Raw genomic sequence first — 72,089 nt, 5'->3', positions numbered from 1 at the left:
AGCATCATTAGCAATCAGGGAAACACAAATCAAAATTTCAATAAGATAACATTTCTCACCCACCAGAATGGCTACAATTTAAAAAAAGAAAAAGAAAGGAATGAGTGTTGGAGAGGACATGGCCAAATCAGAACACCTGTTCACTGTTGGTAGCTTTAAAATGATGTAGCCACTGTGGAAGACACCTGTTCCTCAAAAAGTTAAACATAGAATTAATACATGTCCCAACAATCTACTTTGGGTATATACCCAAAAGAATTTAACGGTGGGACTCAAATAGATGTTTGTACACTGATGTTCATAGTAGCATTATTCACAATAGCCAAAAGATGAAATCAACTCAAGTGTCCATCAACAGATGAATGGACAAACCAAATGTGACGTATACACACAATGGAATGTTATTCAGCTATAGAAAGGAATGAAGTTCTGATACATTTGACAACAAAGATGAATGTTGAAGACATCATGATGAGTGAAATAAGCCAAACACAAAAAGACAAATAGTACATGATCTCACTTATGTGAAGTAATTGGAAGGTGCAAATTCATAGAGTAAGAAAATAGAACATAGGATACAGGAGCTAGAGTGGTGTTAGGGAATGGAGAATTATACTTAATTGGTACAGAGTTTCTATTTGTCGTGATGGAAAAGTTTTGGTAATGGATGGTAGTGATGATAACACACCACATTATGAATATAATTAACACCACTCTATTGTATATTTCAAAGTGGCTAAAAATGGGAAATCTAAGGTTTTATATATGTTACCAGAATAAGAATTTTTTAAAATTATAGAACTGGATGACACAAATAGTGAACCCTATTGAAACTATGGACTATAGTTAGTAACTACAATAATATTGTTTCATCAATTGGAACAAAAGTACCAGCTAATACAAACTGTTAATAATAGGGAAAACGGTGTGTGTGATGTGCAAGATGTATATGGGAAATCTGTATTTTCTGTATGACTTTTCTATAAACCTGGAACTTGTCAATAAAAAAAGAGAGGGGGATTAGAGTATATGTGTTTCATTTTCCTCCAGTATTTAAGGAACTCTGGTAAATACGTAATTTGCAGGCACAGCCACAATATAACAGAGGAAATAGAAACCAAAATAATTCAGAGTCAGAGATGTCTTCAGATTCTAAGAAACTCCTGAACAGCTGGAAAAAATTGGAAAGTTTAAATACAACTGCATTAGTTTTCTCTTCTTCTGAATTTTTGCATCAGAATGGCCTCATTTCATTGGCTTCCAGAGTCATTATTTTTAGTCACGCTGCATTATACAGGCTAGTCACTAGGTATAGGAAAAGATACTGGTATTCAAGGCCTAGTGGGTATGTAGCATAAGGCAAATTCAAAACTATTAAGCAAATTTATATCTGATGAGAGAAATATAGCACAAAGTCCTTTCTTACTGAATGATTTTATAACATGAGACATAACATTTCAAGTGGGCTTACTGTAACAATGTACATCCTCAAATATTCTTAGTTGAGCAGGAGTCAAAAGTGAGAATACCAAGGAGAAATGTGTAAAATATATAGTCAAAAAGAGAGCAAGCTTTCTTTCTTTCATAAGGTAGACATAAACTGTTTCCTTTCTGATTAGGGAAAGAGAGGGTTGTAAGAAGAGGCTGGGTAATAGCTTTATTCATGACTTTGGGATGTAACTGAAGAGGACACAAGGGAGAAGTTGGTCTCTGATCCTGTAAACAGTCAATCCATATAAAGAGAAAGAAAAACACTTATGTTTGACAATCTCACAGAAGGACTTCAATACTAGCTCAGAAGAGCCAAGGCTGAGACAGATCACCATAAGACTGAAAAGCAATGTGGCTTTAAACTAAAGAGGGTAAATGCAGGTTCCCCAACTCTACAGCATGGTAAAATCTTAATAGCTGATAAAAGGAATATAGGAGAAGGTACACAGGAACATACATAAATATCAAACTTCTTTAACTTCTTTATAGTTTTGCTTTAAATTGGTATCTCATCTCCACTAATATATTTTTGGTAGAATATAAATTTATTAATTCTTCCAGTATTTTTTACAGAGATAAATTTAATACTAGTTTCTTGTCAAAAGAGTTTTTTAAAAAAGGCCTGTTGCAGAAAACTTCATGGCTTAGCAATAGCTAAAAAACAAAGTAGGTAATAATTACTCCATCTGAAAACTTTCATCTATTACAAATGTTAACAAATGCACATTTTTGGCCAAATTCTTTAAAGTCAAATGCATAAATCAATATTTGAATAAAGGCAAAGCCACAATTAAATATTGTTGACACAGAATGAACTTCTAGTCTCTCAGAATAAACACAACATTTTTTTAAAAAAATCAGTATTATTTTATTTAAAAGCTTAAACATCTGGCATTGCATTCCAAGTACCCTTTCTTGGTTTGGCTTGCCGCTAGATTTCTCACCCCTATAATTACTAAAATGTGTAGTTGCAAAACTAGGTAGTTGATTCTTTGCAACTGAGGTAGTGCAAAAAAAAGCCATTCCTGGCTAGCTCTCCTAGTAAGGGGTATTGATAACGTGGTGATATCTTTTTTCCTTCCTCAATAATATTATCTGACTACTGTAGAGTCATCTTTACATGACGTTCTACACTTCAAGATCATGGGGGAAGTTGCAATTTTATTGACACAAGTCTTAAAATTAAGTTTTGCATTCTTCTTCATGAAGATGCTTTCTGAAGAAAATTTACAAGTTTTGTCCCTCACTTTTAGTATTTTTTTTAAATGTCTAACAGTCTCATAAAATACTTGATGCTTCACACAATCAGTTGAGAAAAACATATCATCCTGAAACCCAACTCCAGTAATATGGCAACTGACAAATGCAACTGTGTTTCAAAACAAGTAAATCATCTCTACATTTTCATCAGCATCTAAAATGTCAGTGCATGTGTACCAATTTCAGCATCTTTCCTGGTGTAGAATGTTGGAAGATTCTTTACAGATATCCCACAAAAAAAAGTACTTGTACATTCAAAGGACATCAGTTTGACTGCAATGAACAATCTAATATTTTTCTAAAAGAAAATTTTAACTGTTAAAATTCTGTATGTTGGCCAAAGCTAAATACTGATTCATGTTTGGCACATTCATAAAATTATAATGATAATCAAGTACTAAACTCTTCAGAACACTTGTTCTTAAAGCGTATCAGGATTTCAGAGTTCTTTTGTTAATATAAAGCAATTTACAGATTCCTCCTTTTTTTTTTTAATCATTCACAGATTGAGACCAACCACTGAATTTGCCCACATGACACCCACTGAGTCTCCCAGTTTCAACCACTTCCATGAAGGACACACCTCCATTTGATTCTAAATTCCTGATATATTCATTAAAAATATTAATGAGCCTCTATCATGTGCCAAGTACTGTTCCAGGAACTGGGGCTACCACAGGAAATAAACAAACAAAATCCCTACCCATTTTAACAAGGAGGGAGAGGCAAAAACAAAACAAAATAAAAACAGTGATAAGTGCTATGGAGAATAATGAAGTGGTAGAGATAGATAGATGTTCTGGACAAGCAAAACTCTTTCCTGTGAATCAATTAAATCATCAATATCTCTATGTTTCTGGGAGATTTCCTTCAGAAAAATTCCTTTGTAAACGCTGATTCTGTTTTCACTACTGTTCAAAGTGCCTATTAGATCTATTTGGGTCATTTTCTCATCATAAAAATTGTGCAGAACAAATGGAAGACTATACTGTCTGTAATGCTTGAGATAATATGTTCTTTCCAAAACATCACAATCTGTGACATAAGAAATATCTATTTTAACATTAGACTGCATGCTAAGGATATTAGGGATGTAGTGGCATGAAACGCTTTGGTAAAATCCATTCAAATCTGTCCTTCCACTTTGAAAAACTATTATAATGCTTCCTAAGAACATCAGGAACTCTTCAAAAAGGTATTCTTCAAAAATACTTTAAATGTAGCTTAAAGTTTACATGATAATCTAATTAAAGACTATCTTAAATCACAAAATTACAGTGTGACAACATATTTCTAATCAAGAATAAGAAACATCTGAATTTTATCAAAGTACAGATGCAAAAATTATACATTTCTAAATAAACTAAAACTTTGTATAATTTTACCATTCAAATATCATTCCAAGGTCAAAATGTCATTCCAAACTAAATTAATTTATGTCTCAACTTCCTTAGAAATTTCCCACAAACAAACAGACAAGGGCGCCCAGTGTTCTCTTTTCTTTAGTTCCTCTTTCACTTTAATTATTATTATTGTTATTTTTGTGTGTGTGGTAATGAGGGTGTTGGGGATTGATTTTGGTGATGAATGTACAACTATGTAATGGTACTGTGAACAACTGATTGTACGATTTGTTTTGTATGACTGCGTGGTATGTGAATATATCTCAATAAAATGAATATTAAAAAAAAAAGAAAGAAATTTCCCTGCTTTCCATATATTAAGAAGCATCACTTAACAAAATTTTAGCCAATAAAGACCTTTTTTTATTTAAAAAATATCCCTTGTTTCTTTCAAATCCCTTTCAAACCACAGATCAAAACATTGTACTTTGCTTTAGATGGGGTTTCTACCTAGACTGAAACCTTTCGTTTTTCAATTGTGAGGTTGAAAATATGGTAGGTAATCATGAATGATCATTTTTAGCTTTTAAATAGTATCTTGGCTTCCCTTATTTCCTAATCAGGACTATTATTTTAAAATATTCTTAGGGTTGTTAGGAATGAATTGTGAAATGGCATATTTAAAGTGGCACCTCATAAGAACATCAAATGAAATCATCATTCTAAGATAGTTTGGAGCATGGCTTTTTTCTTTCTCACATCTATCTTCTGCTAAATTATTTCACTTTACCATTCCAAGGCTCAAAATAGACTCTTAAAACATAATTAGAATACTACACATAGACAGACAGAAATGAGCGTCATTTAAAGGAACTTCAGGTGAAATTCACATCACATACATTGTGAAAGGCAGCATATATACACAGATTTTTCCTACAAAAGCTTGTCTACAAGCATCATTATAGCTGCTGAAAAGCTTGCTAATCTGTTCATACACTCTGTGCCTGGTTTGCAAGTATGTGAATGAAAACTAATATATTACTTCTGGATATTTGGAAGTATAATGACCTGTAGAGCAATTACTAGGCTGGCCATGAATGAGTTATTGTGCAAGCCAGAATCTAACAGATTGGATTAATTATAATGATTACAATGATAATTATCACGGAAAGAGCAGTTACTATTTACTAAGTGCCAACACAGGTTCAAGTGCTGTGCTAGGCACTGTTCATGATTATCTCACTGTCTGAGGTTCAAATTGTAAAAAGGTAGTTGGCAATAGCTCACTTAATTCTCACAAAAAGCTTTATCAAGTAGGGGCTATTGTCCTCATTTAGCAGATGATGAAATTGAGATTTAAAAATATTATGTCACTAGTAGAAGTCATGAATGTAATACGTAGCAAAGCCAAGGACGGAATACAAGTGTATCTGAAACTAAATTGTGCATTCTCACCCACAATGAATACTGTCTCCCATTAATTATTCTCCTCCTTGCTGTTGAGTGACTTCTGTGTGAAACTTCTCTCATTTTAGATCATAATTTCTACCTCACACATGAAACCTGATTAGGTTATCTTCTCTGCTTGCCAGTGTGAATTTGCGGTGCTTAATCTTGCACTATACCCTAGCTTGGATGGGCCTAAACAGTTTTAAGGTCTCATTCTTTTCTTAAATACCTGTTTCCATGATATTTCAGGCAAGACACTAAAGCAATCTACTCTGTACTACCATCTGACTTTTCAAAGGGAGGCACGATATCAGATTCAACTCATATTGAGTTTCAGACATTTTTAATATATTTTAAGTGTATAGAAATTTAATCTCATATTCAGATTTTTAAAATGAAAAATAGTATAAAAGTCATGAAATGACCTTCATTTTTCATTTTTACTTATCCAATGGATTCTGAAATCTGAGATTAATGATTTTAAATACAGTTATATAAATCAATATGTTGAGCTTTATGTTCTCTTTCATGCTTACATGGTCAAAAGCCATCTTCCATTTAGGTACTGTATTAGTTTTCTACTTAGAAGTGCATTTCGACTTGGAGATGAAAATCCACTGATTTTCCAAGATAGGTTTCTTGCCGAGCAAAGAAGCTGGATTCATTCCCTTGATATATGTAATCGCATCTCTTCCCCAGTAGCTGAGTGCACTGGTCAGGACTCTTGGTTGCAAGTGATAGAAATCCAAAGAAAACTGGCTTAAGCACAAAAAGGAATCTTAGCTCCTGCTAATGAAAAGTGAGTGATATCTTGTTCTAGGCATTCCCAGATTTAGCGGCTCAAGTGATGGTATCCTACCTCAGTTTCTCTCTTTCCCCTTGTTGGTTCTGTTCTGTTTTCTTTCTTTGGGCTTGATTGTAGACTCTACGTGGCACTTGCTAGCATGTCTAAACTTACTTTATTCAAAACATTTTTTAAAAGCTTCTTTTTCTTAGTAGTTTCCCCAAAGTCTCCAAATTGGGTCTCATTTACTTGGTTTGGGTCACATGACTCTCACTAAACTAATCACGTGGTAAAGAGAGGGAATATATCTATTGACCAAGCCTGGGCCTTGGCATCACCCATTCAGAGCAAGGGATTGAACCAATACCTCTCATACATAGTTCAAGGACTGAGGATAGAGGACAGACGATTCTGCAGAAGACAATTAAGAAGCTAATAAGATACTGGGAGGCATAATTAACAAAACAGATTCAGCTAACCAGGAGGCAGGGAATCTATGACTAGGCCTCTGGTGCAACAGAATTATATGCAAAGTTTTGCGCTATGTGCATATGTACATATTCTTGGGATGGTGATTCATAGCATTCATCAGATTCTCTACTGGAACATCAATCCTTAAAATATGTTTAGATCCATGCTCAGGAGGGCCTGCAGAAGCTACAGCTGGATGTAGGGCTGAGGAAGAGGGGTTTTATGGATGGATTTCAGAGAAATTTAGGCAGAGCTGTTTCACTTTGCTTCACATGACTCACCCTGGGAGACAAAAAGTTCAATCTTTCAAAGGGCTACAGCTTAAAGTGCCAATTTTACTCTGACCCCCTTTACCTCATGTATCCTAGGAAAGAAATGAGGTATTTGGTTTCTACACTTTTTAATGTGTTACTCTATTATTAAAAAGTATTCAACCATCCTAAGAATTTGGTATAGTGTTAGGAACCATGGAATGTTAGTTCAAACAATACTCTTTATAGGAACTTGCATGATAAATAGACATTTCTTCACCCACAGCTACTGCTACAAAGAGAAAGAAAAAAAAAAAAATCCAGAACTACATGCTCATAAATAAATATGGCTGTCAAAATGCTTGCTTTGTAATTAAGTGCTGATTGGGAGAGCTGATCTGGGTGAGGCGGAAATGTCACCTTTCTTCTAGCTGGTGTGGAAGTCTGAATAATCTTAATCATTATCTGTTCATATTAGCACCAAAGCAAGAACAAAAAAAAAAAGTGAGGGAAGGGCAAAATAATTTTAGAATACATCATCAGGTTACATGGTTATTTTATCAACATGTATCTCACAAAATTAGCAAAGATTTCTGAAGCTACAAAATTGGCAACTAGCCTAATATAATGTACCCCATAATACAATTTCCAGTAATTCAAATATGCTAAACATGCCATTGTGTGCACAAACATATATCTCCAAAATACATGTGACTCCAATGTCACCTGAAGGAAAAGTGATTAAAAACATAACCTATACATGTTTCTAAGCAGACAATAAAATCCTTCTTTTATTCTGAGACCTTGTTTGACATCAGACTCAAATCTCATTTCCATTAGAGAAAAGTAGAATTCATAGCAGCTAATTTCTTAGATGATGCTAATATTTCTAGAATACCACAATCCCACATTCAAGCTAAACTAAAAGTATATGCAAATAAATCAAGCTTCCAGCCTAAATAAATAAATAAATAAATAAATCAGGACTTATAAGGACAACAATGCCATTAATTTATGGACTAAGAGGGAAAATTTGCTAAAGCAATGAACTGCCAAAGGGGGGCCAGTCAAAAGTTCCAAATCCACATCAAATCAAATTTGCTACAATCTCAAATGCCTACAGCATCTATTAAAGGACACCCTTTAAGAAGTTTTGTTTTGTTTTATAAAACATGTGCTACCAATAACAAATATTATGAATATAATTTAATTGTAAAATAGCAGAAAACCCAACCTTCTATAAAACTGAACACCATCCCTTTCTTTGCAATGATTATCCTTGATACAAGGAAAGGCTCGGGTGTTGTGAGAGAACTTGCCCTCCCAGTTGGAAGGGCAGGGAAAGTTTGCTGGACATTTGAGAGAGAGAGCCAGCTGTAAGGATGAAGGGAGCTGGCAGCAGCAACTTGTGATCTGGGCGGGGTCTCAGATGGCAATAAGCACAAGCCCCAAAATAGGTGGTTAAAAAGACCTCTAACTGCAGTAGAAGAAACACTTAAAAATTGTGAGTGGGGAAAAATACTGGATCTATATGCCCAATGGCTGTTTGAAGGACAATGGAGGAGTAAGTGGAAACCAATGAAGGGCTTTTTTGTTTGGTTTGTTGGTTGTTTCATAAAGAAGGATACTTTTAGTTACAGTATACTCAGAAAATATAGCACAGAAGAAAAATATATGACTGATAGCTACCGCATCACAACTATTACTAAGGCTGGTGTCTTTTTCTACATGTTTTTTCCCTTAGCTCTTACACTAATATGGCTACAATTTTGTAAATATTTCTTACTCATTACAAATAAAGAATTTGTAGTTTGTGAAAATACTTCAAAATCAGTCAAAGAGAAGGAAACAGCCAACAGCGTTAAAAGAGGGGCATCACTCTGCCCAAAGGATTACAGTTGTAGGTAAACAGATGGAAAAGGCAGAATGGGCAAAGGTTCCTTAAGAAGAGGAAAAAATATCTAAGGATGGATTTTAAGAATTCCTCTTATATACTAAGAGATTAAAAAACCTTGGAGCTCCATCCTCAAAAATGCTTTTGAAAAGACCTATTTCTTTACTGGATTACAGTGGGCACTAAATCTAGGATCCTTATGAGTGGAGAAGTCACACAGAGAGAGACAGACACACTCAGAGGGAAGGCCAAAGGAAGGCAGAGGCACAAATGGGAACGATGCAGCTACAAGCAAAAGAACACTGATTGCTGGGAGCCACCAGAAGTCAAAAGAGGCAAGTACGGATTCTCCCCTAGAGCCATTAGAGAGAGAATGACCCTGCTGACACCTTCATTTCAGACTTCTAGCCTTCAGACTTGAGAGAGAATTAATTTCTGTTGTTTCAAGACACCACGTTTTTAGCAATTTGTTATGGCAATCCTAGGAAACTAATATACAGCTAATTCATGATTTATCAGTTTCTGACATTCCTTAGCAATAATTTTCATCCCCTATGTGTTACTGCAAATTTACATTATGACTAGTAATAATATTCCCTGCAGAGCCAAATACTGTAATTTAATAAAGTTTCCTCCTTTGTACTGATTTGTGTAGCTCCTGGAGCTCCTAATTTTCTTGATATTCTGCAAAATTCTGTTAATGATACATTTTTTAAATCAGATCTTCTAAATTCCTATCAATAGTATTTTTCTTTCCTTCTGTTAAAAAGAAATGTTGAAACATATTGAAAAATCTATCAATTCACTTTTTCTTTTGGAACCCTCCCTCCACAGACTCTGCATTCTTCTGCTTCAATCTGCACAGGTTATTTCCTACTAAAAGGAACATTTTCAAGGAGAAAATATGAGTATCAGAGAAAACACGAGTATCATAGGAAATACATAGCAACTGGAGGAATTCTGGCAGAACTTAATGACACATAAGAAAAGTTTTCATATTCTTTCCAAACAACCAACCCCCATACTATGTAGATGAAATAGAGTTATGAATTATAGTTTATTCATATTTAGGTGAAGGCTCATCTTTAACTATATTAAAACATAATTTATAACATGTTTTATCTGATAATACCCTATCATGTCTTCAAACCTCTACTCAAATTTTAAGTACATGTTTATTTCTTTAGGGTTTAAGGTCTGTGTTCTCATGCTGTTTTGAATTTAATTGTTTGGACACAGTATTGGGTATACTTTAGATTTCAAATTAATATTTACAGATCTTGTGTTAGACTTCGATGATTTTTACAAATGCATACACACACACACAAACATACACACACCCATGTAGTCACCCTCCCAGTCAAGATGTAGAATATTTCCTTCAACCCAGAAAGTTCTTTCCTGGACTTTTCCAGTCAATCCTCACAAGTAAAAAAGAGACTTACATATTCAGAAATATTTAAACATTATTTTTGATTTACATAGACAGAAAGACACTAAACACAAATGACTGAACCCTTTCCACAATGTTTCAGCAAAATTTAATTTTAAATGATCACTCCTTGAATCTTCATTTTAAAGGAAAACATATATCATTGGCAATCAGTAGGCAATTGGATGAATTTTGGTACAACTTAATATAAAGAGAAATTGGCTTCAAAAAAGTCTCCTTTTTTTGTTGAGAGTGAGAGCAAGGTGAGAGGACAGTGTGAAGGCAGAAAACATTCATTATTGTGCAGTATGCTGAGCAGCAGGGGAAGGAAATTAGAGCAGAGGAGTGAAGAAGAACAACAATTTATTAAGGGCAAAATCATTCAGATCAGCAACACTCCTTTGTCGGAGTTGAAGCACCCAGGGGAAGAGAATCTAGAGTGTCCCATCTTCCTGATATTGCTGCACTCTGTGAGTAAATATAAAATAGCAAAGCAAATATGCTTCTAGAAACTGGAGGGAAAAAATGGTGAATAGCTGATGGAAATAGACCCATCATACTCTTCCTTGATACAGGAGGATGTTCTCAACATTACTATGACTTTAAGCTTATTTTATGTATTAGTTTCCACACATACGTGAGAAATATCTTTAGTCCCAAGACAATGAAAATCCCCAAAGAGTGTCAAATAGTTTAATAAGCAGAAAAGAAGAGAACTTGAATGAAAGTATTAGCGATTGCTTGTCAATAGTAGGTAGGAATTGCACAAAATTCCACTTGCTCAGCTCAGCTATGAATATTTAAAATTGGCAACCACATCACAGGAAAACAATGAAGTAATCTGACAATTTGGCAAGCCCCCCAACACACACGCGCACACACACAGATTTAGGAAAACACAGAAAAAGAAGGATATGACATTTGCTGAGTGCAGCTTCTGAGCCAAACTGTTATAATTTCCAAAGCAAGTAATTTCTCTGTAAGCAAAATCAAATCAAATCAAACAAACAAACGAAAAACCATAGTGATCAACCTGTAAACATAAGCTGGTTTTTGAAATGAAATATGTGGGCCACCGTGTGTGATGGAGGACAAATCTGTACTGAATAACACAAGAACCAACTCAAGCAATTTTTCCAAATCAATCTGAAGCAAAGGAAACTTAGAAATTCATTATTCATTTTGAACAAATATGAAGTTCTTACTTCCAGCTGGGATCAGAAGTTTAATAGTCAAAGCAGAAAACCAGAGGAAAGGCAAATTCTAGGATATGCACATCTCATTTGCAAGTGGGATATAGGACTATTTTAAGGAGGTATATTTAGTAAACATTTCAGCCCAGATTTTTCAGATTTAAGAAATTCAAAACTGCTAATAAGAAAATGAAAAAAATACTATCTTATAGATTTTAATAAACCAAAGCCATACTCAGAATCATTTTAAATATTATTTTATAAAAGATGACACCCAGAAGTAACATAACTTTTCTGTTAATTAGAACTGTTTTCTTTGCATCATTTAATGCCCACTGCCCAGTACTGAACAAGGTACATAGTAGATGAACAATAAACTCTTATTGAATTAATGAATATCATATAAATACATTGACCATATTATTTTCCATTATGTTTCAAATATATTTTAATGATTGAAAAGGGGAAAAGGCAAAGAAGGCATGTTGTCCTTTGGAAAAGTATGCTATAATAACAGAAGTAGAAGGAGGCAGGAAAAAATGAGCTAGAAAATGACAGCAATCATACAACATGCATGCTTTCTATTTACCCAAAGAAGGAGTGGCATGGATTCTTTCATTGTTTTCACAAATACTGATTGAGCTTCTAATTAACAGAGTTATGGTCACTTAGTTAAATTCTACCATACAGAGATGTGCAAGATTTGGCCCCTACTTTTGGGAAACCTACAGATTATCAGGAAAGACAAATGCATAATTACAATTCAATTTGAAAAATGCTACATTAGAACCACACAAAATATCATTGCAGCATAGAAAAGTAAGAACATTAGAAAAGAGAATAAGTCCCTTTAAGCAAGCATATGGTGACTGGGAAAATAATTACATGTGTGTGTGTGTGTGTATATATATATACACACACACACACACACATATATATAATTACTGGTTTGATTTCCTAAAGAAGGCACCAATCTGTGCCTAGGCATTTGGATTTCTTTCCTCTTGCTCAAAAACAAATATTCTTTTAGATGTTCAGTAAAATTTGCAGGTGCATATGCCTAATTTTATTTTAAATATGCTATTAAGACATCTCTCTGCCTAAGGTTTTATAAAGATAAGGACTTTTTTCACTTTAATAATAAATGTAAACATACACTAGCTCTTACCTGTCGATATTCCTCAGATCAGAGCTTTATTCACAACTAGTCCGTTGTTTCTGAATCAGTTCCACTCCATCACCTTCAATTTAAAAATATACATATTATGATAGTGCTAAGAAACAGTAGTAGAAAGAACAGTCTATTGAACACATTTAAAAACTACTGTCAGAATCTGTGTCACAATCTTTATGTTAATGATAATGTCAACAACAGTCTCCTTCTACTTCTAAATAGAAGAACCTGAAATATGCAATAGGTCTTTTCTAAATGATCTTCAGAGAAAGGGTAGCTCTTTCATTTCACTTCTAACAGATATATGAAACACAGTTATAAGCCACTTTTGCCAACATAAATTTTTTTTTAAAAAAAGGAATCCTTAGAAAACAATATTATAATATTGTCAATTTTAAAAGACTTAAATACCTAACAAAATTTTTCAAAGAACGAATATTCTACTAGAAAACATGTAAATGCTTCATTTTTTCTAGTGCTTTTTTCTAAATTGTGAAATATTTCAAACATGAAGACTGAGTAGAATTCACAAGAGACTTTGCCATAATTACTCCAAATCTCTGATTTTTAATAACTGAAGTATTAAATATTGCATAAAAAGTTGAAGCCCAAGATCATCTAATTCATCAAAATTAACCACTATTTTTAATCTAATATGTACACATCTAGACTACATTTACATTATTATTATGCATAATAGAAATCATTAAAACAAGTTGGTATTTTATGATTTTGACTTTTCATGCTGTACATATTTTGCAACTTTTAAAAATTATTCATGTTGTTGCACGTTGATTTAGTTCATTTATTCTAACTGAAGTATGACAATTTTTCATATGAGCATGGATAACAGGTTACTTTATTCCCTTACTGAGGGATACCTAGGTTGTTTCCAGCTTTGTACTATTATAGGCAATTCTGTAATGAAAAGGTACTACAACAGGGTTGTGCTGGTTTGAATGTATTATGTCCCCCAAATGCCATTATCTTTGATGCAATCTTGTGTGAGCAGGCGTTATCAGTGTTGATTAGATTGTAATTCTTTGAGTGTTTCTGTGGAGATGCGCCCCACTCAAATCTGGGTGATGACTCTAATTGGATAATTTCCATGGAGGTGTCGCCCCATCCATTCAGGGTGGGTCTAAGTTGAGTCACTAATGGGAGCCATATAAATGAACTGACAAACAGAACAAACTCAGTGCAGCTGTGAGTGATGTTTTGAAGAAGAGCTACAGCCCAGAGGGACACTTTGAAGAAAGGACAGGAGCTGCAGATGAGAGACAGTTTGAAGACGGCTGCTGAAAGCAGACTCTTGCTCTGGAGAAGCTAAGAGAGGACAAATACCCCAAGTGCAACTAAGAGTGGCATTTTTGAGGAACTGCAGCCTAGAGAGGAACGTCCTGGGAGAAAGCCACTTTGAAACCAGAACTTTGGAGCAGGCACCAGTCACATGCCTTCCCAGCTAACAGAGGTTTTCTGGACACCATTGGCCATCCTCCAGTGAAGGTACACAATTGCTGATGTGTTACCTTGGACACTTTACGGCCTTAAGACTGTAACTGTGTAACCGAATAAACCCCCTTTTATAAAAGTCAATCCATCTCTGGTGTTTTGCATTCTGGCAGCATTAGCAAACTAGAACAATGGTGTACTGGCTCGATATCGGTCCTGCCTTGTGTTCATCCACCAACCTTTCTCTAGGCCTGGGTAACTTCTAGATAACCAAAGTTAAATTATATGACCAGATAGCTTTAAATTTTTGATTTTGTTATACTGCAAAATTGTTAGTTTAATTTTCATGCCTTTGGTAACTATTGAGGTTAAGCATTTTTAAAATACTATTGTCCATTTATATTTCTTCTTTGAACTGCTGATTCACAAGTTTCAATGATTTTTCTCTTTATTGATATTTTCCTATATAAGACCTCTTTATAAATCTCAATATTAATACTTTACAGATATTTTCTTAGAGATCATGGTGTCTTTGGTGTACAGAGATTGTGTTATATCATCTTTTACCTTTTATTAAAGTGAAATATTCCTTTTCCTCATTTAATGTATTGTTTTTGGATACTTTTTCATCATATAGGTTTTCTAGTAGGGTACATGCCTAATTTTTAAATTTGGTAAAATTCATATATATATAACATAAAAATTACCATTTTAATCATTTTTACATGTACAATTCAGTGGCACTAATTGCTTTCACAATGTTGTGCTACCATAACCACCTTCCATTACTAAAACTTCTTCATCACCCCAAACAGAAACTCTTTAGCCTTTAAGCAATAAACCCCTTTCCCCCTCCCTCCCAGCCCCTGGTAACCTGTCATCTACTTTCTGTCTCTGTGAACTTGCTTGTACTAGATATTTCATATAAATGGGGTTGTATAATATATGTCCTTTGGTGTCTGCAATATTTCACTTAGCATAATGTTTTTTCCAGGTTCATCCATGTTTTAGCATGTATGAGAACTTAATTCCTTTTTTATGGCAGAATACTATCCCATCGTATGGATATACTACATTTGGGTTTTTCATTGATCTGTAAATAAATACTTGGGTTGTTTCCATCTTTTGGACATGTGAAAAATGCTACTATGAATGTTGGTGTACAAGCATCTGTTTTCAATTTTGGGGATATATACCTAGGAGTAGACCATACAGTAATTCTATTTTTAACTTTTTGAGGAATGGCCAAACTGTATTCCACAGTGGCTGTGCCAGTTTACATTTCCACCAGCAATGCAATTTCTCCATATACTCCCAAACACTTATTTTCCATTTTTTAAAAACAGTCATCCTAAGTGGGTATGATGTGGTATCTCACTGTGGTTTCGATTTCCCTAATGGCTAATATTTAAGTCCTTATTGGCCACTTGTATCCTTTCCATGGAGAAATGTCTATCCATGTCCATTGCTCATTTTTTATTGGGTTGTTTCTCTTCTGTTGTTATGTTGTAGGAGGCTTTTTTAAAAATATATATTGTCTATATTAAACCCATATCAGATACACGGTTTGTAACTATTTTCTTCCACTCTGCAGGTTGTGTTTTCCACTTTCTTGATATCCTTTGATGCATAAAAGTTAATTTTGATGAAATTCAATTTGTCTATTTTTTTCTTGTATTGCTTGTGCTTTTGGTGTCTTAAGAATCCATTGCCTAATACAAAGTCCTGAAGTTTTTTGCCTAAGTTTTCTTCTAAGAGTCTTACGGTTTTCGCTCTTACATGGCACTTGATCCACTTTGTGTTAATTTTTGTATATGGTAAGAACGAGGGGTCCAGTTTGGATTTTTTCTTTTTTCATACTGATATCCTGTTTCCCAGCACGATTGTTGAAGAGATTAGTCTTTTCTCAGCAAGTGAACTTGGCACTCGTGTTGAAAATCAATTGATTGTATATGTGAGGGTTTATTTCTGAACTCTCAGCTTTATTTCATTGGTCTATATGTCTGTCCGTATGTCAGTACCATGCTCTTTTCCCTACTGTAATTTTGTAGTAAGTTTTGAAATTCTGAAGTGTGAGTCCTCCAGCTTTTTCTATACAAACTTAATTTTAAACACATTTGTGCAAACAATTTTTCTTTGTCCCTTTAAAATGTTTTTTTCATCCAAATTTCTCTTAAATCTCTTCATACTGTCCTTTTTTCTTTTTTCCTCTCATAACCGTAACAAATTCCTCACAATTTCTGGTCTCTTATTTTTTTCCATGATTTTTATGGATTTATCCTATTTCCTTTAAATTAATTATTTTCACTAGGGTTAGGTACCATGTGCTCAGTCTACGATCTTGCCCTAATACCACTTAATTATTGAATACTAAAAAGTTAATTGCAAGATATGTCAAGTATCCATACCTGGAAACTGTATGAATAGATCAACTTCAAGGAGAATTGAGAAACGTGTATTTATTAGTCCAGGTCCTCCATAAGTTGCACACTTAAATGTTATTAAACATACCAGGATTAATGGAAACACATGAGAGAAAACAGGGAGTGAACTGGAAAAGGCTGGAGGAGTTAACAGACAGTGATGCAAGTCAAACCCTGAATAAAGCAAAGACAGGATAAAAGGTTGGCTAGCGGCATCCTTAATTTGTAGGCAGTCTCAAAAAAAATATTTGGCAAGCTCTTAGGGAGTCTTTGAGTCAAAGCCTCCCCACAGGATCCCAAAAGGATCACAGGATCTCAGTATCTCCCAAGAATGAGGTTGGCTATTTTAGTATCCTTACCACACCCAGTCACTGACTTGAGCATCCCATGTGATCCCAGGCCTCAGGGCAAACATGGTGATGGATCTGGGAACACAGCTGCTCAGGCAACTGGTCTGTTAAAATCCCTGTAGACGGAGGTCTGCAAGGCCTGTTCTCACAGATTCCAGAGTGGCTTATAAGCTTTCTCTATTTCACTGAGTCATGTGTTCTGGTTTGCCAATGCTGCTGGAATGCAAAACACCAGAAATGGATTGGCTTTTACAAAAGGGGGTTTATTTGGTTACACAGTTACAGTTTTAAGACCATGAAGTGTCCAAGGTAATGCACCAACAGTCGGGTACTTTCACTGGAGGATGGCCAATGGCATCTAGAAAACCTCTGTTAGCTGGGAAGGCACGTGGCTGGCGTCTGCTCCAAAATGGCTTTCTGAAAGGACGTTCCTCTCTAGGCTGAAGCTCCTCAAAAATATCACTCCTAGTTGCTCTTGGGGTGTTTGTCTTCTCTTGCTTCTCCAGAGCAAAAGTCTGCTTTCAAAGGCTGTCTTCAAAATGGCTCTGTAGGCTGAAGCTCCTCTCTAAGCTCCTGTGCTTTCTTCAAAATGTCCCTCTTGGCTGTAGCAAGCTTGCTCCTTCTGTCTGAGCTTATATAGTGCTCCAGTAAACTAATAAAGGCCCACGCTGAATGGGCGGGACCACAAATCCATGGAAATTATCTAATCAGAGTTATCACTTACAATTGGGTGGGTCACACCTCCATGGAAACAATCAAAGATTCCAACCTAATCAATACTAATATGTCTGTCCCACAAAATTACATCAAAGAATATAGCTTTTGGTGGGACATAATATATCCAAACTAGCACATCATGTTAATTGACTTTCATCAAGTTTCATTAAGTTTGTTTTCACCTATTTTGCACATAAACTTCAGAATGTTAGGCATTGTATCTCCAACGTATTTTGAACAATATCTTGCTCACTTGTTTTACTGTACAAATATTATTATTAATTTAAAATAATAATTCTATTGTGAGCAGTTTATTCATTCAGAATGTTGGTAGTAGAGAAGCACCCATTTTATTTTTTATTTTTAAATGCAGGGAAAACAAAGAGAACATTTTAAATTCTATTAATGTGCTTAATGAGTATTAACCTTTCTCTTGATCTAGTTCAACATAAGTATATTAAAGATCAATAAATAAATTCTAATTGGAAAAGAGTATATAGACCACTCATGGAATAGCTTCTCTAAAATTTCTGAACCCTACTTGTATAATTGAGATAGACTATTCTGTACACATTTTCATCAGAATTTTCTGTAACCATTTCTTTTCTCATTCTTTGTTTCATCATTTGTAGTTCTTTCCTCTTTCTTTACCCAATTAGCATATTACTGATTTATTTGTGTATATTTAACTCACCGCTTTTTAAATTCTCATCTAAGGCTTTACTTCCTCTTAAATTTTCTGTTCTTTTCTAAAAGCTACTATAATGTCAGGGTTTTAGTATTACAATTTTTTAAAATAAATATGGCATTCTAGGTACAGTCTTCTCAATAGTGAATAGTGAATAGTGACAGACAATTACTTCCTCTCTCGGTTCATGACATGATGCCTTTTCAACCCCAAATACCACAGAAATTTTTTTTTTACTGCCAGCACAGGCTGCAAATTCACATCTAATTTGCTATCCACAGTCACTTTTCTCTTCACCCCTGTCTCCTTGGATGTCTAGAAAACACAGAGAAATCTAACATACTTTTATTTTTTCTCATTGAGTGTAGCCCATAAAATGCCACTCTTACATATCTAGCAACATATATATCTAATCTGTATCTATGTTTCCCTTATCTTAACTCTTGTTTGTTATTTATAACAATGTTAATGTAGTCATAAAAATATTGTGGCTATGTACATAATAGGCTCTGCTATTAGTCAATGAATGCATACTGAATTAAGATTATTAATTTGTGGAATTCCTTTCATCTTGTATCTTCAATCAAAATGCTAAATTACATATTACTTGGCATAAACTTGTCTGATACTTTACTCATATATATTTTATCCTATCCACTATAGTATTTAATTTTAATAGCCTGATATTTTACTCATATATATATTTTATCCTATCCTATATAGTATTTAATTTTACTAGCAATATATACTCATTAAATAAATCAGAAAATACAGAAAACACACACATGCAGAAGAGAAAGATGAAAAAAACTTCAGATCATGAACATACTGTTTGTGTGAATACATACCTGCATATTTTATAGTCATATATTTAAACATTATATATACATACTTCTGTGGCAAATATACATTATTGCAATTATACTTCAAGCATTATATATAGACATGCAAAAAATGTTAACATTTTCTTACACTGATCATTTCTTTTAGTTTTTCAGTCTCAAGAACACAAACTTGGAAGAATTAAGGCTGTAAACTTTTAAGGCTTTGCACACTTTTGTTTGGCATCTAAACAGAGTTATCATGTGCAGAATAACTGCAAACAGCACTGTTACAGTTTGCTAAAGCTGTCATTATGCAAAATACCAGAAATGGATTGCCTTTTATAAACAGGATTTATTAGGTTCAAATTTAGAGTCCTAAGGCCATAAAACTGTACAAACTAAGGCATCAACAAGAGGATACCTTAACTGAAGAAAGGCCAATGGCATCTGGAACACCTCTGTCAGCCGGGAAGGCATGTGGCTGGCGTCTGCTAGTCCTTCACTCCCAGGTTCTGGTTTCAAAATGGCTTTCTCCAAAATGTCTCTGGGCTTCTGCCTCTCTTTAGGTTCTCTCTCTCAGCTCCTTTACATCCTTGCTTGTTCTCTCAGAGCATTTCTCTCTAAGCATTTGGGGGTCCTTTTGTAGTTTCTCTGGGGCAAACTCTGGGCTTCATCTCTTAGCTTAGCATCTCCAAACATCTTTCTGTGTTCATCTCCAAGAATCTGGGTCTGTGTTGGCTCTTAGTTTCTCCCAGAGGCAAACTCTGGATAACATATCTTAGCTTCTCTCCAAAATGTCTCTCTCAGCTTCTCTGAGCTTCTTCTCTCCATGAGCTCTCTTAAAGGACCCTAGTAAACTAATAAAGACCCACCCTGAATGGGCAGGTTCACACCTCCAAGGAAATAATATAATCAGAGTTCCCACCCAAGTTGGGTGGGTCACATCTCCATGGAAACAACCTAATCAAAAGGTCCCACCCAACAAGATTGGATTAAAAGATCATGGCTCTTCTAGGGTCTATAACAGCTTCAAACCAGCACAGGCACCATCTTAACCTTACCCAGGAAGGGCTGAGATGATGACCTCCACACCATGCTGAAGAGAAGCTTAACAAAGACTTCTTAGAATATTACTTAAACTGAGGGCCAAAGAATAGAAATTTTCCATCTGGAAAACTGCTGCCATCAGTCAAGTACAAGAGATGGTGCGAGGAAGATGGGGAAGAACCTATTTTTTCAAACACAAGCCAGGTGTGGGCCACATTGTTGTGGGTGAGTGATACAGGCAACTCACAGAGGAACTGTGTAAAAGGATGTGGGAAAAAATCTCCAACCCAGGGGAAATAAAAAGAATCTTGATAAAATGAGATACTACTTTGAACTATCAAGCTAACAACAATAAATCATTTAAACAAACAAGTGCAGTGGGAGCTGTAATGACATTTATGTCCACATACGTTGTTTTTTGTTTGTTTATTTGTTTGTTTGGTTTTACCATTTTTTTTTCATTTTTATTGAGATTGTTCAGATACCATACAATTATCCAAAGATCCAAAGTGTACAATCACTTGCCCCTGGGTACCCTCATACAGCTGTGCATCCATCACACTTAATTTTTGTTCAATTTTTAGAAACTTTGCATTACTCCAGACAAGAAATAAAGTGAAAGATGAAAAAAGAAAAAAAGAAAGGAAACACTAATCCTCCCCTATCCCTAACCAACCCCCCTCAATTGTTGACTCGTAGTATTGATATAGTACATTTGTTACTGTTTATGAAAAAATGTTGAAATACTACTAACTGTAGTATATAGTTTGTAATAGGTATATAGTTCTTCCCTATATGCCCCTCTATTATTAACTTCTAACTGTATTGTCATACATTTGTTCTGGTTCATGGAAGTGATTTCTAGTATTTGTACAGTTGATCATGGACATTGCCCACCATAGGATTCAGTTTTATACAATCCCATCTTTTGACCTCCAACTTTCCTTCTGGTGACATATATGACTCTGAGCTTCCCCTTTCCACCTCATTCACACACCATTCGGCGCTGTTAGTTATTCTCACATCTTGCTACCAACACCCTTGTTCATTTCCAAACATTTGAGTTCATCCTAATTCAACATTCTCCTCATATTAAGCAACCACTCCCCATTCTTAAGCCTCATCCTATATCTTGGTACCTTATATTTCATGTCTATGAGTTTACATATTATAATTAGTTCCTGTCAGTGAGACCCTGCAATAATTGTCTTAATGTGTCTGGCTTATTTCACTCAGTATACTGCCCTCGAGGTTTTGTCATCAACCCATTTTTTTTTTTTAATATGGTTTTGTTCACTCACCATACATTCCATCCCAAGTAAATAATCGATGGTTTTCTGCATGGTCATACATTTATGTGTTCACCACCTTCACCACTATCTATATAAGGGCATCTACATTTCTTCCACAAGGCAGGAGGGAGAGTCAAAGAAGGTAGAGAGGCAAAAGAAAGAGGAAAAAAAATGACAGCTAGGAAGCAGAAAAAGGAAAAATAACCTTAAATCAAAGTAGAATAAAGAATCAGACAATACCACCAATGTCAAGTGTCTAACATGCCTCCCCTATCCCCCCGTTATCTGCATTTACCTTGGTATATCACCTTTGTTACATTAAAGGAAGCATAATACGATTCTATTAGTTAGTCTCTAGTTTATGCTGATTGCATCCCTCCCCCAAGGCCTCCCCATTTTTAACACCTTGCAAGGTTGACATTTGCTTGTTCTCCCTCATAAAAGAACATATTTGTACATTTTATCACAATTGTTGAATACTCTAGATTTCACCAGGTTACACAGTCCCAGTCTTTATCTTTCCTCCTTTCTTCTGGTGTCTCTCATGCTCCCCACCTTCCTCTCTCATCCATATTCATAGTTACCTTTGCTCAGTGTACTTACATTGTTGTGCTACCTTCTCCCAAAATTGTGTTCCAAACCACGCACTCCTGTCTTCTATCACCCTGTAGTGCTCCCTTTAGTACTTCCTGTACGACAGGTGTCTTTTTCACGAAGTCTCTCATTGTCTGTTTGTCAGAAAATATTTTGAGATCTCCCTCATATTTGAAGGACAGCTTTGCTGGATACAGGACTCTTGGTTGGCGGTTTCTCTCTGTCAGTATCTTAAATATATCACACCACTTCCTTCTTGCCTCCAAGGTTTCTGCCAAGAGATCCGCACATAGTCTTATGAAGCTTCCTTTGTATGTAATGGATTGCTTTTCTCTTGCTGCGTTCAGGATTCTCTCTTTGTCTTTGACATTTGATAATCTGATTATTAAGTGTCTTGGCGTAGGCTTGTTCAGATCTATTCTGTTTGGAGTACGCTGCGCTTCTTGGATCTGTAATTTTATGTCTTTCATAAGAGATAGGAAATTTTTATTAATTATTTCCTCTATTATTGCTTCTGCCCCCTTTCCCTTCTCTTCTCCTTCTGGGACACCAATGATACGTACATTATTGTACTTTGTTTCATCCTTGAGTTCCCGGAGACGTTGCTCATATTTTTTCATTCTTTTCTCCATCTGCTCCTTTGCGTGTAGGCTTTCAGGTGTTTTGTTCTCCAGTTCCTGGGTGTTTTCTTCTGCCTCTTGAGATTTGCTGTTGTATGTTTCCATTGTGTCTTTCATCTCTTGTGTTGTGCCTTTCATTTCCATAGATTCATCTAGTTGTTTTTTTGAACTTTTGATTTCTGCCGTATACATGTCCAGTGCTTCCTTTACAGCCTCTATCTCTTTTGCAATATCTTCTCTCAACTTTTTGAACTGATTTAGCATTAGTTGTTTAAATTCCTGTATCTCAGTTGAAGTGTACGTTTGTTTCTTTGACTGGGCCATAACTTTGTTTTTCTTAGTGTAGGTTGTAATTTTCTGTTGTCTAGGCGTGGTTTCCTTGGTTATCCAAATCAGGTTTTCCCAGACCAGAACAGGCTCAGGTCCCAGAGGGAAGAAATATTCAGTATCTGGTTTCCCTGTGGCTGTGTCTTAGAAAATTGCTCCACCCTTTGATGCCTCAGGTCACTGTGCTTTTCTGCCCAGCAGGTGGCACCTGTCAGCCTATAATTCTTGACTGGTGTGAGGAGGTGTGGCCGTGTTCCCCCAGGCTCTGGAGTCTGGTTCTGAATGGAAAGGGCCCCACCCCTTTTCTCCTAGAGAAGACAGACCCCCCAGGTGGAGGTCATTAGCATTTCAATGGTCTCACTCTCTGCTTGTGCTGTCTCCGCCCTTCCCCAAGTCACAGCCCTGGAAACTGAAAATGATTGGGGCTTTCTCCACTGAGCCAAAAAAGAAACAGATAGTCCCCTTCAGACCCAGTCCAAGGCGACCCTCCAGCTCTCCCGGGTCAGTCATCACCCAAAGCCTCTGTCTGTTTTTGGGGGGATTTGTACCTGTAGTGAGCAGTTCACACTCGCTACTTAAAACCCCAGTTGGAGCTCAGCTGAGCTGTATTCACTTGCTGGGAGAGAGCTTCTCTCTGGCACCACGAGGCTTTGCAGCTCGGGCTATGGGGGAGGGGGTCTCATGACTTGGATCCGCAGGTTTTACTTACAGATTTTATGCTGTGTTCTCAGGCATTCCTCCCAATTCAGGTTGGTGTATGATGAGTGGATGGTCTCGTTTGTCCCCCCGCAGTTATTCTGGATTATTTACTTGTTGTTTCTGGTTTTTTGTAGTAGTTCCAGGGGGACTACTTAGCTTCCAATCCTCTCTATGCCGCCATCTTGCCCGAGTCCCACATATGTTGTTTGAAAACAGAAGTCTCTACATTAAAAGAGTGAAATGGAGCCTCTCCCTTTTGAGGGGCTATTAGAAATGAAAAAATCCTAAATATAAGTTGGGGTGGAAATAATGGCTATATTCACAAATATGTTTATTGCAACATGATTTGTGATTTTTAAAAATTTCTAGTGGTAAACTACAAATGCTCTACTTGACATAGTATTAGCAGACACCTAAGACATTTATAAAAATGCATATTATTGAAGAAAACTGTGCCATTATGTGTGGTGGTTTGAAGCTATTATATACCCCAGAAAAGGCCATGTTTTTTCAATCCATTCCTGTAGATGCAGACCTATCATGGGTTAGGTTATTTTAATTGAGATGTGGCCCACCCCATTCAAGGTGGTTGTTAATTATTTTACTGGAGTTCTTTATGAGAGGATAAAAGACAGAAAAAGCCCCTGAAGGAGCTGAGAGAGTAACTGAAGCCAGATGCTGAAAGTAACAGAACCCAGGAGCAAAGGACCAGCAGATGCCAGCCATGTGCCTTCCCATGTGACAGAGGTGTCCCAGATGCTAGCACCCTTTCTTCAGAGAAGGTATCTTCCTGTTGAACATTTTTATGGCCTTAGAGTTATAACTTGTAAGCTAATAAATCCCCACTGTTAAAAGCCAGCCCATTTCTTGTATACTGCATTTCAGCAGCTTTAGCAAACCAAAACATTATGTTACATAAAAAACTGGGATAGAAAATTATATGAACAAAATCATATAAAATAACACACTGGAAAAAGTTGGAAAAAGTTTAAAACATTTGGAAGGTAATTGCCTCTAGGTGGCAGGATGAGAGGTGATGCTTTAGAATTTTTCCCTCATTTCTGTATTTTGGATATTCAATTTGCACATGATGATTTGTAATAGAAAAAACAAACTTGAAAAAATGTCACATTCCCAGAAAGCCTCAACCTAAAATTAGGCATCTCAGAATCATCACATTCAAGTAAAGAAGGGACCTCAGATATCAGCCAGTTAAACCCTTCAGCTGACCATGAAAGAAACCAGAGATGGATTGGAGAGCGTTAAGATCTATCCAAAGGCCACGTAACAGGTATAGGATCCACAGTAGAACCATCGACTTCTTTCTCTAGAGGTAGCAAATTAAAGCCCCTATTCTTCATGCAAACAGGTTTCATTTGGTTTTCAACAGTTATTTATTTTTATAACAAAACTACATTATTTGATATGATTTAGATATCTAGAGACAAAAACTGGACTCCTCTTGCCAAAGCATCTTTTATGCTATGCTAAATGATGCTCAAAATCATAGTTATTATGGACCTATATACATAAAGCTCCTTTTTCTAAATCCCAGCTGTCTGTCTCTCTCACCTTTGGTTCTCATTTGATTATAAATAAGTTTCCAGCATCTTTATATATGAGACTTTGATCCATACAAATACTAGATGCTTAAACTATTCATTTCTCAATGTCACTGTCATCTGACAGAGATCTAATTGCCCTCTCACCAAGAGAGAGCAAGAAGTAAAGTAAAATCAGCACTCCATTGTTTGACACTCCAATGATGACCCTTTGGTTCATTTCTTAACCTCCTCCCTCTCAAGAGTTTTTGAGGATTGGCTACCTGAAAGTCATTCATGTTCTGCTTTGCTTTGTTCCATGACAGAAATGGAAATGTCTATTCCTTGCAGCAAGGATTGACTTTTTGACATAATCCTGGCCAATTAGTTATAACCAGAATTTGCCGGGAGAGTCTTCTAAGAGATATTTTTAAATAAAGTGACAGATTCCATACCAACCAAAATGGCTAAAATGAAAAAATGACTGATCATATGAAGTATTGGCAAGGTTGTGGAACAAATGAAACTCTCAGACACTGTTAGTAGGAGTGTCAATTGGTAAAACTAATTTGGAAAACTGGATGGCAGCATCTACTAACATTTAGTACCCGTATTTATGAATCAGGCATTCCACTCCAAACATATCCCCAATAGAAAATGTGTACATACATTTATCAGAAACAAAAACAAAAGAGTGTATTTTTAGCACAATTCATAGTATCCAATACTGGAAACAAGACAAATGTCTATCTACAATAAAGATGATAAATTATGAATAATCATATACTGGGATACTATAATGAAATGAGAATGAGCAAACCTCAACTACACTCAACAAAGTGGATGAATCTTATAACTGCAATACTGAATAACACTCTGGAAAAGAAGTCAGACACAAAGAAGTTCTTACTGTATGTTTCCATTTATATAAATTGCAAAACCAGAAAAAAACTAATCTATGGCATTAGAAGTCAAGAGACTGGTTCCCATTGCCTAGAGTGGCAAAAGTGTCTTCTAGGCTGCTGGTGCTTTAATTCTCAATCTGATACATACTGAATATCTGCGAATTTATAATAAGAATGTGTGTTATACTTCAAAGTTTACTAAGAGAGAGAGAATGACAGACGAAGACAGACAGCCTTCACTGTCCACAGCCCGCTTTGTCCTTTGGACCCTACCACCTTGTTTCTTGCTGAATACATCTGTGATTTATGGGTGTTCAACAGCCATCTTGAGTCCGTGAAGATAAAACCTGAAAAGTAAAGATGTCAACATGGAAACAAAGTATCTGGGGCTCTGATGACATCACTGAACAACTGCCTGAACTCTGGATGCATATCCTCAGACTTCTTATAAATGCTATTTGTCAGATCTTCTGTTGCCTGCTGTCAAAGCAATTCTTAATCAATACACAATTTTATTCTAATGCTTAGCAATTTCCCTTCATTTTAGTAGTTTCATGCTATGTAAATTTAATCTAAATCACTAAAACCCAGCCACTTTTGGTAGTCCAGGGGAGAGTTCAATAGTGAGAAATGTTTACACTTGAATTTAAAAATAAGGTACAGTGTTTTTGTTTTATCTATACTCTATTAATTGGTAAAGATGTCTGATCTATTTGGTAAAAAACACAATATGCTCTTGTTTGCTGAAAGAATATATCATATTTTGCATTCACCTCACATCTTTGATATGCCCTTTTGATTCTTCCCCACTTACCTCAAATAGCTTTAATTATAATGAATTGTTTCAGTCCATTCCTTACACTAGTTTGTGAAGTCTTTGAGTGCAAGAACCCGATTATAACCTCAGCACAATTTTGCACAGAAAAGATGTGTTCAATATATATATGCTAAATGTCACATGAATGCATTAGGAATAGACTGTAAAGCCATGTAGTATATAGGGATGTGTAATGGATATATGCCATTTTGGGCTACCTGTTTATTTCCCTTTTTCTTTTTCAACAGTCTACAAACTTTTCCTTTAAAGGGCCAAATATTTTTGGCTTTGCAGGTCAAAAGGTCTCTGCCACAACTACTCAAATTTGCCCCTAGAGCACAAAAGCAGTCTTAGGCAACAGATTCAATGTCATTTACAAAACAATGACCTGGATTGGGCTGGCCATAGTTTGCCAAGTTTTGTGTGTGAGTCTGTTTTAAGAAAAATCTGAACTAATGAAGTCAACAGGATTTAGACACTTCTCCACAGTTTATGATAAGCTGAAGGTATGGACGTTGGACAATGCTGCCAAATCTCAGCTTATGTCCCTTACTCCCCAGGACTTTGAATATGGTGCAAGTAACACCAGGAAGAAAGGAAAGTGGTAATCATGGTAGTGATGAGATAGGCCAACCAGAGTCTCCTGCCTTAATGCCTTACTGTCATTGTGGTACTCTTCGCTTCTCACACCTCTGGAGCTCTGATTTTAATTTTTTAATGACATAAAATATAAAATCTAAATTTTAAGATTCTCTGGAAAATTTGGGAAAATCAAGCGGACCTTAACAGCAACTAATCCTTTTAGACTGGGAATGAGTTTGCCACAGTGCCCATCAATTCCCAGACTGTACTCTGAGTTTGGGTAGAAATAATTCCATCCCCATGTCTACCTTGTTTCCCCCTTTCCCAATTTCTCAAAAACATTCTCTAATGTTTATTTGGATCTGTGGGTTCTGGACACAAGTTCAGCTATTTTACATTTGTTCCTATCTGAAGTAACAAAAGGCTTTTAGATGAGTCCAGTATTAATCTGAGTGCTTCATCCCCACTCTTGATGTTTTCTTCAATAAAGGAGAATCATTCATATAATCCTGGGCCAAGGCTCAAATGGTCCAGACATCCTTTGAGCTCATTCAGTCCTAGAGAAAGTAGAGTTAGGTTTTTTATTATGGATCATTGTGAAGAAAAACGTGGGCATGTAACGCACATCCCTCACAGAGTATACTGTCTCTTCTGCTCTGTTCTTCTGTAGGTTTATAAGAAGAAGCCTGTGATGGTCATCAGCTTCTGTTTCTGGTTGGGTAAGTCAGTAAGTCAGAGGTTCTGTAGGAGAAAACGCATTTGCCCACAAATTTAATCCACAACTTTAATATCAAATTTATTAGTAATAAAGGATTTATTTTGACCCTGACCTGCTTTACTCCTCTGCCTTATTTTTAAGTAGGGTCAGAAACCATGCAGGGAAAGGGAATGATTTTACTGGGCCCCTAGGGACACCAATACATATGAGTCACAATTTATTATCCAAATTGTTTCTTGGAGGCCACATCCTGTAAATTTTACAATATTAGTCGATTTGATCAATGTAGCATCTCATCTGGACCCAAGTGGTCGACACAAATATCTGTCATGGAAAAGTTATCCCCATGAGATTCCACTGTTCTCTGTTAAGTCAGCTCTCTGATGATAAGTATCTATTTAGCAGCATGAGTTTTCTGGTTACAGGACCATTAGTCCTCTCAGAAATCTTAGAATTGAACCACATTTTGTTTAGTGACTAAGTACCTTTACTTTGAGCATTTAGGGAGCTGTATGTCATTTCTGGTCATTCAGGCAAATATTTAAAGTCCTCAGTTTGAAAACGGCATATAGGTATCATTATGCCTGTTTAATTAAACAAGGACAAGGGACAATACGGCTAAATGTGGCCTCAAAGTCTATGCTTACCTGACATATCTCCAAGTGGTCGGGGAGTGCCAATCAGAAATTCACCTCTGTTAAGCTATTAGATCCCTGATACTACTTTTCTTGATAGTCAAAATGTGCTTTTCTCATTCCTAGAATACTTTTCTTTGTTACTTGATTTTCACACTTTGCCCTCTAGAACTAGATTTTGGTGATTTAATACAGGTACACTAAGAATTAATAGTCAGCACACATTTTAGTTTTGGTGCCCAAAAATTATAAAAATCTGATGCACAATATAGAATACGTTGCAAAAACTGCCAGGCTATGAGAAAGGGGAATGTGTTGCTGCAGTTTACAGTACTTACTTATGTTAATTCTAGAAGCACAGATTCATGTTTTAAATATTATTTAAGAAAAAGGATAATAATAAAATTACTTAAGAGAAAATAAAATATATTTTCTACACCTTAAAAGAGATTATTGAGGAAGTCTTCTCATTGCAGACCTCTGAAAATACATGTCACAAAAGAGAACATTATGGAAAGAAGAAGAAATGCATGGCTCAATGTGGTATTCCAAAATAATATACATTTCATCCTATGTTATATTCACGTTTTATATTCAACACATGAGAAATAATACAAATAAGTGATTTCTGAATTCCGGATGTAATAACAACACAAAATCTAGTCCAAAATAATGTTCTTAAACATTATATTTTCTACCATTCTATCAAACATGTATTTTTTGTTTCTAAACTTGATATTTCAGTAGAAATATACAGCCCAATCAGTAGTATTGAATCTTATCCTTTTTCACATTCTAAAACAGTACATGAATAGGTAATTCTTGAAACCTTATTTTTTCCTATCCATAGAAAAGCTACCATACTTTTCTTATTTCAAAAATACAAATGCAAAACCATAAAGATACAAGAAAATTGTTTGAGAATATAAACTCAAAGCATGGCACACAAGGAGAGACTTAGGTCTCTCAGTCAGTACTATTTCTTGACTCATGATTTTTTCAGAATTACGTCATGTAAATTTTTGCTAGTGGTTTAATAGATAGAGGGCACTGAGCAGAAATTTTTTAAAAAATGGCCACCTTGGAACTGCTACTCAGAGTTAATATTTACAAACCTGCCAACCTGGCATTGATTTTTATAGAGTGAATGCAAGCAAGAAATCCAAAACCTGTCTTCTTCCTCTGCACAAAACTATTTGCAAAATAGACTTTCAGAAGAGAAGTTGGCCAGTATGTCCAATAAAAGGAAATGTGTGCACAGTGTTTTACTGCATTATGTGACAAGCCCTCCATGAAAATAAAAAGATCTGCAATAGAAGAAATCACAGATTTCAAAAGTTTTCTTTAATTATATGCCTTATGTCATTTTTATGTATACCGCATTATAAAGCAGCATATATATTACAGAAAATGTATACTTCAAAGTTATGAGTAAATACAGTCAGATCTACAAATTCCATTTTACAGTAGTAATAAATTGCTACATGATATATAGAGTGTATACGGAGTAAGTAAGCCCCAAAAGAAGTCACTTAAAATCCTATATTGAAACCTATATTTTCAAAATACTGCAGTTACCTATTAATATTCTTATCTTAATTTGATTTTTGCTCTAGGAAATAGAATGAGAGAGTGGATGGTCTTATGAGCTTTTGCATTCTTGGGGAGAACAACCATCATACATAAAACACATACAAAAATCAACTCCCAGTACCATCTGTAAGAAAACAGCTTAGGGAGAGCTAAAAAGTTTTAATTTCCCTATGCCACTATCAAGATGCAGCTGTAGGAGGAAGCCAGAGTTTATGTAAAACTACTCAGCTTGCTTTTGTTTCCATGCATTGGCATAGCACAGTATTCAGGGGAGATGAACCTGGTATCATAAATGTGAAGTGCTGTGTTTTATGGATCTCTCCTGCTTTTAAGCAAGATGAAGAATCAAAATACTTCCATATATGCTGAGAGATATAACTGGAGCTGCCACATGGTGCAACTTTACTGATTTTGCATACTTACCCTAGAATTTATCGACCAAACAATAGTTGGGAGTTTGGTTTATAATTTAATTCTAAAAGGAATTTAACAAAGGGTTGCTGCTGCTTCTCCCTTCTACTTAGCATCCGATCTGTTGCCATGTCTCTAGATTTTACCTCTAAAAAACTTCTCCCCATTTTCAATATTGCAATACCAGAAAATTTAAAAGCATTCTCCAATTTTCTCTCTACTTCAAACCTTCTTTCCAGCCAAATTATGCTACTTTTGTAAAATATGCTCCTAATCATGTCACTGTCTTGCTATGTCATTCTTTTGCTGAACTCTAATGAATTCCACTATCTCCAAAGAGAAGTCCACATTTATAGTCTGGCTTGCATGGTCTTTTCCAGAGTAACTTTTCAACCACATTTTTACATTATGATCAGCCAACCAACTAAACATATGGGTCTTCCCGCTCCCCAGGCAGAAGCAGTTACCACTGCTCTAAGCTCAAATGCTATCTCCTGAACCAAGTATCCCTTAAGCCTTGTTTGAAGGAGACATCTATTTATTCTTGCACATCCATATCCCCACATTTTGGTTAACAGTCTCTTGTATCTAGTTCCACTCAAATTTCCAAGAGGGTTTGTGGAACTTCCCTGCTCTAGCTCTTAGTCTGTACAGTTAAGATGGGATGACCACAACCCTTCTGCACTCAGGTGTGTGCCCATGACCCAAGTCTGGCTAGTAACTTATTCCAACTCCCAGGCTGTAGGTATTATTCAGAGGACATACATTTATCTGCTAAGAAGTAATTCTGGGCTTTCTGCTGGGATTCTAGGGAAAAGAGAAGCTCTCTAAATTGGGGTTATTAAATTGTAAAAATAACCCTGGGGCAACTGGCACTTTGTCACCACAGCAGGATAAATACAAAGAAACCAAAACACTGGAATATCTTAAACCACAGAGCATCCGCGATACAGAGCAATTATAAATTCTACCACAGGGCATACGTTATTTACAAAAGTATGACTAACAGAAAATTTCTCATCAGAGCAATATAGACAATGGAGTTATATCATTAAGGTGTTAAGGAAAAATAAATGTCTATACAGAATTCTATACCCAGCTAAAGCAAGAGGAATAAAAGTAAAAACTTGGCAGACACATAAAAGCCAAGTTAATTCAGTGAAAAAATAGCGAAAAAAGAATTCAGTAAAATATGTTCATAAATTGCATTAATGTAATAAAATTACATATATATAAATAACAGGGATGGTGGTGATGGGAGTTCAGTTGAATTAAAGTATTCTAAGGTGTTATTTTATTCACAAAGAGAATAGAGATAATAAATAAACATGTTTCTGAAAATGTATTAACTATGCATATTAAAAATTTCATACATTGCTGTTATGAGAATAAATTGATACAGCAAAACTGTCTGGCAATATCAACTAAAGCTAAACATATGCATACCCTATGGCCTAGCAATTTCACTCCTAGTTAATTATATACCTAACTGAAATGCATACATGTTTTAAATCAAATAAATGCACAATGACGTTCACAGCAGCACTATTTTACTATCTCAAAACTGGAAATAAGCCTAATATGCATCCACAGTAGAATGGATAATTTAACTGTGACTTATTTATACACTGGGATATTATGCATCAATGAGAATAAAGAAACAAATAATAAATACAACATGAATGAATCTTGCAGACATTATTTTAATGAAAAGGAGTATGACACTAAAGAGCCCATGCTAAAAGATTCTATCTTTATGAATAAAAAGAATAGATAAAACTTATCTATGGGGATTGGAAGTCAGGAGAGTGTCTATCCCTGGAGAGCAGGTAGGAAATGGAAGGGAGCACAAGGCAGCTTTTACGGTTCTAGTAATAATTCTGTTTCCTCCTCTGGGTGCTGGTTACACAGTGAAGTCACTTTGTGAAATTTAACCAGCTGGTTCACTTCTTTTATGAATATGCATGGATGTGTTTTACATTAAAAAAGCAACAAAAAGATAGAAATAATCATTAAAAATATAAATAAAACTGAAACTTCCAAAGCAGGAGAGAAATAAATGGAGTTTAGAAAACTTATCAATTCAATAGAAAACAGAGAAATAAACAAAGCAAATACAATTTTTAAAGATAGTAATAATTTAATCATTTATCCAAAAATATTTATGGAGCACTTAATAGGTGCTTGGCACTGTTCTAAACACTGAGGATACAAAATTGAACAAAACAGAAGTGGAGGAGCTTATATCCAAATGGAGGGAGGATAACAAGAAACAAGATAAATAAACAAGATATACAGTAAATTAGACAGTGAAATTGCTATGGAGAAAAATAAATCAGGGAAAAGAGATAGCAAGAGCTGGCAGACTGGTGCAATCTACGATAGGATGGTGAGGGAAATACTCATGGGAAGGAACATTGTAAAAGGCTTCAAGAGGTGATGTTTTTAATAGAAAAGAAGGTAATGGGCAGAGTAAACAGCAAGTGCAAAATTTCTGAAGTAGTAGAGAGCAAGCTTGGCAAATGCAAGGAACATCAGGGAGGCCAGTGTGGCTGAGCAGAGTGAGGATGGGGAGACAGAGGTGACGTGAGAGAGGTGATGAGAGCCAGATCATGTGGGGCCTTGTAGGGAGCTACTGAGAGAATGTGGGGAGTAGAGAAAGGATGACTTCAAGGGTTATAACCTAAGAAAATGGAAAATGGAGCCACAATTAACTGAGATGAGAAACAGTATGGGAGAATACATGTGACAATAATGGCAATAAATATAACCGAATTAAACTTACTTCTCAAAAGAGAGAGTTAATGGATTTATTCATTTGACACGACAATAGTATATTCTTTCTTATACGAATGTGTATATATTTATTTAATGAGATAACATGTAAATTACCTCTTTCCTTTAAATATCAAGTTTCATGCAATTTTCCTGAAGGGTCTCTCGAGATGAAGAGATATTTTATAACACTGTTAATATTTGCAAAAAAATGTGGTGTATCTAATTAGGCAATGGGGCTAAAGGAAACTTTTGCTCGTTCATTCTGATATGTCTTTTTCTAAGCCTCAGTAAATTTTGATCATGGTATTACTATTACTACTGTTGTTTTTATTATTTGTAGGTATAGCAGCTCACTCACTTTATACATGCAAAAACAGTAAGTAATTGCTTTTATTAATGTACTGAAACTAAGTAATACATTTGAAGTCATCACATCCAGATATTTTGCCTTCCAAGACTAGAACCAATCACTTGGATCTACTTAAGCAAATAAAATAGAAAAAAGACATTTTGAAACAATGGATTCTACACACTTAACCTATTTTATTTTTCCTTTCTGGGGACTCAAGAGCAGACATTTTTGTTAATTATACTCCTCAGATCATGGCACACGCACTCACATTTCTTTTACTGGTGGTTTTCTTCTGGCCTCAAGAGCCCAAATCACTGTCCACAGCATACCCAGAGAGCTAAGGGCTTTATGCCTCCTGCAAACAATCCTCAGTCAATAACTGGCCAGAGTTGTATAAATTCCCTGGCTCCCTTTCTTCTTCTCTGTCCAGTGTCCTATACTAACCTCCAGAGCTTTTCTGGAGGGTTAAGCTGTAGTAACTGGTTGCTGACTTGATAATACATCCCATATTGGCTACCTTTCCTTCCATTCAGCACTTCCCCCACTGTTCTACCTATGTTTTCTGCATCTCACAAATAACATGTCCTTACCCCCATGTTGTGTTTCTGGGTAATCCTAAACTAAGAGAGTATTCCATCCACTTCATTCAACTAACCTATTTACCTCAATGATGGACACCAGATTACCTCCTACACACCACAATATACTGAGCATCCTTATGGACCTACGGAGAATTTTTCTGATTTACCTATACAGCGGTGGCAGGACTATTGAGTCATATGGCCCATAGGCAATTTGACTAAGTATTTCAAGATTCCTCTCCAAAATGATGTGTGTGGAGTTTTAAGCCATCCCCTCTCAGTCAACCATATTCGTCCCATTTGATAATTGTTAAAGGCTTTTTAACATTTTAGTTTGAATGTCTATAATTACTAAAGAGTTTGGGATCTCTTCAGGAGATTGTTAATTCTTTGGGTTTCCTGTTCTCTGAATTGCTTGTTCAGATCCTTTCCCTACTTTTTTTTTTTTTTTAATTATGTGTCATTCAGGATTTTCTTGCATTCTAGATATCAGATTCCTATCAAATTTAGACATTGCAAGTATCATCTCCCAATCTGTCTTCTAATCTTGTGGATGGTATCCTTTCTAAATGGAAATCCTTAATTCTGATGCAATCAATAAATCAATTATTTTCTCAGAAATATGTCTTTTGAAGGTGTTGTTTAAGGAGTCCTTTGCCACTCAGAGGTCATAAAGATACCCTCCTACATTATTGCCTATTGCCTTTATAGTATTACCTTTCACAGTGAGGTCTTTAGTTCTTCTGAAAGTTACCCTTGTTTACGACATTTAAAAGTTTCTAAAAAATTATTAATTTAAATCTATGCTGATTAGTCAAATGCACATTATTAAAAGTAAATGGAATAGCAAAATAAATGAGAATTAATAGCAGCAACGCAGCTTGTTCTCAATACTTCAACGAGTAGATTTGAATTACCCAGGGTACTCACTAAAAGTCCTGGTTTTAAGCATAGGGTATGACAGACCTGCTTAGATGACATTCTGGTTTCCCTGATTTAGACTCCTGCTGCTGGGTAAATTATCCCCATGAGGAGAAGAATTTTTCTAACAAACTGGGGAGTCTGGATTACACATTTCAGTTTTTTTTTTTTTTCTCTAATGCCTCAAATGTAGCAACTAGCTCTCTTCTTGGTTTTCCACTGAACTGAAGTGCAAACCATGTCCAAACACAGATACTGAATCTTGTATGCTGTGCTGTCGTTGGGTTAGTCTATCAGATCAGGTGAACTCCGTAGGTATCCCAGAAAGCACAGGACTCCCATTTCTGCCTACACTGCTGCATTTGATTTGGCACTATTGAGTCCCCTCTATTTCTATACCTACAGTTTCAATAACAAGAGAAACAGAAAAACCCTCCTGAGCAATCTGCTCATCTTGCTTTCATGGGGTTTGCTCCAGTCTGTTTTATTGTTTTTAAGATAAATAAAATACTTTTCAGAAACCAGCTTTTATAAGCTAGAATTTTCTTTTAGATTTTGAGATTGATCGGCCAAGGTGTAGCAATAAATACTATACAATGCAATGACAGAATTTAAAAATTGGAGGACAGTTTAGTGTGTTTACTTTGGATGTTTTTATTCTTTTAATAATACAGATGTGTGTGTGTGTGTGTGTGTGTGTGTGTGAATAGTAGATGGTATTATACAAATAGCAGATAGTTAGAAGGTTAAAACCACAGAACTACTTTTAAGTGCTGGATGGAACCTCAGATGTCACTGCAAATCCATCAACTCTGGGTTATAGTGAGAATCATCATGGTAAGTTACTAAAATAAAGATTCCTGGACACTAACACCAGAGATTCTGATTCAACAAGGGTCTCTGATGGGGACCAGAACTATATTCATGTTTACCTAATCAGTGTAAACCTATCTTATAAATGAGAAAACACAAATAAAATGCACGATATGGCTGGACTGATACAATTGGCTATTCAACATCCATTCTTTCTTTCCCCCTCACTCACAGCTAAAACACTACATTTCCTAGCCTATTATCTTTAAGGATCATCATATGATACATTCCTGATCAATGAGATACAACAGAAGTTTCTGAAAACAGTCCTTGAAACTGAAATGTGTAATCCAGACTCCCCAAACTTTGGTCAATTAAGCTCATTTTCATTTGTTTTTTCTTTTGCAATGCTTCTTTCACTCTTTTCCTGCTTGAGACACAAATATGAAACGGGAGATCAGCAACCATCACGTGAGCAGGAGAATAAGTGATACAGTGTATAAGAAGAGCAAACCAAAAAACTGAAAGTAGTGTTGGTGCCTGATGACATGATGGTGCTACTGTAACAGCCCTGGACACCCTACTCTCATAGATCTTGTTAAATCAGAGTAAAAGGCCCTGAATCTTATTTAAACTATTTATTTTATTTCCTATTAAATGCAAGTGATCACAATTTCTCATTGATGTAGATAAAATTTCCTTTGTGAAATTACACATATGCATATATGGGCCTTTGTGTATAGGTGTGCACATATCCACAGAAGTAAGCACATATACACTGCAAATGAACCAGCAAGGATCAGGAGTGCCAGCAAACTAAAAAAATGAACTCTCATGGCCTTTCATCTAGGAACTCTTAGAGGCAGATGAGGGATACAATGTATTAGTGAACATTATGGTTAGCTGCAATTAATACAAAAGCAACTTAAAAGTGAGAGTTCAAGGGTGAACATGTTGAATTTATGGCTTGATCCAAGGCCTTACATGATGTCAAGTTGTTGCCTTCTTTCTCTTTTTATCAGTTCTGCTTTCCTCCATCCTTTGGCAGACAACCTCTCAAGGTATCAAAGAAGGCCATCAGTAACTTCACACTTACATCTACTAACTTAAAAATCCAGGGAAGAGAAAATGTCTCCTTTATAACCAGCAGGTCCAGGTAAGTGTCTGTCATTAAGTTGCACTGGTTTCAATTAGGTCATGATCATAACTCTGGACAAATCACTATGCCCCACCTAAACCACATAAACTAAGTGTGTGAAGGGTTGTGTCTCCCCCACCCCCACCCCAAATACTATGTTAACAGGAAGGCTGGGGGGCAAGGTGAGGATTGACACAGGAAAAATAAAAACAAGGGATGCCTGCCACACTACACCATGATCATTCAATCATAAGCCCAAGGTAAATAATAAAACATGAAGGCCATATATAATTCATCCCAGCAGGATTCCACCCAGTACCTCTTCCCAAATACTACCAGCTCTTAGAATCCTTGAACCTTAGGTCTACTTTACCACTGATAAATGTAATTTTCTAAACTTTAAGGATAATCATCAGCAGATGCATAGACATGATTGACCATAAGCTACAGAAGGAAACTGCTCCAGCTTACCTTTGTTTAATGTACTTTCAATTTGGTATCATATAGACTTCCAGTGTATGGGGTGAGTATAAGACACTAAAATACAGTGCTAAAAGTACATAGGTGTGTTTGTATGTATGTGTGTATAAAGTCTGTGTCTATATAACAGTATGTGATATATATCCTCTGCTTTATTCCTAGCACCAAGCAAACAACTTGAAAACCAGTAGAAAAAATAAACATTTGGTAAATGAATGATGAACAAATTAATGAAAGAAACTGAGGCAGAATGTTTTGAGTGATCTCTCCAAGTTATGCAGCCATTATCTAAGTACACAGGAAAACAACCTTTAAAGTTTACTTTGGCAGGTTACAGAATGCTGTATTCCTAACTCAAACCCTGACTCAGCTGACAAGATATTGTAAATAAATCAACCTAAAGGTTTTTCTCTTTTTTCCACTTAGGGAACACAGTGGTAAACAAAAACATTTATCAAATACAGAGTCATAAATATCTAGGTAGCTATATTTTGCATTAATGACTCAATCCAACCTTATCATTGTAATGCTTGAATAAGTTCAAGAGAAACACAGAATTCATAACAAGGCAGAAAAGAAATAGTGAAACAAGGGATTGCAAATATAGATGAACCTTGTTTTCATACATTTCTTACCAGGTCTATATGAAAGACAATAATGTATAGGAAAACACAGATCTGCTGAATGTTCCAAAGGACAGTTCATTACCATTCCTCCCAATTCACCCTTCCAACAAAGAATTACAGTAGCATACCTGGCTTTGCTGTGCTTCTTTCTAACATGAAAGTTTCTCAATTTTAATATTTATTTTCCTTAAAGTATTATTTATTTGTTTTCCTTATTTCCTTGTAGATTAGCTTCCATTATCCATAAATCCAAATTTAGTATGATATAGCAACTGTAGATACAAATATGGTTTATAGTTTTCCTTTCAATGCCTATCATGAGATTCTGATCATTAATTCAGAGATTATCTTCATTTATTTCATTTACTAATATTACCAGATCAAGCAAACTGTTTTTCAATATGCAATTTTAAAAGCTGATGAAATAAAAAATCAAAATACTCTATACTAAAGGATTAAAATTCCAAATGAGGCAGAACTTTATTAAAAAGGCAAGAAAAATATGTATGTTGCATGTATGGGTGTGCATTTAAGAAAAAGAAAAACAAACTGAGTCCAAAGTTATATACTGGAAGCAAATATAGAAGATTGCCTCTAGGTGATGAAATTATTACTAAAAAATTTATATAATCTTCTTTTCATTTTCTAGATTATCTTATTGTTTCACAATAAATGTTTACCATGCAATTAAGGAGACAATATTTCTAATCTAATACAATGTATCATTTACTCCTAAATACCTTTTGAATCTATCAACAGCCTCATTGAAAAAAATGTACCCCACTAATTTTATTTTTTTTTATCCTGTGGTTAATATGCTACTTAAAATAAAAATGAATGACAAAACATATTAGGGAAGAACACAGACTAAAAATACTTGCATGAAAATAACAAAAGATCCAATATTTTTGTCATCAAAATCCCAGAACAGTGGAAAGAGATTAGAATTGAAAGAGTATTTGAAGACTAATGACTGAAAACTTCTAAATTTCGTGAAAGACACAGGCCTACCGACCCAAGAAGTTGAATAAATCCCAAACAGGATAAACTCAAAAGAAATCCATGGTAAGACATACTATAATTAAACTTTTGAAAACTAAAGATAAATAAAAACCCTTAAAAACAGTGAGAGAGAAATGATGCATCAAGTATAGGGAAACCCAAATCAAATTACTGTAGATTTCTCGTCTGAAACCATGGAGAACAGAAGAAAGTGCCACAATATTTGCAAGTATTGAAAGAAAAGAACTGTCAATTGCAATTTCTCTATCTGGAGAAATTATTGTTGAAGAATCAAGAGGAAATAATAACCATTCTCAGATGAAGGAAAGCTAACAGAAACTGCCAGTAACAGATCTCTCTTTAAAGACGAGCTAAGTAAAATTCTTAAAACAAATAAAATGATAAAAGAATCTTGGAACATCAGAGAGCCAGAAGGAATAACAGAAAAAGCAGAATTATGGGAACCTACAATAGACTATGCATTTCCTCATGGATTTTATAAATTATATTTGAAATTGAAAGAAGAATTATAATACCACCTGAAACCGAAGGCAAATAATATTTAAAGGTGGAGAGGGTGAAGGGAACATCCACAACATACCAAAATTTGAGGGATACAGGTAAAGTGCTACTGAGAGGGAAATTTATAGCACTCAAAGGCTTACATTGGAAATGAGGAAAGGTTCCAAATCAATAACATAAGTTCCTACCTCAGAAATTAGAAAAAGAAAATTGAAGTTAACCTAGAACAAGTAGAAGAAAGGAAATAAAGGCAAGAGCAGCAATTAATGGAATTTAAAATAGGAAAATAATAGAGAAAATCAATGAAGTAGAAAGTTGGTTCCTCAAAAAATTAGTAAACTTTTAGTAAGAATTACAATGATAAAAACAGACAGGGTACAAAGCACCAATATCAGAGATGAAATAGGGATCTCACTACATAGCCTGTAGCCACTAATAAGATAATAAAGGACTGCTAAGAATAACCTTGAGCTGATAAATTTGACAGTTTATAAAAAATGGATGAACTCCTCAATATCCAAAAACCACCAAAGCTCAACCAAGATAAAAGAGACAATCTGAGGAGGCGGGGCAAGATGGCAGACTGGTGTGCTGTATGTTTTAGTTACTCCTCCAGGAAAGTAGATAGAAAGCCAGGAACTGCGTGGACTGGACACCACAGAGCAATCTGACTTTGGGCATACTTCATACAACACTCATGAAAACGTGGAACTGCTGAGATCAGCGAAATCTGTAAGTTTTTGAGGCCAGGGGAGCCAGGCTCAGTCCCGTGGGAGGAGGGGCTGTCAGCTCCGGGAAGGAGAAGGGAGAACTGCAGTGGCAGCCCTTATCGGAAACTCATTCTACTGATCCAAACTCCAACCAGAGATAGACTGAGACCAGACACCAGAGAATCTGAGAGCAGCCAGCCCAGCAGAGAGGAGACAGGCATAGAAAAAAAACAACACGAAAAACTCCAAAATAAAAGCGGAGGATTTCTGGAGTTCTGGTGAACATAGAAAGGGGAAGGGCAGAGCCCAGGCCCAAGCTCAGGCCCTGAGGTGCATATGCAAATCCCGAAGAAAAGCTGATCTCTCTGCCCTGTGGACCTTTCCTTAATGGCCCTGGTTGCTTTGTCTCTTAGCATTTCAATAACCCATTAGATCTCTGAGGAGGGCCCTTTTTTTTTTTTTTTTTTTAATCCTTTTTTCTTTTTCTAAAACAATTACTCTAAGAAGCCCAATACAGAAAGCTTCAAAGACTTGCAATTTGGGCAGGTCAAGTCAAGAGCAGAACTAGGAGAGCTCTGAGACAAAACACAATAATCCAGTGGCTGAGAAAATTCACTAAACACCACAACTTCCCAAGAAAAGGGGGATGTCCGCTCACAGCCATCATCCTGGTGGACAGGAAACACTCCTGCCCATCGCCAGCCCCATAGCCCAGAACTGCCCCAGACAACCCAGTGTGACGGAAGTGCTTCAAATAACAGGCACACACCACAAAACTGGGTGTGGACATTAGCCTTCCCTGCAACCTCAGTGGATTGTCCCACAGTTGGGAAGGTAAAGCAGTGTGAATTAACAAAGCCCCATTCAGCCATCATTTCAGCAGACTGGGAGCCTCCCTACACAGCCCAGCAGCCCAGAACCGCCCTGGGGGTACGGCACTCACCTGTGACATAGCACAGTCATCCCTCAATAGAGGACCCGGGGTGCACGGCCTGGAAGAGGGGCCCACTGGCAAGTCTCAGGAGCCATAAGCCAATACCAAGGACTTGTGGGTCAGTGGCAGAGACAAACTGTGGCAGGACTGAACTGAAGGATTAGACTATTGCAGCAGCTTTAAAACTCTAGGATCACCAGGGAGATTTCATTGTTAGAGCCACCCACCCCTCCCTGACTGCCCAGAAACACGCCCCATATACAGGGCAGGCAACACCAACTACACACGCAAGCTTGGTACACCAATTGGACCCCACAAGACTCACTCCCCAACTCACCAAAAAGGCTAAGCAGGGGAGAACTGGCTTGTGGAGAACAGGTGGCTCATGGACGCCACCTGCTGGTTAGTTAGAGAAAGTGTACTCCACGAAGCTGTAGATCTGATACATTAGAGATAAGGACTTCAATTGGTCTACAAATCCTAAAAGAACTCTATCAAGTTCAGCAAATGCCACGAGGCCAAAAACAACAGAAAATTATAAAGCATATGAAAAAACCAGACGATATGGATAACCCAAGCCCAAGCACCCAAATCAAAAGTTCAGAAGAGACACAGCACCTAGAGCAGCTACTCAAAGAACTAAAGATGAACAATGAGACCATAGTACGGGAGACAAAGGAAATCAAGAAGACCCTAGAAGAGCATAAAGAAGACATTGCAAGACTAAATAAAAAAATGGATGATCTTATGGAAATTAAAGAAACTGTTGACCAAATTAAAAAGATTCTGGACACTCATAGTACAAGACTAGAGGAAGTTGAACAACGAATCAGTGACCTCGAAGATGACAGAATGGAAAATGAAAGCATAAAAGACAGAATGGGGAAAAAAATTGAAAAAATCGAAATGGACCTCAGGGATATGATAGATAATATGAAACGTCCAAATATAAGACTCATTGGTGTCCCAGAAGGGGAAGAAAAGGGTAGAGGTCTAGGAAGAGTATTCAAAGAAATTGTTGGGGAAAACTTCCCAAATCTTCTAAACAACATAAATACACAAATCATCAATGCTCAGCGAACCCCAAATCGAATAAATCCAAATAAACCCACTCCGAGACATATACTGATCACACTGTCAAACACAGAAGAGAAGGAGCAAGTTCTGAAAGCAGCAAGAGAAAAGCAATTCACCACATACAAAGGAAACAGCATAAGACTAAGTAGTGACTACTCAGCAGCCACCATGGAGGCAAGAAGGCAGTGGCACGATATATTTAAAATTCTGAGTGAGAAAAATTTCCAGCCAAGAATACTTTATCCAGCAAAGCTCTTCTTCAAATTTGAGGGAGAGCTTAAATTTTTCACAGACAAACAAATGCTGAGAGAATTTGCTAACAAGAGACCTGCCCTACTGGAGATACTAAAGGGAGCCCTACAGACAGAGAAACAAAGAAAGGACAGAGAGACTTGGAGAAAGGTTCAGTACTAAAGAGATTCGGTATGGGTACAATAAAGGATATTAATAGACAGAGGGGAAAAATATGACAAACATAAACCAAAGGATAAGATGGCTGATTCAAGAAATGCCTTCACGGTTATAACGTTGAATGTAAATGGATTAAACTCCCCAATTAAAAGATATAGATTTGCAGAATGGATCAAAAAAAATGAACCATCAATATGTTGCATACAAGAGACTCATCTTAGACACAGGGACACAAAGAAACTGAAAGTGAAAGGATGGAAAAAAATATTTCATGCAAGCTACAGCCAAAAGAAAGCAGGTGTAGCAATATTAATCTCAGATAAAATACACTTCAAATGCACGGATGTTTTGAGAGACAAAGAAGGCCACTACATACTAATAAAAGGGGCAATTCAGCAAGAAGAAATAACAATCGTAAATGTCTATGCACCCAATCAAGGTGCCACAAAATACATGAGAGAAACACTGGCAAAACTAAAGGAAGCAATTAATGTTTCCACAATAATTGTGGGAGACTTCAACACATCACTCTCTCCTATAGATAGATCAACCAGACAGAAGACCAATAAGGAAATTGAAAACCTAAACAATCTGATAAATGAATTAGATTTAACAGACATATACAGGACATTACATCCCAAAGCACCAGGATACACATACTTTTCTAGTGCTCATGGAACTTTCTCCAGAATAGATCATATGCTGGGACATAAAACAAGCCTCAATAAATTTAAAAAGATTGAAATTATTCAAAGCATATTCTCTGACCACAATAATACAATTAGAAGTCAATAACCATCAGAGACTTAGAAAATTCACAAATACCTGGAGGTTAAACAACACACTCCTAAATAATCAGTGGGTTAAAGAAGAAATAGCAAGAGAAATTGCTAAATATACAGAGACGATTGAAAATGAGAACACAACATACCAAAACCTATGGGATGCAGCAAAAGCAGTGCTGAGGGGGAAATTTATAGCACTAAACGCATATATTAAAAAGGAATAAAGAGCCTAAATCAAAGAACTATTGGATCAACTGAAGAAGCTAGAAAATGAACAGCAAACCAATCCTAAACCAAGTACAAGAAAAGAAATAACAAGGATTAAAGCAGAAATAAATGACATAGAGAACAAAAAAACAATACAGAGGATAAATATCACCAAAAGTTGGTTCTTTGAGAAGATCAACAAGATTGACAAGCCCCTAGCTAGACTGACAAAATCAAAAAGAGAGAAGACCCATATAAACAAAATAATGAATGAAAAAGGTGACATAACTGCAGATCCTGAAGAAATTAAAAAAATTATAAGAGGATACTATGAACAACTGTATGGCAACAAACTGGATAATGTAGAGGAAATGGACAATTTCCTGGAAACATATGAACAACCTTGACTGACCAGAGAAGAAATAGAAGACCTCAACCAACCCATCACAAGCAAAGAGATCCAATCAGTCATCAAAAATCTTCCCACAGATAAATGCCCAGGGCCAGATGGCTTCACAGGGGAATTCTACCAAACTTTCCAGAAAGAACTGACACCAATCTTACTCAAACTCTTTCAAAACATTGAAGAAAAGGGAACACTACCTAACTCATTTTATGAAGCTAACATCAATCTAATACCAAAACCAGGCAAAGATGCTACAAAAAAGGAAAACTACCGGCCAATCTCCCTAATGAATATAGATGCAAAAATCCTCAACAAAATACTTGCAAATAGAATCCAAAGACACATTAAAAAAATCATACACCATGACCAAGTGGGGTTTATTCCAGGCATGCAAGGATGATTCAACATAAGAAAATCAATCAATGTATTAAAACACATTAACAAGTCAAAAGGGAAAAATCAATTGATCATCTCAATAGATGCTGAAAAAGCATTTGACAAAATCCAACATCTGTTTTTGATAAAAACACTTCAAAAGGTAGGAATTGAAGGAAACTTCCTCAACATGATAAAAAGCATATATGAAAAACCCACAGCCAGCATAGTACTCAATGGTGAGAGACTGAAAGCCTTCCCCCTAAGATCAGGAACAAGACAAGGATGCCCGCTGTCACCACTGTTATTCAACATTGTGCTGGAAGTGCTAGCCAGGGCAATCCGGCAAGACAAAGAAATAAAAGGCATCCAAATTCGAAAAGAAGAAGTAAAACTGTCATTGTTTGCAGATGATATGATCTTATATATAGAAAACCCTGAGAAATCGACGACACAGCTACTAGAGCTAATAAACAAATTCAGCAAAGTAGCGGGATACAAGGTTAATGCACATAAGTCAGTAATGTTTCTATATGCTAGCAATGAACAAACTGAAGAGACATGCAAGAAAAAGATACCATTTTCAATAGCAACTAAAAAAATCAAGTACCTAGGAATAAACTTAACCAAAGATGTAAAAGACCTATACAAAGAAAACTACATAACTCTACTAAAAGAGATAGAAGGGGACCTTAAAAGATGGAAAAATATTCCATGTTCATGGATAGGAAGACTAAATGTCATTAAGATGTCAATTCTACCCAAACTCATCTACAGATTCAATGCAATCCCAATCAAAATTCCAACAACCTACTTTGCAGACTTGGAAAAGCTAGTTATCAAATTTATTTGGAAAGGGAAGATGCCTCGAATTGCTAAAGACACTCTTAAAAAGAAAAACAAAGTGGGAGGACTTACACTCCCTGACTTTGAAGCTTATTATAAAGCCACAGTTGCCAAAACAGCATGGTACTGGCACAAAGATAGACATATAGATCAATGGAATCAAATTGAGAATTCAGAGATAGACCCTCAGATCTATGGCCGACTGATCTTTGATAAGGCCCCCAAAGTCACTGAACTGAGTCATAATGGTCTTTTCAACAAATGGGGCTGGGAGAGTTGGATATCCATATCCAAAAGAATGAAAGAGGACCCCTACCTCAACCCCTACAAAAAAATTAACTCAAAATGGACCAAAGATCTCAATATAAAAGAAAGTACCATAAAACTCCTAGAAGGTAATGTAGGAAAACATCTTCAAGACCTTGTATTCGGCGGCCACTTCCTAGACTTTACACCCAAAGCACAAGCAACAAAAGAGAAAATAGATAAATGGGAACTCCTCAAGCTTAGAAGTTTTTGCACCTCAAAGGAATTTTGCAAAAAGGTAAAGAGGCAGCCAACTCAATGGGAAAAAATTTTTGGAAACCATGTATCTGAGAAAAGACTGATATCTTGCATATATAAAGAAATCCTACAACTCAATGACAATAGTACAGACAGCCCAATCATAAAATGGGCAAAAGATATGAAAAGACAGTTCTCTGAAGAGGAAATACAAATGGCCAAGAAACACATGAAAAAATGTTCAGCTTCACTAGCTATTAGAGAGATGCAAATTAAGACCACACTGAGATACCATCTGACACCGGTTAGAATGGCTGCCATTAAACAAACAGGAAACTACAAATGCTGGAGGGGATGTGGAGAAATTGGAACTCTTATTCATTGTTGGTGGGACTGTATAATGGTTCAGCCACTCTGGAAGTCAGTCTGGCAGTTCCTTAGAAAACTAGATATAGAGTTACCATTCGATCCAGCGATTGCACTTCTCGGTATATACCCGGAAGATCGGAAAGCAGTGACATGAACAGATATCTGCACGCCAATGTTCATAGCAGCATTATTCACAATTGCCAAGAGATGGAAACAACCCAAATGTCCTTCAACAGATGAGTGGATAAATAAAATGTGGTATATACACACGATGGAATACTACGCGGCAGTAAGAAGGAACGATCTCGTGAAACATATAACAACATGGATGAACCTTGAAGACATAATGCTGAGCGAAATAAGCCAGGCACAAAAAGAGAAATATTATATGCTACCACTAATGTGAACTTTGAAAAATGTAAAACAAATGGTTTATAATGTAGAATGTAGTGGAACTAGCGATAGAGAGCAATTAAGGAAGGGGGAACAATAATCCAAGAAGAACAGATAAGCTATTTAACGTTCTGGGGATGCCCAGGAATGACTATGGTCTGTTAATTTCTGATGGATATAGTAGGAACAAGTTCACAGAAATGTTGCTATATTAGGTAACTTTCTTGGGGTAAAGTAGGAACATGTTGGAAGTTAAGCAGTTATCTTAGGTTAGTTGTCTTTTTCTTACTCCCTTGTTATGGTCTCTTTGAAATGTTCTTTTATTGTATGTTTGTTTTCTTTTTAACTTTTTTTTCATACAGTTGATTTAAAAAAGAAGGGAAAGTTAAAAAAAAAAAAAAATGTAAAAGAAAAAGAAAAACAAGGGAAAAAAAAAAAAGGATGTAGTGTCCCCTTGAGGAGCCTGTGGAGAATGCAGGGGTATTCGCCTACCCCACCTCCATGGTTGCTAACATGACCACAGACATAGGGGACTGGTGGTTTGATGGGTTGAGCCCTCTACCATAGGTTTTACCCTTGGGAAGACGGTTGCTGCAAAGGAGAGGCTAGGCCTCCCTATGGTTGTGCCTAAGAGCCTCTTCCCAAATGCCTCTTTGTTGCTCAGATGTGGCCCTGTCTCTCTAGCTAAGCCAACTTGAAATGTGAAATCACTGCACTCCCCCCTACGTGGGATCAGACACCCAGGGGAGTGAATCTCCCTGGCAACGTGGAATATGACTCCCGGGGAGGAATGTAGACCTGGCATCGTGGGACGGAGAACATCTTCTTGACCAAAAGGGGGATGTGAAAGGAAATGAAATAAGCTTCAGTGGCAGAGAGATTCCAAAACGAGCCGAGAGGTCACTCTGGTGGGCACTCTTATGCACACTTTAGACAACCCTTTTTAGGTTCTAAAGAATTGGGGTAGCTGGTGGTGGATACCTGAAACTATCAAACTACAACCCAGAACCCATGAATCTCGAAGACAGTTGTATAAAAATGTAGCTTATGAGGGGTGACAATGGGATTGGGAAAGCCATAAGGACCACACTCCACTTTGTCTAGTTTATGGATGGATGAGTAGAAAAATAGGGGAAGGAAACAAACAGACAAAGGTACCCAGTGTTCTTTTTTACTTCAATTGCTCTTTTTCACTCTAATTATTATTCTTGTTATTTTTGTGTGTGTGCTAATGAAGGTGTCAGGGATTGATTTGGATGATGAATGTACCACTATGTAACGGTACTGTAAACAATCGAAAGTACGATTTGTTTTGTATGACTGCGTGGTATGTGAATATATCTCAATAAAATGAAGATTAAAAAAAAAAAAAAAAGAGACAATCTGAATAACCCTATAACTGTAAGAGAAATGGAATTCATAATTTTAAAGCTCCCAAAAAGGAAATTTCCAAGCCTAGACTGTTTCACTGGAGAATTTACCAAACATTTAAAGAATTAAAACCAATTTTACATAATTTCTTCCAGAAAATAGGACAGGAGGGTACACTTAAACTCATTTTATGAAATAAGCATTACCTTAATACCAAACCAGGAAAGACAGTGGCAAAAAGGTGAACGAAAAGCCAAAATCTCCATTGTACTTAGAGCCCAAAATTCTCAACAATATATCAGCCACCTAAATCCAATAATATGTAAAAAGAATTACGTAGCATGACCGAATGGAATTTATCCCATGAATACAATAATGGATCAGTTAAAAAGTTAATCCATGTAATCTACTTTATCAATATGCTAAAGAAGATGACATCATGTGATTGCATCAACTGACTCCAAAAATGTATCTGATAAAATTCAAAACATATTTAAAAGAAATAGGACTAGAGGGGAAATTAATAAGAATACTACAAAAAAAAAATTATGCATAATCGTGAAGGACTGAATGCTTTACCCCTAAAACTGAGCACAAAGCAAAATGTCTGCTCTCACCACTCTCATTCAATATAATTCTGACATTCTAGCCAGAGCAATAAAGCAAGTAATTAAAATAAAAGCACATACACAGTAAAGGGAAAAATAAGACTCTATTTGCAAAGGATATGATTACAGAAAAAATCACAAGTAATCTAAAAATAAACTCACAGAACCAATTGAGTCCAAAAAGGTCAAAGGATACCATATCAACACCCCAAAATCAATCTTTCTATTTACTAACAATGAACATGCAGAAACAAAAATTAAAGACACTGTAATATATAACCACTCCAAAAAAAATGAAAAACCTTAGATATATGCTTAATAAAACATACAGAGGATCTGTATGCTGAAAATTATAAAATGCTGGTAAAAGAAATAAAAGAAGACCTAAATAAACAGAGAGACATACTATGTTCACGGATTGGGAGATTCAACATAACAAAAATGTGAATTATCCAAAACTGACATGTAACCTCATGCAACTCCTAACAAAATTCCAGCAAAGTTTTTGTAGATTTAGACAAGTTTATTTTAAAGTTAATACAGAAAGGCATGAGCCCTAGAATAGCTAAAGCCATCTTGACAAAAAGAACTGTGTTGAAGGAATTACTCTACAAATTTCAAGGCAGACTATATAGCCACAGTAATCAAGACAGTGAGGTACTGGTGCAGGGACAGACATACAGATTAATGTAACAAAATTGTGAAACCAGAAACAGAAGCCCCAAAAATGCTCAATGATTTCTGATAAAGTACAAAACAATTCAAAGGAGGAAGGATAGCCTTTTCAACAAACTGTGCTGGAGAAATTGAGCGGTCATAGGTAAAAAGATATACTTCACCCTAAAAGTTACAACTTATACAAAAATTAATTCAAAATGGATCATGGGCTTAAATGTAAAATGTAAAAATATAAAACATATGGGAAAAAGACATAGAAGAAAACTTTGTGACCTGAGGCTAGGCAAAGAACTGTTGGTGGGCTTTATACCAAAAGCATGATTAATAAAAAGAAACCCTGACAAATCTGACCTTAATGACATTAAAAACATTTGCTCTATGAAAGTCCATGTGAAGAGAATTAAAAGGCAAGTTACAAGCTAGGAATAAACATTTGCAAATCATACGTAACAAAGGATTAATATGAAGAATATATAAAGAAATCTCAGAACTTGATGGTAAAATAATTAAATTATAAATTATAAAATGTGCAATATACATTACAAACCAAAGAGGATATACAGATAGCAAATAACCACATGAGTATAGACAACATTGTTAACGTTTAGGGAACTTCAAATTAAAACCATAATTAGCCATTGCTACATACCTATCAGAATGAACGAAATGAAAAATAATGACAACAACAAGTGCTGGTGAGTATGTGGAGAAACTGGATCATTCATACATTGCTTTTTGGAACACGAAATGTTTTCCACCCACTCTGGAAAACAGGCTAGCAGTTTCTTAAAAACGTAAACACACACTACCATACAGCTCAGCAACTGAACTCCTTTGCACTTATTCCAGAAAAATAAACACTTACGTTCACATGAAAATATGTGCATGAATGTTCATAGCAGCTATATTTGTAGTAGCCAAAAACTGGTATCAGCACAGATGTTCTTCAATAGGTAAACAGTTAAATGAGCTGGGGTTCATATACACCTTACAAGCAATAAAAAAAAGAAACAAACTACTGATATACATAAAAACTGCTGTGAATTTCCAGGGAATTATGCTGAGTGAAATAAGCAATTCTCAAAAGGTTATACACTATATGATTCCATTTATGTAGCATTTTTTAAAAGACAAAATTTTGGAAATTGAAGACAGATTAGTGGTTGCCACTGTTTAGCAATGCGATGGAGTAGGGGTGGGGTGGGGGGATAGGTGTGGATATAAAAGGGCAACGGGAGGGAAAGTTGTTCTGTTGGACCTTTTTGGTATCCTGACTGTGGTGGTGGATACATAAACTTATACAGATGTTAAAATTGCATAGAATTTCATACACATATATAGACAAATAAATGAACAGAAGTAAAAGTGGGGAAATCTGAAAAAGATCAGTGGATTAATCAATCTCAATATCTTGGCTGTGATTTTAACCTATTTTATACTGATTCTGCATAATGTTACCATTTGGGGAAATTATGCCAAGTATACAAGGGATCTCTCTGTATTATTTCTTGTAAATGCATATGAATCTACAATTAAATAAAAAATTATGGAGAGAAAATTATCGAGAATTATCCTTGATAAAAACATAAACTAAATTTAAATCTATCCTTTACATGGTGAAATAGTCTTACAGTAATATTGGGTGTCCATATTTGTGTGTGTGTCTGAGAGCGAGAGAGAGAGCGAGAGAGCGAGAGAGAGAGAGAGAGAGAGAAAGAGAAAATGTCTTTATGAAACACTATGTAAATCTGTGTATCATAGTGATTAACATCAAGGGATTTGAACAGACACACTTAGTTACCAAACAATCCTTGGACTTCTACCTGCTAGTTGTATGACCTTTGGCCAGTCATTTAATGTCTCTGAGATTCTGGCCCCTCATTAATACATATCAATCTGAGGCTTACATTACCTCTAGACTATAAAGATCAAGTCAAAACAATTTCAGACAGATCATGCCAGGCTAAAAGAAGCCCTATTTTTAATAAGAACCCTGAAGATTCTGCGAGAAGAAAGCTGAGAAGATTCTAAGAGTGCAGAAAAGGAAGAATTCCTCATCCTAATATATCCCATTTATAGCACTTTTTAATGTAAGTATTTATATTCACATATATCATCCTGTGATGGTTTAAAAATATATCCTGAAATTCTTCCCCTAGAAAGCAGAGGCCAATTTCCCTTCTCTTTAGGATGTGGTAAAAATGATGGGTGTGTGCTGGTGTCTGTGGTGGCAGTATTCACAATTTGCAATGGATGGAGGTGGCCTAAGGGTGCATTGATGGGTAAACAGAAGGGCAAACTGTAGCATATATATACAACAGACTACCAAGCAACTGCAAGAAGGAATGAAGTTGTGAGGCATACAGCTAGGTGAATGAACACTGAGGACATTATTTTGAATGAAATAAACCAGAAACAAAAGGACAAATATTGTAAAGCCTCACTAATATACACTAACTATAATGAGCAAATGCTGAGACCTGAATTCGAGAGCATAGGTTATCATGGGATAGAACGTGGGCAGAGAGTGGGCAATTGACAATGCAGAACATGTGATGTTCAATAAGGCTTACTGTGAAGGTTCCTAGATTGTAAGCTTGTATAGCAGTCACATCTATTCCAGAGTTTTAACCGTTACTTAAGAGATGCTTATTTGGTACAAAATTTATATTTTTCTGTAGCATTCAATCTAATTTACCCTGTATGGTCAGTTTATTTAAACAACATAATTACATGGAACCTAGAATAGGGAATGAGATCTTGTTTTTCTGTACAGGTTAATGTGATAACCTGATACATTCCAGAGTATTTTGGGCAGAAAATAAAAAAGTATTCACAAAGTCCCCTTGAGGGACTGGGGGAAAATGTGGAAATATTAAACTTCCCCACCTGGGGAATTGCTTGATATTCTTGCAAGCTTAGGGATTCTGAATTTAATAAGTCAAATCCTCAATCTTGGGATTCCCTGATGAAACTTATCCCTGCAAAGGAGAAGCTAAGCCTACTTATAATTATGCCTAAGAGTCACCCCTAGAGAATCTTTTGTTGCTCAAATGTGGACTCTCTCTCTCTGCCAACTCTGCAAATAGTCACTACCCACCCCGCTAAGTGGGACATGATTCCCAGGGGTGTAAGTCTCCCTGTTGATGTGGGACATGGCTCCCAGGGATGAACATGGCCCTGACATTGTGGGTTTGAGAATGCCTTCTTGACCAAAACAGGGAAGAGAAATGAAACAAAATAAAGTTTCAGTGGGTAAGAGATTTCAAATAGAGTCAAGAGGTAATTCTGGAGGTTTTTCTTATGCATTATATGGATATTTATTTTTAGTTTCTAGTGTATTAGAATAGATACAAGGAAATACCTGAATCTGTTGAACTGTAATCCAGTAGACTTGATTCTTGATGATGACTATGTAAGTATATAGCTTCTATCACGTGACCATGTGATTGTGAATACCTTGTGACTGACATTCGCTTTATCCATTGTATGGGTAGATGAGTAATAAAATACAGATATATATATATATATATGGTTTAGGGGATAAGGGTATGGGATGTTTTGGGTGTTCTTTTTTCTTTTCTTTATTTTGTAGTAATGAAAATATGCTAAAATTGATTCTGGTGATGAATGCACAACTATAAACGCCACGGTGCAAATGTTCATTGGTGTCCCTGTTTTCAGTTCTTCCAAGTACAAACCTAATAACAGGGTTGCAGAACCATATGGCAACCCCATACCTAGCTTCCTGTGGAACCACCACACTGCCCTCCAGATGGGCTGCACCATTCTAGTACCCCACCAACAGTGATTAGGTACATCCTTTTCTCCACATTTTCTCCAGGACTTGAATCTGTCTGTTTATTTTTTAGACAGTTTTATTCATATACCATAAAAATTTCAGACAACAACACCAATGCCAAAAATCCCATACCCTTCCCTTACATCCCCTTCTTATAGATATTTAGCTTTGGTATATTGCATTTGTTACAATTACTGGAAGCCCACTACAAGGTTACTGTTAACTATAGATTCTAGTTTGCATTCACTGTATTTTTCCCCAATACCATCTCATTTTCAACACTTTGCAAAGTTGACATTCATTTGTTCTCCCTCATGTAAAAACATTCTTATATCTGTATATTTAATCATAATCATTGACCACTCTAGGTTTCACTAAGTTATACCATTCCAGTATTTATCTTCTATTTTTCCTTCTGGTGTCATACATGTCCTTAACCTTCCTCTTTCAACCATATTCACAGTCATCTTTGTTCAATGTACTTACAATATTGTGCTACCACCACCCAGTATCGTGGTATTCATTTCTGGATCGATGCAATCAATACTGTTGAACATTTTGTACTCCTTCATCATCAAATGCCCAATCTTTACACTCTATCTCCTGGTATCTTCATTACTACACTCTTCTTCAAAACTCTCTCTCCTGTCTTTTCCTGTCTGTCTGTAGCACTTCCTTAAGTATTTCTTGTAGAGCAGGTCTTCCGTTCATAAACTTTGAGTATCTGCTTGTCTGAAAATATTTTAATATCTCCCTCATTTTTGAGGGACAGTTTTGTCGGATATAGGATTGTTGGTTGGCAGTTTTTCTCTTTCAGAATCTTGAATTTATCATACCACTGCCTTCTCACCTCCAAGGTTTCTGCCGAGAAATTTGCAATTAATCTTACTGAGCTTCCCTTGTATGTGATGGGTTGCTTTTCTCTTGCTGCTTTCAGAATTCTCTCTTTGTCTCTGACATGACAATCTGATTAGTAAGTGTCTTGGAGCAGATCTATTTGGATCAATTCTGTTTGGGGTATGCTGCACTTCTTGGTCCTGTAATTTTATTTCTTTCATAAGACTGGGAAATTTTCATTAATTATTTCCTCTATTATTCTTTCTGCCCCCTTTCCTTCTCCTTCTGGGACACGTTTAACACGTATATTCATGTGCTTCTTGTTGTTATTCAGTTCCCTGAGATGCTATTCATATGTTTCCGTTCTTTTCCCTATCTGCTCTTTTGTGTATAGGATTTCAGATGTCCTGTCCTCTAGTTCAGTAATCCTTTCTTCTGCCTCTCCAAGTCTGCTGTTGTATGTCTCCGTCGTATTTTTCATCTCTTCTATTGTGCCTTTCATTTCCATAGGGTCTGACATTTGTTTTTTCAAGTTTATGAATTCTTCCTTATGATCATCCAGTATCTTTATATCTTTCATCTCTTTTGTCACATTTTTTTTTCAACTCATTGATTTGATTCAGATTTGTTTGAATATCTTTCAATAGTTTTTTTCAATTCTTGAATCTCAGTTGAGGTGTAAGTTTGTTCCTTTGGGCCATATCTTCTTATTTCCTGATGTGGCTCATGACTTTTGCTGTCTAGGCATCTGATTTTCTTGATTAGTTTATTCTGGAGGTTGTTTTCTCTCTTTTGCCTTGGGTTTTCTTGTTGGTCTTCTTTGATCTCTATATTTTTTTGTTTCTCTCGCTGGCCAGTTGTCAGATTGTCTCTGTCTCCCAGTCTTCCCCCTAAAATAGGCACCCACCTGTGGCCTGCCACAGGGATGGGAGGTAGGCACCGGACACCCAAGCAAGTTCGCTGTGTGTGGTAATATAGATCTGCTGGCTTCCAGTGGTGCTGTGTTTTCCACCAGTCAGCAACACCTGGGTTTGTTTTAGAGCCCTGCTTTGACAGTTAGGTTGTCCATATTTCTCAGCCAAAACCAGGCTGCATTTCTGGGCAGGACATGTAGACCACCTTCTGTGGTCCTTATAAAGATTCTGGAGCAACTTTTTAAAAGGGTTTCTACTCCCTTGCACTTTCCAGAACTGTTCAACAGATGGCGCTGTTTGGTAGCTTAATTGTACTCAGAGGCTGCTTTGCCTCCAAGCACAGGCAGTGTCTACACAGGTGAGCTGAAACTGTGGGATTCCTATGCCCTCACTGTGCCAGCCAAAATCTGGCTCGATGTGGGGCTACACTTGTGGTAGAGTACTCCCTCCGCTGACCCAGTATTCCAGCTGTCCCCAAGGCAAGGAAACAGCCGCCGGCTGCTGCTTCCCTCAATGGTGGGGAAGGGTTTTCATACCAAAGGTTGGAAAAACACAGTCCTTGTCCATGTTTTCTTAGTCTCTTTGTCCCTCACTGACCTGGACACAGAAATGTCCTCCCCTGACCCCAGGTCTTCAAACAGTGGGGGTATGTCTCAGTGGTGTCAGAGATTTTCAAATCCTTTAAGATCACTCATATTAAAGGACAAAGTACTCTTGGGAGACACCTGCACCAGGGTTGATCTAAAAAATCTATTCCAACTTGAAAAGCTTATCAATTCAGCTTGTCACCCATTAGGCACTAACAACTTTTTATGTTACTTTAGAAATGTTTTTTCTAAGATATTATCAGTTTCTGACATCAAATCCAAGAGAGAAGGAAAAAAGTCAATGAATCCTGGCTTTAGAATTTCAGAAGAAAGATATGAAACAAAACTGGATTTACAGATAGTAGAGAAGAAAGTCTGAAAACAAAACATAAGGAAACTCCATGGGGACTATGAGTCTACAACCTATTCTGACAGTTTTATGTTGTGCCATAATTTAATATAATGGAGAAATGCAGGTTCTAAAGTATTCATATTAAAGTATTCAAGAATAATATAATCAACTTCATTTTAGCTGGTCACACATTCTATTCAAATTATTTTATGGTCTTCCAAATGGGGAGACTGGCAAGGTTTGGATGATGTTAAGTTAATTTAAAAGCAACTGCTTAAGTTGCTTAAGCTTTGAATAAATCCTATTTTGTAAGAACTAAAAACCACTGACAAGAGAATCAAGGAAGGAAGACATTTATAAAGGCATGAAACATCCCTAAAAAATGATCATATTCTAGTTAACACTTCATGGAACAATTTAGATTTTAAAGGAGTTGGCCAAACTGTATGATTTAGTGCATTATTTAGTCAATTTTAGACATAAATTAATATATTTAGCTGGTATAGTACTAGTGCTGCCTAAATGCCCCAGCATCTCCATCTTGGAAGTACATACCCACCAATCCTCCAAAAAATTAGTTTACACTAATTTACCATTGAAGAAGTATTACAACTCTGGAAAAGAAAGCCAATATTTTATTTCTTAGCTTTGTTTTTCATATAGAATAATATTGTGTCATATCATCTAGTATTATTACTTATATAAAATTTTCTTCCAGGATGAAAATGCAAGAGGGAATAAGTTTCCTTCTGAGCTGGCATTCTTACCACAGACTATAAACCTCTAATACACTGTAAAATCACAAGCTGCCCAATGTAATAAATTTCTTTTACAGATAGAATTATATTTCACCTTCTTCTTTCTTCTATTTTTCATCTATAGAGTTTTAAATTACTTTCACATTGTATACAATGAGTCAGTCACACCTCATAACTAAACAGCATTTGTCCTTTTCAAACCCATTAACTGAAACAAGTAAGATGCCGGCTTTGGGACTTTTAAGTTGTTCGTTATTTATTCTCTTGGATAAAATGAACATGCAACTTCCAATTAACATGTACATGCATTTTATCTAATTCTATCTAATCTGTATTTGACTTTACACTTTTTATCCATTTTATTTCACCTTCTATTGTTTTTAGATAAAAGAAACTCACAAGTTTCAAAATTTTATATAACTCTTTTCAGTTTATCAAACTACTCTGTAGCTTACCCAATTTAAACTTTGTAAATAATGAAAATATTTTTCTCTCAAAATCCCAAAACAAGTTTTTAAGTCCTCATTTGCCCTCAATAACTCCCTAGACTATCTGTCAAGAAAAAAAAAAAACCTCTTCTCTTTAAATCATTTGGCAACAAATACCACAAACTACCAAACATAAATATACACATTTAACATATACTTACTATAACCAGCAAACCACTTTCTCATATCCAAATGCAACTCATTTCAAATATATTTTCAGTTTACATCAACAAAGGGCTTTTTTTCATCTAAAGCCAAACAAAGCATAAAACAATATAGAGTCTCCTGCTTATATTCCAAAAAATTATCCCATGAAAGATGACAATGAGGTTTACTCCCTGGAGATAGAAACCAATCTCTTGTATAATGTCCCAGGAAATAGCTTTGCCCTGAGATTTTCTTCTCCATTTTTATAAAGGAAAAAGAATACAAATAGAGGAGGTATTTGAGCAAATCAAATGGTAAGAAGCTTCCATGTTGGCCACTTTTCTTTTCCCATTTAGAAGATAAAAGTAGTTTTATCTTTTGCCATAAATACTTCAGAGCTGTAAGAAAGGCACTTATTCATCATCACTTTTTTTCTTAATTTCTTTCATATCTTTTCTAAGAATTGGTTAACTTAAATAAGTATCACAACTAAAATTATTTTTTGTGAACATTAAAGAGGAAAAATCCTTGAAATTGAAATGAGTAGGTTTGTATATTTAAAATAAGTTTATAACTCAACAACTTCCTCTGATATTTACACTGGGAAAATCAGTCAGTTTATCTCAACTGAAAAGGCAAACATTTGTTAAGGACAATATATCCCTTCTTTGTTGATAGGTGACATGATGTAGATCTTGCACAAACATAATGGCATTTAAATCTTTTCTAAAACAATGAGAGGAAATACAGAATGTCTTTTACTTTATTATCCCCAAATCCAGAAATATTTTAGAAATGCTCAACACTTCTAACTGTTCACAAGAATGGAAACTTGCTTTTAATAGTTCTAAGATTAATAGGTTCTGGGCTTTGGAGTCAGACAACCATAGTTCAAGTCCCAGCAATTATCTGAATATCAAAAAGGAAATTATTTAACACTATAGGTCTGCTTCCTTGTCTATAAAATGGGCATTATGGGGCTGTGTGAGGACTGACGGAATGTAACTGAACACCATTTCTGGATCACAGAACATGGTAATAAATAACACTTGTTGCTGCTATTGTTCCTGAGGCAGTAGAACACTTAATCTTTCTGTCAGGGACAAAGAGATTCAGTTGCATCTAGCCTAAAAGATGTGCTTCTTGGTCAGTCAAACCAGAGCATCAACTGTAAAGACTTTCTTCACCAAAGAAACATAATGATCTGTCTTGACCTTCAAATCAACTATGAAAAGTAGGCACGAATACATCCTTGTTTTAGACAAGAAATACAAGTGAAAATAGTCACACAGCTCTGCAAATGGCAGAGCTTGGATGCCATCTCCAAGTTCCAGTTCCATGGACTTTCCATTCCACCAAGCTGCAAACACACATAAAATTCGAAAACTAGATAAAGGACTATCAGATTCTCCTCTTCACCTGAGTCATAGAGATGAATTAGTAAAATACTGATCAGTGGGGTGCCTTCATAAAGCCTGTATGTGACAAGCACTAGAAAAACTTACAAATATCTTTGTTCCTTCAAAGACCTTTTAGTATCCTGTTAAATGCAAACACTCCTTGGAGAAATCTTTTATGCAATTCTTCAGTAAGAATGAGTTGACTGATATCTGAGTGTGCATGGCTGGCAGAATGGAAGGCAGAATTGGGAAGCTGGGATTGGAACAAAAATGAAGAGTGGATAGAGATATAGCAAACTATCAAATGAGAAGATGATTCCTATGTGCTGAATACTTATTAGGCACAGTTAAACATTACGTACTTTATAATTATTCTTAACTTAGTCCCAGGTGGCCTAACCATTAGCTGCCACTTATTATTAACAAAATCATCTTCTGTGGGAGAAAACAGTAAAAAAATTGCACTGGTTTAGGAGACAGCAATTCTGCCTTCTAGTCGCAGTTCTGCCATATAGTACCTATGTGGCATGAGGCTAATTACTGCATAGCTCTGACTCCATTTTCCTCACAGTGAGATAGTATATGTTAAACTAATAAAAAAGTTTTTTTAAATGCTGGGAAGATGCAAATTATACTTATGCAATAATTACTTGCACAGATATTTAGCAAGCAAACTTTTATGCAAGGCACTGAGTCATTATAGGGTAACCAAGATGAACCAAATGTTAATCACGGAAGGAATATCACATAACAAGATAACTATTATTAATTACTACTTATTCTGAATGCATGTATAGAAGCAAAAAAATAGTACTACTTAGATGGGATTCTAAGACTATTTTAACCAAAGTCACACGTCAGTCAGCTCCTAAGCCTGATGCATCCATCAGGGGATATCTGTTCCTAGATTCCACTTCAGGTGGTGCTGTCATCTGTGGGTAAAGATTCACATTCATCTTACTTCGTCTCTAAGTTGATCTGAACTTGAGTCCAGGTCACAGGCTAATGAAATCCTTGAATGGATCCAACTGCTATGCTTAGTATTTGTACATCGTTTCAGGTTCACAAAGGTTTCATCATTCCTATTTGAGTTCTAGCCTAAAAGAACAGTTGAGGAGGAATTTTACTTTTAAAATCTCAAGGTACAGTATAACTAAGTGCGACCAAACTGTATTTGCAGCTGTAGCCTGCAGGACCAATATTTTACAGAGAAAGAGTCTCAGGGCAATCCCTTGGCCCACACCAGTATTCTCATTTATCAAGGATGGGGATTCTTCTTCAAAATCTTAATCATGAAATCATAAAGCAGTTCCCACCCAAGTCTTCCATCCAGGACCTCATCAGCTTGTTATTTCTCCTATCAGTTATATTGCCTAGTTATACTATGTATCTTCAGTGTCCAAAGCCCTTTCCTTCAAAAGAAAAAAAAATCTAAATTATAAAATTTGGAAAGATTCACATTCATTTTCTTCTGATAATTTCCTTCATTTTTCTTGTTATTCTTGTCCTTTGCAATCACCACATTTATTTTTATCTGTCACCTATTTTGGACTCTGCTTGCTTGCTTGAATAAACAACATCGGGGGAAAAAAAAGGAAAGCTAAATTTCATGTTGGGTCAATGAGGATTTGAATCTTTTATTTACTACCATAATCACAAAGCAGAATAGCTTCCTTCAAATTACACTCATAAATTATCAGTTATTATGCCTTGGTGCATTGGTGCAAAGGTTGATGCTGAATAAAGTTTTAGAGGGGCAAGAGAACTTGTAATTTATATGTGACATGTGATCATGACATAACTACTTGTCACCTGCCTGAGTAGTTACATAGGGATGGAGAAAAGGAATGTTAATACACCCATATGGATGTCAAAACTTTCCCTTGCAAATGTTATGAAGCATCCAGAAACGTAGCTTGTGAAGCCTAAGAACCACCTAGCTTCTTTAACCAGCTACTCAATTTTCAGCTCCAAAGGACCCAATCATTTCCCTGGGGGAAATAGAAAAACAAGGCCAAGTAATGAAGCATACTCATTTTTAGGCACAGGAAATTATCTCTGTCTTCCTAAGGTAAATCAGAAAAACAAAGCCCACCGACATATGCACAGCCCTTCATTTTGTCACAAGCAACTGAATATTTCTACCTTCCCAGAGGAGCAAGGTGAAATTAACTCATGTGATACGGTCAAGGGATTATTTAAATCTGTTTTTCTATTTTCCTCACTAAGCCCATCATTCAATGTTTATGAAGACTATTAGGCCAAGGTCTCATTATTCAACCTGCAGGTTAGCTGATCCTTTGGTGAACAACTCTTTCAAATAAAGATAACTTCTCTGCATTGTAAGCAGATAAAAACATTTAATACACAGACATAAAATGATAGCTGTAACATTAAGTTTCTCAGGAAAGCTGACCAGAGTAAAAAGACATGCCATAGAGTGAGAGAATATATTTGCAACTCATAAACAAAGAACCCTCATCTAATAATAGAAAAAAAAAAAATGGCCAAGGAATCAAATAAGCACTTCATATAAAAAGAAATCCAAATGACCAACAAACAAATTAAAAACTGCCCACTCAATTAGCAAAAATGGAAATAAATATCAGAACTGCAATATATACCGATATGAAACCATCAGATTAGCAAAAATTTAAGTGTCTGACAATGCTATATGTTCATGAACACAGGGAATAACTGAGAACACTGATAGAACTCACACATACTTGGCTGTATGTAAACTGCACTTTGAAAAACAACGTAGCATCACTTATTAAAGTTGATACACACACACACACACACACACATACACACACCATTTGACACAGCATTATGTACATATCCTAGAGAAAGTCCTACACATACGTTCTGGGACACAGGTGCAAGAGGATTAGTAGCAGCATTGTTCATACGACCATCAAACAAGAACAACTTAAATGTACATCATGAAAGAGCAAATATATACATTATGGCATATTCATACAACGGAACATTATATGGCACTCTGAAAAGAAATGAGCTAACAGCCAAATAAAACTACACGGATGAATTCAGAGGTTATACTGAAAATATTTACCAGTTGGTATGGTAACTGGCTTTGACCAAATAGAAAATATGCCAGATATAAACAATTCATATAAGTATACTGAAAGAATATCAATGAGTACTAGATAAATCTCAGAAACATGATGTTGCTCAAAAGAAAAAAAAAAAAGCATATAAGGATTTATACTGCATATTTCCATGCAATGAACTTCAAGAACAGGTAAAATTAAAGTGTATTTGTTTAAGAAAGTACCAAGAATGGCTACATTAAAAATAAAAGAAAGGAAATGATTTCTACAAAAGGCAAGGTAGTGATTACCTAGAGCAGTGCAATGGGTTATAAACAGTACATGTTAACTATCTCATGATACAGGTGGTTAAGAGGGCTTTTAAAATACTGGTGACATTCTATTTCTGGGGAAGCAGCAAAACAGTCCTTCACTATATATTTTTTCTCATACCTGTATGTGTATGTTTTATGGAGCTCTGGATATATATAAAATGTTTTACAATCAAAACAAACAAAACAAAAGACAGTAACCAAAGACAGATATACATATGTGGGTATTCTTTTTTTAGCAGTGGGCAGAGTTATTTATTGAATCCATCATTGTCTTAGTCTTATCTTTTGCTTTTTCAAGATTTCCAAAACTGTTACCGAATTCCTACAATTACAGTTGCCTCTACATCATTGAAATGCCATAGGTACCTCGCAACCCAATGTTGCTTCCACTTTCTCCTCTTCCCAATTCACTCAGAAGGATCTTAGTAACCAGTGCACCAAGGCATGCCAGTGATGTTTCCTCACTAAAAAATACCATGTGGGCCACCTTCACAGTGAGTGACCCAGCTCCATTATCTCATCTGTAGGTTCTACTTTCTAGAGCCAATTCTGGTACTGATTATAATAGCCTGAGGACCCCGAAAGAAGATCCTTAGGTAGACGTTTGTGTGTAGAAAGTTTGTGAGAAAATGATGGAGGTAGCAGGGATGAAAGACAGAAGAGAAAGCCAAAACAAGAATGCAAAAATAAGGTTGAAAGACAATGCATAACAACCTATGGAAATTCAACATGTCGAGGGCTGTCACCTTGAAAAGACGATACCCACACAGATACTTCCTCACAAGGTAGTATTTGCCTTGATGTATTTGCCCCCATTGAAAGTGAAATTATGTCTTCAGTGCCCCAGGACTGAGATGCTGACTCAAATTAACAAGGGTCGATTGGTAAAATCAGAAGGTCCAATAATGATGCCTAATTGGAACTATCACAGGGATGTAACAGCATGATTCAAATGTAAGATGGCTCAAATATGATAATCCCCTGCCACTACTTGATGGTTAATCATCCTGCCAGGAGTCTACCTGCCTAATATTTGCATGAGGCTTGCCATTGTTTATCTCTGCAGCTCTCATTTTTATGTACGTCTAAGAATGAGCATTCCCACCCTCATAGCATCTTCTAATCCACATAGTCTGCAGATGTTTCAGTGCATTCCATCTAGGGCTTAAATGGGAATTTTCAAATCTATTCTCTGATACTTAAGGTAGATTGTTTTCTTCCTGTTACCATCCCTCAGAAGAAAAATTATTTCCCATCTCCAAGTTTCTACCTGGGAGAGATGGCTAGGGGATGAGATTCATTTCCCAATACCCTCAAGGACTGCAAGGTAACTGAAGCTATCTGGATTTTATTCAATAGGATCAGGGACCTCTTAAGGGACTGACACAATATCTAAGATAGTACACAGACATTAAAATTACTTATGCTTCAAATTGAGGCGCCACTCTTTCCTCACTAGTTTTTAAACACCTCAAGAAAAGTTGCTGAATCAAAGAATTGTTTTTTTCTTGTGTTTACATGAGAATGAGATATGAAACTTAGCAGGTTATGGATGAATCTGTGATGCTGTTTCTGCACAGTTATTACAGGCAGCCAGTTCACAAGTGTGCATTCCTGGTCTCTTTAACAGTACCTCTCAGATTCACTGGAGAAATGAGACCATCTTAATAGACAACTCTTACTCCTTAAAGAAAGGAGAAATGTAAATAAAAGGCATTATGAAGACTTGGATGATTTAAAGCACAATATATGACCTCGGTTCACTCCATAACAGTTTCTTTGGCCAGCATTTATTGTCTGAGCATTAAAGTTGGTGCCCAGTGGAAAAAAAGCTTCCCCAAATTTCAAGAATTCACAGAGCAAGACAAGGACAAGTGCATAATTATCTGGTGAGTGCTTTCTTACTTTCTTTTTAAGGCATTATAATGCAGCAGATATTCACATTCCTGTCAGGGAAACATAGACCTGCTAATACACAATTTGGATGCAGTAGTTCTCTCTGGCCAAAAAGTCAGTGATTTTGTTCACTCTTAACATTTTTGATTTTCTGAGAATTATGACGGAATTGAACGCAGGTATCTCTGTGAATTCATTATTTGACATTACCTAACAAGAGGATATTGTAAAATAGGTGTAGCATACCCTGATACTGACTGAATATGTAGGGAAAAGAGAGGGATGGAGAAGTGGACATTTATAGAGAGAGAGAGGTTTTATATATGAATTAACAAATACTATATCTGTGTAGGAATTTAACATACACAAAATGCTTTTATATATATTATTTCATTTAAGTTTCATAATATACTCGTGAGGTAAGACTTTTTATCTACATTTTAGAGATGGTTAAGTGACATTAACCATCAAAGACTCAGCGGTGGAGCAGAATAAAAAACTCCGGTTTTTTCTTTCTCCAATGTTCTTTCCACTGCACTGGAATTGAGGTTGTTGTTAATAAAGGAATGACACTTTGATAAAAACTGGCCAGGAATTTTTTTTTCAGTCTGCTGTGAATCTCTATTACCCTGTAATCAGCGCTAATCAACATAGCCAAAACAAAAATAGAAGACTTCTATCGTCAGAATAGTCTACAAAATTCCACAGGATCTTGTACAGATTCTGTTAGAGCACCAATAATCTTGAACTACAATTATCCATGTGTAACAGACTTCTGGTTGCCTGCAAAAATCCATTCTCTACCCTTCTTATTTGTTAATACTTATTCAAGAATCAGACAGTCTTATGCTTCGCTGGATTTTGGGTGCTTCCCCAATACCAGTAAGTGAATTTTGACTGCTGAAAACCAGTTAGAATTTTCATTGTATAGAAATGGTCATGGGATAGATATACTTTTGACCAATGAAAAATGAAGTGAGGTCTGCCAGGAGGTGTCTTTACTTTAAAAAAAAACAACTTGAAACAGTGATGACCACATTGCTCCCTCCCTCTCTGGCCTTTGGGCCTTATTGTGTGAGGATGTTACATCTGAGGCTGCTGCAGCCATCTTGATGCTATGAATGTACAAACCTAAGAAGAAAAGACAAGACATTAAGTACGTCGGAGAGAAAAAAGGCATTTAAAAAAACTTGAATTATTGCTTTCACTTTTGAACGGCTGAATTTTCCAACTTGTGTTAAAAGTAGAGTCATTTTCTATTTCTTGTAACAAAAACACCTGATTGTATACATAATGTACATTTCTTTCTTCTCAGTTAAACTTGAGGACATAGGCTCCATCCTACTCATCTTTGAACTATAATGTCTAATATGACATCAGGCATAGAGTGGGTTCTCAAACTCTACTTGTTGAATGAATGAATAAAGAATGAATGAGTGACTTCTAAAACAGGGGAAGAAAGAATGATTGATCATGTTAACACTGTCATCATTCAACCAATTTTTAGCAAATAGCTAACAATTGGAATTTTCACTGTAGGGAACTCTAAAGAAATTCCAAAAACATTTGTTCCATAGCTTTAGCAATTTAAACTTTTTCAAGTGCATAGTAATTGAGGTATATTGAATTCATATAGAAGTCATTGGAAGTCTTTGGGTTTAAGATAGGCTATCAAGCATTTCAATCAGCAATTTCTGTGGAGCTATCCTTTAAAAATTTCTATTAATACAGGTCACATGCTAAAACAAGGGCATCACTTTGTTCTCCATATGCTTTATCTCATTCATGGGGGAACTCCTCAAATAAGAATGACATCTAGAATAGAGAATAAAATAAGTGAGTACACAGAAGAAAGCCCACAGATGATTGATAAGTAAATGGAATTATTCGGAAGTTTCATCCTTTGCTTGAAAAGAGAACTTAAAACAAAAAGGGATTCAATTTTCCACATGGTCAACGAGTACTGTCTGAGCCTGAGGTGCCCCATATTCCTCTTTTCTTCCTGTGCCACTGAACATCATAATGGGGGTTGCCTTTTTTTTTCCTTCAGACTTCTCTTATTCCTTTAAGCTGTCAATAAGGTTTTGTCACAAACTTGAATAGAACGCCCATCACCATTTCACTTAAAAAGATATATATATACACATATAATGTGTCTACTAGCTAGAAAATTAAAATTTAGTATGTTATAGATTTTCAATAGAAGAAAATTGTCTTCCAGAAAAGGTATATTTTATTTATTTCATCCTTCATATTATGCTAATTTATATAACTTATTTTTCAGCCAAGCTTATTGTCTTCAGTTCTTTTAAGCTGTCATTTTAATAAAAAATAAACAGGCAATCTCTTGCATTTATTCATTCACAGACTTGAACCTTCAAGTTTCACTTTAACATCATATTATTACAAGCAACAGAAATTAACATTGGCAATGTTAAAGCTAAAATAAATAAATATATAAAAATCATTTATTTGAAGGATATGGGAATCAAGGGAAACATGAATATCTGTCTCAGAAAGGACAAGAACCAGGGCCACCTGAGGGTCTAGGTAAAAATAAATTGATGGTCAATGACTTCAGTGCATAATGCAAGGAATGAATTCCAAACATGTTTTGTACTTGGGTCACCTCACTTATGATTAAAAATCCAGAAGACACAGTTTGGCCTTGGGCTAGGAAAAGCTTGTCTTTTTAGTCAATCACCTATCTTACCAAGAGACTCTACAATATAGTAAGAGAAGTTCCCCAAAGATAAAAACTATGGGACTGTAAATAAACACCTAAAAAGCAGACAAAGGTGGTTGACCAGGCCCAGTGACAGTGGGCTTCCTAATCTAACACCATACCTCCTGGATTTGGGATTCGTAATCCAGTTATTAACCTTGCTTTGCTTCATTCATTCAGATCGAGTTACTATTTTTCTGGCTTCTGACTTTTGCTTCCTGCAGCATTATACTGTCACTAATGTTCAATACTCACAACTCAGGGTAAATATTTTTCTGGGCCAGGCCTATGATAGAAAACCTGTGTCCTGATGTACTGGAGCCTGGGTTTCTCCAGCTCATTAAAAAAGCCCCATGGAAAAAGCTATTTACATACCCATTCTTTCACTGATATGATAGGAACTAGGTTAGATGCTATGTTAGGTGGGAAAGGGGTACAAAGGTGAGACAAGTAATGGAAACAATATTACAACTTTCACAGAGATTATACTTGAGAGGTGGAGACAGACATTAAACAAAGACACACAAATGAAAATAACTGTGAGTAGTGCCACAAGGTAGAGATCCATTGTACCACAAGGGGAGAGGGTTTGGCAACATCTGGAATATCAGGGAAGACTTCACTGAAGAAGAGACAATTACAAGCAGATCTAAAGAAACAGAAATTAACCAGGTAAAGGGCAGGGGAACAGTGGCAAGAGAGCAGCCAAGCAGAGGAGCAAGTTTTACAAAAACCCCGAAGGAAGCAAGGCTGGCTCTTGTGTGAGGGGCCATGGGAATCCTGAATTTGTTTTGGATTGGTATGACATAATGATAGAAAATTAGGCAGGGGCCAAACAATTCAGGGTTTTATAAGCCATGTTAAAGATTTGATCTTTATCCAAAGAGTAATGAAAAACGAATGAAATGCTTTAAACATGATCAAATTTGCATTCAGAAGAAAACCTCCTTCATCTACAGAGCTTAGAACATGCTGGAAGGAGGCCAGAATGGGTGCCGGTGTCCCAATTAAGACACTGTTGCAGGAGTCCAGATGGTGATGATGACCATTTGGTTAAGGGGGATAGAAATGGAGATGTGGAGAGGGGGTGTACTTGAAAAAAATATTTAGGAGTTAAAATTGTCAGGATTTTCAAGATGTATTAGTTATGGGGACGGGAGGGAGGAATGACATATTTACTCCTTGTTTCTGGTGCTTATACAACAGTGGGAAGCAGTGGAAGAGGACTGTGATTTGGTGGGATCTGGGCTGGGGTTGGTGATTATGGACATGTTGAATTTGAGACGCCTTTGAGACATATAAGGTAGTATGCCAAATAGGCAATTGTACATGTGGTTTTCGACCTCAGAAAAGAGATCTAAACAGCAGATACAAATGTGATAGTTATCTGAAGATGAGTTGTTATTTGACATATTCTAATCAATTTCCACATGTCATTCCCATTTGAAGCGGCTAAAAAATCAAAGTAATCTTCAGAGCCCTAGGTGATAACCTGACAATTATACTAACAAAAGAGGTGTAATGGAAAAGATGACAGCATTATTTTGTGTTAGAAGACCTGCACCCAAGTCTCAACAATGCCTTTGATATTATTTTGTGATCTTCAGCAGATCCCTTTCTCTCTCAGAACTACAGTTTCCTCTTCTATAATATAGTGATTATGATCTCTCTCTCTAATTGCTGTTATAAGGAAAAATGTGAGGCTATCCACGATGAGGGTATACAAAAGTGCTCCGTAAACTGCTTCCAACATCTGCCTTATTTTATTCCAAAAGACCCCATACTATGTGCGTTTGTACAATCTACTTAAAGGTGAACAATCAAACAAGCACTGGCCTTTAAAGACTTTCTGATCAAGCTAGCATACTCGACTACTGCTGGTTCACTGGTCATCTGAGATCTAATGTCAAAAATCCATCCCATTTCCCTTTAATCAGCTAGACTACTTCATCATGACACCACTCTTTTTAGTGAATTATCATGAAAGATTTGAATCAAGGTGAGAATCCAGTAGGTAAAACAAAGTACTTTTCATTTCATTTCTTACCTTGTTCTGAAAGGCCATGCATTAAAAATGACTGTCAAGGCTTTGTTTTTTGTTTGTTTGTTTTCTTGTTTTTCTGGGTTTTGTTTGTTTGTTTGTTTTTTGTTTTTTTGTTTTTGTAAGGCAAACTACTGCTTTGCCCTATTCATCTCTAGAAGATGAGGAGATATCCACACAGATATTGCCTTAATAAGAGTATGGGGCACTTGCAAATTAAAACTTTAGGAAACTATTTCAGGAGGCACTCTGAAAATGTCTTAGAAAAATTCCCAAGAATCTCCTTTCCTCTTGTGGGGAAAACCATCAGAGACATAGGATTAATGAGTATAGAGAAAAATATCACTTGATCTGAACAAATTTGTTACCACAAAACATAAAAAAATCACGTAGACATAAAATGCATGTCAGCGGTGAAATGGATATTGCTAATTTAGAAACAAATTTAATAAGCCCCAACAAAGAACATTTCTGAGCAAATACCTCTCATCTCTCACCGTGTTCTTGTACCAACTTCACACCCAGATTTGCAACTTAAATTTGGATTCCTCAATAATGTAGGTAACATTGTTTTCCATTAGCATGTGAACAATAACAGCAAAAACAAAGAAATAATGGGAAGAAGTCATATTTTTAATTTATAATATTATTATTTAATTTTTAGCAAGTATACAGAGTTTTATATTTGGCACTTTATTAAAATGTAGAATCTAGTTGATTGCTAACTATAATACTCTACAATTGGTCCAATTTAAGATACAATCTAAAGAAATAGTAACAAACCTACATCCACCTCTGAAAGCACGGTATACTATGTCGATTTTCTTTAAAGTTTTATTAGAAGAGAGGGAGGGAGTTGTCCTCAACTAATGAAAGCAAAATATCTTATCTTCCTCAATCAACACTTTTCCCCCAATATTTCTCTCCCAGACACATCTTTAGCTTCTCTACATTCTCCCTCATTCTCCTACATTCAGCCCTGTCTCTAAATAGCAACCTCTAACTGAAAGTTCCCCTGCCTAATTCAACCAACTACTCCCGTTTAACTCCAACCCAAACCATTTGATTGTTCCTCAAAGATCTTTCCTCTGCACATCATCTCAACATACAATTTTAATCATTAGCTCCAAGATCAGAACTCATTTAAAATAGCAAGAAGAGACCCATCCTTTTAAGGATGTTTCTTGAATTTCAGCCAGTCAGTTACAAATGTTACTTCCTTCATCTGTAAAACAAGAATATAAATTCTGGCACTTTCCAACTGGATTAACAGGTACCAGCATCCCACGATTTAGTCTTTCCAAGACTGAAGTTGCTTCTTGAAATAAGGAGAGGTTGCAAAATGGCAGCTGGCGGCCCAGATGATAATTACAGAAGGTTTTGACTTCCCATGGTGCATTTTTCAAAAATTATATTACTGTAGTTTTCTAGATTTACATGCAGAGAGATTCGTTTCAACATTCAATTCAGAAAGTTGGCTTCTTTAAAAATCAGGAAAACATTTGGAACATATTTCATCGATACTCACCAGGACTGAGAAGTTGCTGCCACCTCTCTACTGGGCATGTAACTGGCAGCCCCCAGTCCTCCTTAGTGCTTCCTCCTAGTCCATTTCACTCATTCTTATTACCCATTTGGATCCTACGGCCATGGGAGTTTGCAACTCTTCAGAGGTATAGATTAATATTGGCTCATCAAAGACAAAATTACCACTTAACATTAGCTGATGATTCTGGGGAGGATTTTTTGCAATAGAAATATACACAGGTTCACAGAAATAGAGACACATGCAGATTTATGCCAAATAATACATGATATAAAAATAAAATATATTAATATATTCTGAAGCAATGGTACATTGCCACCTTAAGTTGAATGTTATTTCCAGTTTAAATACAAGCATTATGCGAAAGTAATAAAAGACTCATACATTTAAAATTTGTTTGGGTAGAACATTAATGAACTCCATAAAATGTAAAATAGTACAAAGGACTGAATATTTTAGTCTTTTTATTTTAACAGAAAATATACTTTTTTCCTCAAGTTAAAAACAATTCTGATAATTAATGTTTTTCAAAATCTGAAAACATTATTTAGAGGGTTGCAGTAACGGAAAAAAGGATAAAATTATAAGTATCTCTGTTACTGATTTCCATAGAAGTTCTCATAATGAAATAGGTTAAAAGACAAATTAATCATATGCTTCCTCTTCAGGAGAAATAGACTTGTGCTTGTTACTATAGCAACTACATACAATTCCAACTATTAATTTTCTTATTACAAGGAAAAATCAATAACAATTTAGATTACATAAGATAGCATATACCTTTGGAAGATAACTATTTATTTACCCAATATTACAAAATCTGCTTTACTATGAAAAATTAAAAGCAAATACTTTTTTTAAAAATGGGTATGCCAGAAGCAAAGCAAGTTATAGCAAAACCAGTCATTTCGTCCTCCTCTTAGTGGCTTTAACATGTGTCTAGACTAATTATGTGTAAAATATAATCCACTCTGGCCAGTCATGCCTGCTGTAATTGTGTGTATTAGGCTCATAAAAACATACCACTAACCTTTGCAATTTCCTTTAAAATTAAAAGAGCAGTTAACTTCCTTTCAGTTCAACTAAATGTTTATGCCCTGAGTTTTCCAGAACTGAGTTAGCATACTAAAACATAATCGATGAGGGCTTTTATCTAGAAAGGCTGTCAAATGAAATGCTATATATCTTTTGGGATTTATCTAAACAACTGCTTAACAGGTTTGACTCGTGACTTTTTGTTTTCTCTCTTCAATTTCTGTCTCACAGAATCAAGCGCATTGTTTTCCAAATGAGCAAGCAGAGCTTTTGCAGTAGTCATGGGGGAGGAGCAAAAAAGACAAACCA

Source organism: Choloepus didactylus, chromosome 1 (assembly GCF_015220235.1).
Source record: "Choloepus didactylus isolate mChoDid1 chromosome 1, mChoDid1.pri, whole genome shotgun sequence".
Lineage (NCBI taxonomy): Eukaryota > Metazoa > Chordata > Mammalia > Pilosa > Megalonychidae > Choloepus > Choloepus didactylus.
Note: the sequence above shows the minus strand (reverse complement) of the source record.